General features: G+C 51.6%; 2 protein-coding genes and 1 long non-coding RNA gene across 7 annotated transcripts; 1 reads left to right on the top strand and 2 right to left on the bottom strand.

Moving 5' to 3' along the window:
• Positions 1-26812: 26812 nt before the first annotated feature.
• Positions 26813-43119, top strand: LOC132244097 (uncharacterized). 5 transcript variants are annotated; one of them, XM_059715103.1, is made up of 16 exons: positions 26813-26913; positions 27486-27637; positions 32828-32977; positions 35506-36491; positions 37025-37542; positions 37881-37999; positions 38298-38426; positions 38833-38912; positions 39065-39167; positions 39276-39362; positions 39569-39676; positions 40119-40254; positions 40368-40462; positions 40690-40842; positions 41682-41870; positions 42475-43119. In XM_059715103.1, exons 5-16 carry the CDS (start codon positions 37026-37028, stop codon positions 42514-42516), a joined length of 1758 nt encoding a protein of 585 aa, XP_059571086.1. In that variant the 5' UTR covers positions 26813-26913; positions 27486-27637; positions 32828-32977; positions 35506-36491; position 37025; the 3' UTR covers positions 42517-43119. The 5 variants fall into 5 exon arrangements, with proteins under 5 accessions (XP_059571086.1, XP_059571088.1, XP_059571085.1 ...); XM_059715105.1 differs by lacking the exon at positions 26813-26913 and having other exon boundaries at positions 27355-27637; positions 35506-35592; positions 35884-36491; XM_059715102.1 differs by lacking the exon at positions 26813-26913 and having other exon boundaries at positions 27355-27637.
• On the bottom strand, positions 43056-47136 carry LOC132244113 (uncharacterized). The gene is made up of 4 exons (XR_009455718.1): positions 46894-47136; positions 46567-46719; positions 45348-45426; positions 43056-43166 (listed from the first exon to the last, which is right to left on the bottom strand). It is a non-coding gene; the product is annotated as an uncharacterized LOC132244113 (long non-coding RNA).
• Positions 47137-47309: 173 nt separating this feature from the next.
• LOC132243701 (osteocalcin 2-like) lies at positions 47310-51142 on the bottom strand. The gene is made up of 5 exons (XM_059714095.1): positions 51020-51142; positions 49534-49660; positions 48282-48872; positions 47896-48026; positions 47310-47572 (listed from the first exon to the last, which is right to left on the bottom strand). The coding sequence occupies exons 1-5, from the start codon at positions 51140-51142 to the stop codon at positions 47354-47356; spliced, it is 1191 nt and encodes a 396-aa protein (XP_059570078.1). The 3' UTR covers positions 47310-47353.
• Positions 51143-69606: the final 18464 nt, after the last annotated feature.

The following is a 69606-nucleotide window of genomic DNA, read 5'->3' as shown; positions in this document are numbered from 1 at the left end:
CATTTTAATATATACATTTTAATGAATACTGCCTTTCCTCAAAAAAGTTCCTTATGGACAAAGAAGGGTTCCTTAACCTAGAAAAGAAAGGATTTCTTCATAAACATGTTTTTTCCAGTTGTGCCAGACTCTTTTCTGGGCTCTGTGATTAAAGTGCTACTGCAAAGATTAAATGCCGATTTGCACACTAGTGGTTGTTTGGATAGGTCCAGCTGTGGCAAGATATTGCTACAAGGAAAAATGAGTGGGTTCTTACTTTTGCCAGATGAGGTTGGGTATTTGGCCCTTTCTGCACTGACTCCTGTACACAGAGTCATTGCTTACATCTAGGCTGTGACTCCACGTATGACTTCCCCTCCCCTAACTGCCTAAAGGTACACAGCTTCAACGCTGGGTAAAACCTGCCAATACTGCCTTTGGACATTTTGGCCCCAGGGCATCCAGGCCAGCGCACAGTTGGTCAGACACTAGCCCAAGCCCAGCCTAGTTCTTCCAATAGGAACATTAATGGGGAGTCAGGTGACCAGGAGGGACATATAGGCACCATGACCCCTGACAAGAGGGCAATAAAAACCTTCCTACTTCTTTTGGGACTTGTCCCAGATGACGACGTGTGTGTGTGTGTGTGTGTGTGTGTGTGTGTGTGTGTGTGTGTGTGTGTGTTCCCCTTGTGGCTCTGCTTTGCTCCAGCCCTGCTCCTGCCTGACTCCAGCCCTGCTTCTGCCTCCTTCCAGCCTTGCTGCAGTTCTGCTCTTGCGCCTTCTTCTTTCCTCCTGCTTAATCCCAGGCTCACTACACTCCCTGTCTTTATTCTCTTTGGACCTCCTGTCTCTGACCTACCTTCCGCTCTGACCACCATACTGCCTCAACCCTTCACCTGAACACCCAAATTTCAACTGATACCTGGTTCTGAGTTCTGGCTTATGTGAACATAAGGTTTTTGCACTAATTACTCAAAGTGGGAGGCTGTTCCACATGTTAAGTTCTCTAACTGTTATGAGGCCTCTCCTAATTTCCAGTCTATATTAACCCATGGTCAGCCTACACCCATTTGTTTTGGGGCCAAAGTTGCTTTTAGGTCAAGTTGTTCTTTCCCCCCTCTAATTTTTTCCTCTTCTTGTATTTAGTACTCATAGTTATATCACATTTTCAGCCCTCATTTGCTGAACTAAAGTCCAAGTCTCTTAATCTGTTCTCATAAGATATGCTTTTCTTTCCCTGAAAATTCTAGCAGCCCTTCCCTGCCCGTTTCAATCCATCCTTCTCCAACATGAGTGACCTGCATTATACACAGTATTCTGCATGAGCGCACCCAAGGACCTGTGTAATGGCATTAATGCTTTTCTTTCTTTCCTGCAAATACCTTGACAGATACATCCTAGAATTCTGTTTGCCTTTTTCACACGTGCATCGCTCTGGGTAGACATTTTCCTCCTGCGTTATGGAATACACTCAGGTCCTCTTCCTTATCAAGCATTTCCATGTTCTTCACTGCCAGTGTATACCAGACATTTTTTAAATGAATCTGCAAGAACATGACCCATGGGCGACTGGTGCCTACCGAGTCGGGCAGGCGGGGGTGGTACTTGTCCTCCCCTCCCCCCAGCCAGTCACTGACCAGGAGCGGGAATCCCCCCACGGCCAATTGCGCTAACCAGGAGCGGGGCGTTCCCCCATGGCCAATCGCACCAACCCAGAAGTGCCAGTGGGGGGACCACGGGGATTGCTTCTCCTAACGCCCCCACTCCCTGGCCGGTGCTCTTAAGCGGGGGCATCAGCACTCTTGCCTGCCCCCCACCCCCATTGCGTAGGCAGGGAACACTGGCTGCCAGGGGGTGCACCAGCGCTCTTAGGGGGTGCATGTGCACCCCTGTGGACCCCCTACGCATCGCCATTGACATGATCATTACATTTTGTGCAGATTAATGTTATGCCATTGCTATTACTTCAGTCCTGAGCTTCTATCCCTTTTTCTGTATAATGCCCTGATTGTTTCCAGTTACAGCAATTTGTCATTAGAAACTTTCATCAGCAAACTCCTAACACTTGTGGCAAGGTCATGATGAAAACATAATATAGGCCCTTTGCTATGTTCATTACATCACAGTCCTCTCTTTTTCCCTGTCCTCTTCTAATTTATATATATGAAGAATATTTTGCTATTAATTTTCATGTCTTTCCCCATGTGTAATTCACCTTGAGTTTTACACTTCTCATATTATCGCGATACTCTTGGCATTTAAGATCTAGCCTTGTTTGCTGATCAATCTTTTTTTTTTAAATCCTTGTAGAGTCTGTTTATTCCTCATGTCCTTCTGGAAAGGTTCTCATTCATTTACATCTGCAGCCGCTTCCTACCGATTCTCTCTGTTACTTTACATAGAGATTCCTAACAGTCGTAGCACTTTAGCCTGGAAATCCTTTAAACCTTATTTACATTCAAGCACCCAAATTCATCTGTCCAAAGAAAGTGACCAACAAGTACCTTTGGTTAATCAAGTTTTACCTTATTGAAATCCAAAAACCTAACTGAAAAACCTACTTATTGTTAGACCCCGACTCCATGCAGTGCCCAATGACTAGGGAGACAACAGTTCAATTGCTCATGGGTCCTCATTGGTCAATGGGCAGACTTAGACCAAAACCTGGAAGCTTCTGGAGGCTTCTTCACCAATCACCATTCACCTTTTTGCATATGTTCATCTCAGATTCTGATACCAATTAGGTGTTGTTTTTCACGTTCCAGCCTGTTTTTCTGCCTCATGTTGTACCATCTTTCACCTTCCTAAAACACCACCTCATTCACAGCACACACAGTCACATAGATTCACTTGCTGCTTTTTCCTCATAAAAATGGTTGACACTTACGATAGTTACTTAGCAGAAGCAAATGGCTGGCTTAACTATCATTCTGTCTTGTGGTCAGCATCTTTTGCTAGGCCACAGGTTAAAGCCTTGATCCAGCTGTAGATTCAATGCTCCCCAAAAATCCACATACTGTTATCCTAACACTTATAATTATGTTCTTCTATTTTTTTTATATCAAACAAGCACATATAATCACATATACTCACTAGGTTAAAAGGCTCCTTGGTTTTACTTCTAGCAAGGTGATTCCATTCTGTTGAGAGAGGAAAGGACCAAAAAATGCAGTTAAAGTGCTACAAAAGTGCCACTTAGGGGCATGATGTGGAAATCAATTTTAGCCGCTAGTTCTGTAATTTTGTACAGACTCTGAATCTACGCCCTAAGTTTTACACAACTGAAAGATTGTGTACATTTCCAAGTAAGCCAAATTCACCTATTTTTCCTTCAGTCTTAGGTTCTGTTCCTCTCATCTTTGTGGAGGATTACCAGGAGCGGGGTATCTGCATCATTTGCAGATTATCTGGCTGGTTCCCAGAGCCCAAGGTGGTATGGAGATATCCCAGTGGGCAGCATTTACCATCACTTTCTGATGAAACAAAAACTCAAAAGATAATGACCTGTTTGAAACAGAAGCTGCTATTGTTATACAAGAATATACAAACTCAAATTTGTCGTGTTGGATAAGAGACAGGTACCTTAGCCAAGGGAAGGAATCAACTATTTCTATATCAGGTCAGTTTTTATTTGAATCTCACAGTGAACTCACAGCCATACAGTAAAAGAAAACACAGTAAAGACAGAAAATATGTCTCCCTTCTCCCACACTCCACCAAAAAAAGACAGTTGCTTTTCCAATTCACAGCTCATCCATCGCAAATCATTTAACTACTATATTATTCAGAGTTTTGAATGTGATTGAAATTTAACCTTAACTCTGTATTTTATTAGTGTCTATTTTTATTTGAAAAATACTAGCAAATTGCCCTTCAAGAATGACGGGCTCTGGGTCCAGATCCGTCCCGTCTCACCCTCCAGGGGCAGATTATTGTGCATTGGTGCCCTGAGCTACAGTGGAGTGGGGGAGGGGCCCCTTCCCCTCCTTTTGCTGGTGGGAGAGGCTGTCTGGACCCTGTTGGGGTGGGGCTGTGGGGGCACATGAAGCCTGTTCTCCCTGCTACCTACCCCACTCTTCTCTGCTATGGCCAAACACACACACACACACACACACACACACACACACACACACACACACACACACGCAGGTGTGCACACAGACAGGCATGAAATCTACTTTCACTCACTATCTGCACATGAACACACAGACACATGCAGACACACATGCAGATGGGCACGCACTCTATTTACACACTCTCTGCACATCGACACACAGACACAAACACACTTTCCCTGCCATGAACACAGACACATGCACGCATGCATGCATGCACACAGGCACACACACTGCCACACAAACACACGCATGCACACACGCAGATAGGCACACACTTTACTCGTTCTCTGCACATGGACACACAGAGACAACTACACTCTACCTGCCAGACACACACACACACACACACCCCTCCCACATACACACAGATGTGTGCACACCCACCTGCACAGATGCATGTAGACTCACACAGATGCACAGAAGTGCGCACACCCAGAAACAGACACAGATGCACAGATGTGCACACAGACACGGGTGCATTCACACAGATGCAGACAGAGACACACAGATGCACTGCACACACACAGATGCTCTGCAAACACAGAGGCATGCACACACATGCACTCAGGTTCAGACACACATACACATGCACACAGAGATACACACACATATGCCCCAGCCACATCACTTCCACTCCCAGGACCTCCCCACTTCTCCATGATGCTGACCTCCCCATGACCCCCACATCTACCCACAGCTCCCAATTGCAGTTGCACTGCCCAGCAGAAAGCTGCTGCTGGGCTGCATCCCCATGGCTGGGCACAGGGCCAGGCTGAGCTAGCTCAGGCCAGGAGCCCCGCAAAGCACCTCTGCGTGTGTGTGGCAGCACGCTGAGTGTGTGTGGGGGGTGTCTCTTGGGGGGGTAAGGTGAATTCTGGGGGCTATGCCTCCTTCCCAGCACCACTGTCACCCTGCCATGCTGTAGCAGAAAAAAATGAATTAGGTACCTCCATTTTTGGACTACAGGGTATCCAGGCACTCTAAGGCTTTCAAGCCTGGTCAGAATTGAAATGTGATCACCTAGAAATCTAACTCCTGACTAAGATTCATTGCGATTGATATTAGAGCTGGAGAACAACCTAAAGTCCATCTCAGTCTCAAGAGGGACCTGGTCCAATAGGCATCTTCACAGTATGGCTAGTCCATACTGACAATACAGACATCCATTCAAAATTATAAGGTATCTACTAGGCCTGTGCAAAGCGGCTAGTATTTGCTTCGAATTCAGATTTGGCTGATTCAGGGGACAGCGATTCGATTTAGTGATTTGAATCACTGTCCCAAATCAATTCGGCCGAATCTAATTCTCAGATTTGGCTGCCGCCAAACAGGCCGAATCTCCGAATCAAACCAGCCCCATCCCTTGCCTGCTGTCCCACCCCATCAGACTGTGCTCACTGGTTCCTACCAGATGGGGGGAGGGGGCGATCCACGCTGCCCCCCACTGCCCCTCATTGCCCCACACTGAAGGGGAGGGACCTGCCATGAGCCCTCAGAGGCCCCAGTGGCTGCTGTAGCAGCTGGTGAGTGTAGGGATATACACGTGGAGCGTGGGTTATTAGTATTTAAAGCCCACAGCAGGTTCAGGGTTTTCAATTAGATTCCTCCATATCACTGTACCTGTAAGCGCAGAAGTCAGCTCAGGAGCCCCACCAGGAGACAGCCAGGCTATTACCAAAACGCATGGCAGCCAGGCAGAGATCCCAGGGAGGACCAAGATGTACAGCACCTTGAGCCTGGATACAGCTGACTCTCTTCTTAAAGGCTTCAATGTGGAGGATAGTGTCTACCCTCTCCCCCAGTTTCTCATACAGATGTCCTACACCAGGGTGGGATGCTGGCTAGATTGTCTTCATAGTATTGACTCTACAGCAGTGATTCTCAACCTGGGTACTGCCAGACCTTTTGAAGGGCACGCACAAACCTTTTGAAGGGTGCCATGAGGTGTGAGGAGATAAGGGAGGTGTTAGGAGATGAGCAGATAAACTAAGCAGATGAGTACAGTCTCAGGTGTGTCTCTGCCTGGACTATCTCTCATCCCCATTACCAGGTCCCGCTGCAAGGAAGTGCTGTAAGCACTTTAATCTATAAATTAGCTTTTGAAATATGGTGCCACTGAATTCACAGACATTATGAAGGAGGGCCTTGACTCCAATGAAGCCCAAGAAGATTGAGAACCATTGCTCTAGAGGAAACTCCATCTGGATTTAAGGAGTTAATAGGATCCTTCCAGCCACCTCACCATGCACCCTTCTGAGCTGTCCCCTGCACATGAGACACCCTCCCCATAGGGCACAAGTAAGGCAGTCCAATGCCCTTGTGTACACCCCACTGCAGGTTCTCCATGCCACCCTCTCAGCAGAGCACTTCTGAGTTAGCAGCCCCTGAAGATGCATGCTGAGTTGGCCAGTGGTGTAACAAGGGCAGGGCAACAGGGGCAACTGACCCAGGCACCGCTGAGGGTAGGGAGTGAAAAAAGCTACTTTGGCCGCAGCCATGCCATCACAATCAACTCAGACTTTCCTTCCTAATCATGAAGACTCAAAACTTAATTAGAAACATGGAATGGGAGGCCCTGACATCATCCACAACCTCAGGGGCTGAGTTGGCAAAACAGAAACCAATCAGGGCATCTGCTTTAATTCAGTCCTCCCTTCTCAAACCAGCTTTCACAATAATCCACACTCAAGTTGCTACCTTTTGCTGAAGCCATTTCTGGACACACCAGCCTCAAATGACTGAAAATATGCTTATATAAATTAGCACACAAACTGACACGTGCATAGCACTATTACTAGCACCCAGCCCTAGCATTGTCCATTGTTGTGATAAATACAACCTGCTTCTACCCTGGCACTATCTGGTCACTGCTTGCTGAAGGTCCAGTTCCTGGATATGGGCAAAGACCCCCAATTCCTGGACTGTCCAGGGGAAAACCAGGTGGGTTGCAATTTTATTCCCCCACATACCTTCCAGGTGTTACTCCAGCTTCCTTTCTGCTGTGATGCCTGCCAGAAAGCAGACATTTCAGGTTGGCTGTAGGCACCAGCAGCAAGAACTGCACTTTATTTCCTCTATTTATTGTTGTATACAAAACTTTGCGGGGCTAATATAAATGGTACCTTTTTGCTCTTCCTCTTCTCAGGTGCCCCCCTTGTACTCCACCTATCTTGGATTATAAGCAATTTGAAGTCGGAACCTTCCATGTCCAGTTCAAGGCTGAGTGGGGCTTGCTTATGGGAAATAATTTATGTAAGGATTGCATGCAGCTCCTGATAAAACAGTAGGTAAGGATCCCACAATCTTTGCAATGTCCCTGTGTGGTAGGTTAGTGCTCTTAGGCCCATTGTTCAGATGGGGAAGCTAGGGATTGAATTACCTAGCGGCTTGCTCAAGGTCACCTGGGAAATCTGTGGCAGCCCACGGACCCCCCAAAATCCCAGACCATAATAATCATTACTGTTGCATACTCAGACAGGCAGTTTGGCTGGGATGGGTTAGTCAGGGTGCACAGGCCTCAGCTGATAGCAAGCTAGCTTGCTTGATACCACAGGGGCTGAGCTGATGAACCCCAGAGCTAAGAGCTCCCCAGCTAGGACTGTAAGGGCATTCTTAGATGTGTGTGATGCAGTGCCAGGTGCTTTTGAAAAGTGCCCTGTGCTGCATTGCATGGATTTGCATAAATGGCAAAATGCGTGTCAGCGCTGAGAAAATGGCGACAGCGCACTTTGAGCTAAAACGCATAAAAGGTGTTTTAGTTCAAAAGCTCACCGCTGCCATTTTTCCAGCGCTGATGCACATTTCACTGTTTGTACAAATGCACGTGATTCAGCGTGGGGCACGTCAGCTCACGTGCAGAGCAGCAGACTCGGTTCACCAAGTCTGCTCCAACGTGCTGGATCTCTGGCGTGTCACAGCATGAAAAAGTATGTGTATAAATGCCCTAAGTGACTTGTGTCCTTTGTGGTTTAGGCATAAGAGAGATGGGCAGTCCCAGGCTCTGGGTGGTGTCCATGACCCAGGGGATGGAGCTAGGGCAGCTCTAGGGTCCTGGCAGCTACAGGAAAAAGTGTCCTCCAGCCAAAAAGTTAAGCTTCTCACTTGCCCCCCACCTCCATCCTGCCAGTTCCCTCCCCCATCACTGAATGCCATGCTAAGTGAAGAAATAAAATGCCCAATGCTGTGGCTGGAGTGGAAGGGCATCCTCCTGTCTTCTGCCCCTGCAACTGTAGTTACCATGATCCTGGAGCCTGAGCTGCTGCTGCATTTCCATTCTTGCACTCCCTCCTGTCTCGGGTCTGGTGCCCCCCCCTTAAAAACAGTGACCAGGGCTCATGCCCCCCTCATCCACCCCCGGTTATGCTACTGCTCTGTTTGGCACATCTAGTGCTGTGTGGTCCTAATCCTTGGTTCGGCCTTCTAGGTGTTACAACAAAAGTTAAAATACAAAATTCTGAGACCCAGAGTATTTAAAAGAGTTTCATAGAAGCTCTGTGTGTGTGTGCATGTGTGTGCATGTGTGTGTATGCGTGTGTTCATCTGTGAGGGTGCAGTGGAACTAAGCACAGAATATCTCCTCATTGTTCATCCCGCAGTCCGCGGCAGTCAGCTGGAGCCTTTCCATTTGTTTCCTTGGGGTTTGATCAGGCCTTGTGGTTGGCCCACAGTTGGATTTCATTGGTCAGATGATTACACACGTGGTATGAAGGCCTCCTTTAGATGAAAAGCTTCATGGAATTTGCTTGCATCTAAAAACATGATGGATTTCCCTGGCCTTGCTAATAGCCAGTTTGGGTTGCAAAATACTAAAGCAATTTGAATAGGCTGGAAACCCAAGGCAGGAGTTTTGCAGAGATAACAGAAGGAACATTCCTCATACAGGGTGATTTACATTTGGGTGACATCTTTATTAAATTCACAAGAGCTGGGGAAACCTCCAGCAAACACACACACACGTGTGCATGCATGCATGCACATGTTTTACTTTGAGATATCTGTTTGGGAGCTTTCTAGCTCATAGAATAAAGGCAACTAAAAGCTGTACCCTTTGATTTAGCTGCTACAACCAATCCGGTACTGAATGCTGCTTTCAGCTATTAGGACAAGTAAAATCCCATTGGTCGCAGAGAAACTCATTTATATGGTAGACCAGAAACACTGTCTTAAAAGGACAGTACAAGGATTATGAAATAAAGCACTCTACATGGTAGAAAATGCCAGGATGAAAAGCTCCTATTCATCTCCAAATCAACCTCCCTTGTGCAAATCCAGAGATTCATTACATTATCATATGTTATCTTTTCCTGCCAGGACCTTACCTTATTACACGTACAGGCAGGATGTTGCTCACCAAATGAGTGGCTCTGCAGTACTTATCTTCTCATTTGCCTGGTGCGCCTGTGCCTTATTTACTGCATCCCCTTTAAACCCTGAGCTGAAGACATGATGATTCATTTCCTTATAGGCTTTTCTATGTTCCTCATTGCTTAAGCATCCAAGAAACCCAATAGGGTAACCAGGGGTAGGTGAGTGAGGCACCAGACCCCAGTACTGTGGCAGAGGGGATGCCAAAATGATAGCCTCCAAGGAGCCCACACTGTGATAGCAGCAGCCTTTGTGCTGGGAGCCTATGTCAGGGTGACAGCAGTAGGATCCAGCCTGGAGCGAGTCTCTCAATCGCTGGAGCATTTTTACATCCCCCTGTCCCCACCTCCAGTATCTCTGCCTAGGGTGCCAGAATTGTTAGTTATGTCTCTGTGAACATTTCACAAACGTTACTGTGTCTTTGAAATGCTTCTGTGAGGTGTAGTGATCCTTATCTCCATGTTAGAGTTGGGGAAACTGAGGCACAGAGAGAGTAAGGCCAAAAGGATCCACTAATTTTGGGCATCAAATTTGAGATATGGCTTTTTGGAGAACCTAGCATGGTATAGCACTTGATAGGTTCAAACCCCAGCTCCCACGGGCTGCATTTGCCTCTAGGAGTGTTCAATGCTTCTGTGAAATGGACTCCGAGGGTCTCAAGTCAGGCCACCAGAAAATCAGAAACACGCAGCGAGTGACCACTTGCTTTCCCCCAGCAGAGCCAGCCTGCGTGTATCAAAAATACCTTTAACTTAACGGTGAAGGCTATTTGCCTATATGCTGTGTCTCAGGATACTCTCACACCAAACTAGAAGCACCTTGTGTGCACAAGCCATTTTGCAGCAATTGAAATGGAGTCAAAATGAATCCCTTCTTGAAGTATAGGTACCTGTGTTCCACCCAAGTCTTGTTTAGGTCCATTTGAGAATGATTTGGGTGTGGCCATAAGTGCCATAAGCACTGTCTACCCTTGCCTACCTCTGACCACTCACTCATCTTCCCCACATCATCTTTTTTAATCAGCAGTAGGTAGCCTGACACTCAGCTTGTGGGTCCAGTGACTGAGTTCAGAGTTCTGCCTTGAATACAGGAGCTGTCCAGTGGCATGCATCTGCTGTTGTTATGTAGACGTGACAGTGCATCTTGTGTCTTTCCATTGCTGCCCTATGGGGGTAATCCAAGTTAAGCTCTCCCAGCGGTTGCTTCTCATGTAAACTCTCCCCCTAGCAAACATGGTGTGGCCCAGCAATAAGGGTTCTCCTGGACCTGGGCCAGAGTGATGGATAGGGACGGTGGAACCCAGCTGTATGGGGTTTGGCCCAAGAAGGTCTCAGTGCAGAGAAGGACCAAGTACTGGAGGGTCCAGGCTGGCAAGAGTGAGCCATAAGACTGAGAAGTGGGGCCCCAGGAAATGTGATGTTCATCAGTCCACAACCCAGCCACAGAGCACTCCATCCCTGCCCCCAGCAGACAGTGCAGCTTTCTTTTCAATGCCTCGCCCTCATCCACTTCAGTTTTCCTTGAACCTATGGCACTTAGGAACCTATCTGAGCTTGATGAAAAGATCACTTACCTGAACTCTCTGGAGGCTCCCCTTCGGTGCTGACAGTAGGCATGCACCTGGATGTGCTACCTTCCGCAGGAGATGTAGAACCACATCTCGTGGACACTGAGTAACACAGGGTTGCGGCAGATCCCAATTAAGCCAGCTGATTAAGCCTCCACAAAATCCATCCTGAAGTTTTAGTTACTTCCCTCTGCCTAGGACTGTGATGTGAGCAGTGTTGCCAGTGAAGAATGAAGCCACAGCCCATGCCTAGGAAGATGCATTTTAATGAGGGGTGGGGTATTCCTAGAGAGACGCAAAGTTTACTTTGCAGCTGAGGTCTAAGCATGGGGAATTTCAGTGCCAGAGAAAATTTAGGCAGAGGTTGAATATAAGGGTTAATGCAGCATTTCTTTATTATAACATGCATCACACAACAGTAGCACCTTGACACAACAGTAAAGATGAAAGCTTCATACTATGTTCAGGTAGACTCAGACTCTGCAGACCAAAACTGCTGTAAAAATCTTGCAATCTAAACAGGCAAGACAGAGTTATTGACCCCATTTTACAGACAGTATTATGAAGCACAGAGAGTTTAAGAAACTTGTTTGAAGCCACAAATGGAGACTATAGCAGAGGCAAGAAATCAACTCAGGCCTTCTGAATTTCTGTCCAGGCCATCTTTTCTTCCAAGTCTCCTGCTCTGTTCATTATGAAGTCACCTCCTCAGTCTCTGGGATTCCTGCGGATGAAAGGTGCTATAAAAAGCCCAAAGGTGTTATTATCATCAGAGCTTTGCTGACATCTTTGACGAGGCCGGCACGCAAACAAGGAAGTAAATCAGAAGCTATGTTAATTATAAGCTCCATTAGAAACACAGGGGGAAAGAAAATCAATGTTAATTGCTAAATGGAATAGAACAAAATCGTCACAGAAAGAAATGCTAATGTCGGGCTCCATGGAGAGTGTTACCGGAGTTTAAAAATAACGCAAAGCCATAAAATGCATGACAGGAGAGCATCCCAGTGAAGCTGCTTGAGCCTCTTGTCCTGGGATATGAAATGATGCTTGCCCATTTACAGCCTCTTTCATCTAAGGCGCTTGGACATTCATTAGTGATGCCCTGTGAAAGGGGGAACAGCTGTACACCTCATTTTAGGCCCACCTTTGTACTGGAGAGATGGAAGCACAGAGCAAGCAATTGATGTGCCCAAGATCACACAGTGAGTCACTGGCAGAGATCTTTGTTCCCAATGCATTATAATTGACTGCAGCAGACTGGCACTGTCCAAACACATGGACTTTATCTACAGTTGAAGAAAGGTTGTTTTTTTTTCCTTCATGGCCCCTAACACATGACAAAATCCTGGTGAAGAGAAGGCTATTGCCATTTCAATAAAGGATAGCGGAGCAAGGTAAACCCTGTGTTTCCCTCATGCTTTACATAGACCTGCTAGCTCATGTGATAAATGCCAAGTGCTTTATTTTCACTGGGGCTGTATCATGCATTCATTAGCATGTGTTAGTTGACACAAGGTGAGAACAGGCCTTTATTTGAACTGAAGGCACATCATAGCCAGGGTGAGATACAGCCCCTGCCCCCAGCATTCACAACCTAACAGACACTACAGGGAAACATGGTGTGGTAGGAGAGAGACTTGAGGAGATCACCCTTCCTACATCTCACTGGGGTTGACTTACTGCCACGACTTCCTCAAAGCCACTGCTATTGGCCGTGCTGTCTGTCTGGAGGCAGAGGCGGGGAATAGGCAAACATATCTCTTGCCGCACGCTCTCATAGTGTTAATTGCCTCTTGGAGCTCTGGGGCTGTGTTAGCTGGGAGGACACAGCGCTGCAGTTGGCAGCCTGGCTATATTTTTCACTGTGGTGTGTGGGCGGCAGCAGGGAAGATTATTTTAAAAGCCAATATTCTGAATAGCTTTTGAATTAACAGAGAGATAAAACTTCAGTTTATACGAAGGTTTTCCTACCACCCCTAGGCCCGCAGCCTAGCTGTTGCCCAGGGCAGGGGTGTGAGAAACCCAAATGCATTGGCCTCTCAGGATGGGATATGCAATTTGAAAATATTTTGACTGAGTGTGTAGGGTTTTTTTTTTCCTCTCTCCCCTTTCCCCTCAAGCTTGATAAAATGGTGCAATTTCCCTTGCCAGAGGGTCTCTGAGAAACTCCCAGGAAATCCAATGCCAGCAAGCAAGACAGAGAGGCCTCTCCCAGCCCAGTGGAAGACAGCAATGCATTGGAAAACAGTGTGCAGGCAAGGAATGGAAGTTAGAGCTGCTCTTTCTGGGGCTTCTCTTAACTTCTGCAGTGTTGCCCAAACTGACAAGAAGGATATCAAGCAAGTTGGGGGGAGGACGAGGGGTGCAATCCTATTTAGGGCCTGCCCACATCTTAGTAGGGACAAGTCCCAACATTGAGGTCCTTGTTGCCTCACACTGTCCTCATCCACTGACACACTCCAAACCTGGAAGCTGACAGATGAAGATGCTCCTGTGTGTGCCCCAGTGGGGACTCTCCAGAATCCAAGGGCTTGAGACTGAGAGACAGGAACAAGTCTGGAGTGGCCTCTTTGGTGTATTTCCAGGCTTGGAGTATGCCCGTGAACATGTGCGCACAGGGAATGGATGTGAGTATAGAAACTGCCCGAGATTATGTTATGTGATGGCTTTCCTTGTAAATGCTATTAGATAGATACCATGTATTCCTCTTACATGCCTTTCAGATACATGCATAATTCACTTAACTGCATAACTCACTGCTGAGTCATAGAAATAGAGACAATTAGGGCTCAGGAGGTCACATGTAGTCCAATCCCCTTCTCAAAGCAGACCCAGCCCCAACTAGATCATCCCAGCCAAAGCTTTGTCTAGCAGGTTTTGAAAACCTCCAAGGATGGGGCTTCCACCGCCTCTCGGGGTAACCTGTACCAGTGTTTTACTACCTTCCTGGTGAGAAAATTCTTCCTAATATCTAACCTAAACTTCCCTTGCTGCAACTTGAGACCATTCCTCTTTCTTCTGTCATCTGCCACCACTGAAAACAGTCTGGCTCCATCCTCTTTCGCACCTCCCCTTCAGGTAGTTAAAGACTTCTATGAAAAGTCCAAGTGTTTTGGCCTATCATCTATATTGTGACACATTCTGGGTAGCTCTGTATAAATCCCAAGTGCATAGGAACTTTTTGGCCCCACTGTCACCTCTGTAAGGTAATTGTGCTTCCTTTAATTGCATTGCTGGTGACTGATTAGCAGCTGTCAATTTCAAGGCTTCTAACACAGCCTGAAACTGACTAGGTCCTGGAATGTCAAGGTTTCCATTAAAGGTATGAGGAGGTTTGAAACAAGGTAACCAACCTTGATGAGGTACAAAAAAGCTTTAAGGAAAGCTATTCCTGTAGCTAATTATCCTCATTTACATCCCTCTTGGGTAAATTGGCTGGGATGGTTAGTCAGGGATGATCCTGCTTTGAGCGGGAGGATGGACAGATGACCTCATGAGATCCCTTGAGTTCTACTGTCCTACAATTGTACAGTCCTTTGTTCATTGTCCTCTTTTCAGTCTACAAGCTATGCACTCAAATGGAGGATGCTGTAGCTGGGGCTGTAGGTGGGTAGATAATAGCAGGGGTCTCCAGAGGACACTGTTAAAGGTAGTTATCCTACCAGTTCTCTTTCTTAGCATGAGAACACAGTTTTAGTTTAGGAAGAAATGGTGTTTAGGTGCAAGTTTTCTGATGTCATTTTTTTTGATAGGGCTGTGGGAAGCAGCAAGAGAGTTTGCTGACTGCCTTTGTCTCTCTAACTAGAGTTAGCAGTTAAGGTAGACTTGCTTCCTGGGAGTTGGGCATTGATATCTATTTTGGAATCTGTAGAAAAGGTGTTCACCTGAAGGCTGTTTGCAACCACCTCTGTTCTGGGTCCACTGTACCTGGGTACTTGAAACCAGTAACACTATGAATATACCTAGATTCTACATCATTCAGTTCTGCAGTAACTGGAAGCTGATTCACAGGCCCTCAATGTCTAGTAGTCCTTGGTAGGTAGGTGGGTAGACTTGTAAATTGCTGAAGAAATAGAAAGATGTAAAAGCCCACAGGAAAGATCTGAGAGGGAGCTGATGCCCTACTGATATGGGATTGTTTGTATCAGGGTCTAAAAGAACATAGATCAAGGTAAAAGTAGAATGGACTCTTATTCTCGCCCACAGAGTGTGGCAAAAGTCCATCTGATGTTGAAGCGTGAGAGAATCTCAGTTAATGAAGAAAATGCTTTTGGATGAGTTTTGAAGTGCTTATAGAAGTGAGAAACTGATAGCAATGGGAAATAATTTCACCCCCCCCCCCCCGGTTCTTCCAAATATTGCCAATCCTCAGGCCCCTCACTGCACTGACACTTCACCTCAGCCCTCCTGCCTTTGTCTCGCTGTTCTTAACCTGGGCTTCACACTCTTCACCTGTGCCAGTGCACTTTGGTCCTGTCCTAAGGAAACTCTTCCTATCCCATCCTCACACTCTTCCAGCACCTCTCCAACCTGACCTGCAGACTCCTCTGCTAAGTAGATACCGCCCTTCCATGTCCCTCTGCCAATACAGCTCTCTCTTGACCTTCAGTATCCCCTGCTATACCAGCCTTGAGTTCCATCCCCTTATCTGCTAAAGCTCAGCCATGATTCATTATCTGCAGGCACTACTTGCTGTTTCAGTCATTGGCCATCACTAACATCTCCCATCAGTGCATCTCAGCCCTGACCTGCACTAACCCATATTATTCCAGTCCTATGTACATCTGTGACCCAACAGAACATCAAAACTTATTGGGGTTGTCTGTGAGACACTGGGATGCTCCTGGGATCTGCATTTTGTGCAGGGCCCCAAGCTATGCCAGAAGGCATGATCTAGCTCTAGGCAATCTCCTTTGTTGGTCAGTGTGCTGAACTGAACCCCACCGAAATCAGCAGGATGCTTTTCATTGATTTCAGTGGCCTTTAGCTCATGTGCTGTACAGATAGCTGTGCTTTTGTCCAAGGGCCTGCTCATTTCACAGGCAAAAATCCATCAGAGCTTTTGCTGCTTTTATCATCTGCCCTTGAAAATGTTTTTCCAGGGTAAATAGCCAAGAGTCAGATCCTCAGTGGGTATAAATTGGCATAGATGTCCTGGCCCTGCGCCCACTTGAAATCACCAGAGAATTGGGCTCAGGGTTTATTGAAACTCAATACTGAAATATTAAGCAAAGTGAATATTGAATAACTGGAGTGCTAATAGCAAACATTAAACTGAAATATACTGTCCTAGTGAGCGCATCAATTAGGAGCTAATGGAAAATTAGTTGTTCTTGAAGCTTCTTTTGTGGCTTAATAATAAGGTGTTTCTTTTAAAGCCCAAGGATTTGCATACACCAGTGATTGAACAGGGGGGAGCCAGACCCAGGGAAGTGAATTAAGGCATGTTGGTTGGATGCTTTTTATTGTTGATTATTAGAGTTAAGTAGAAATGGCTTTTTCATCCCATAAACGTTTACGAGATTTTGAAAATGTTTCCTGTCCCAGCTCAGGACAAAAAAACAAAATCTTAAAATACTTTTCATGAACCAAACATCTGACCACCCCCACGCCCCTCCCCCTCCCCCCAAGGCAAGAGAGTGGAATCCATTCATGTCGATCGTTTTGAAATGTTTCTTTTCGACTGCAATCATTTGTTTTAGTTATTATATCATTAGTTTAAATTGCAAAACAAAGAGTGATGTCAAAGCAGAAAGCTGGCTTAGTTTGTTTCAGAAGTAAGAATGTATGGTTTGACCGTTTTGAAACATTTTAAATTTGTTTCAAGTTGAAAGAAATTGTCATAACCAAGCCTTTCTTTTGATCAGGTTTCATTTTGATGACCTGGCATATCTTTTTACCGAAAAAATCCTAACCAGCAAAAGTGATGCTTAGTTCTTAGGGTTTTTTGTTCTTTAAATTCTCTTGAATTGTAAAAATGTATTTTTATGCAATAGCCACACTACATTTTTCCCAATATTATGTATTTATTATTTGAATTATGGCATATAGAGGCTATATACCACATACATACATATACCCCTCCATACCATACACGCCTATATATGTATGTATGCAGATATGTGTGTGTACAGTGTCTGTATATTTGGTATATTATGTATAGAGACTATAACCATGATCAGTACCCCAGTGCATGACGTGCTGGTCACATACACATTGCCTGCGTCTACACATGCGCTTTAGTGTGGAGTATACTAATTTGCTGCAGAGTAAAGCATCACTGTTTACATGTGTGACACTATTAGGCTGCAGTAACCTAATTAATGCCGCAGTAAGATAGTGCTGCCAGGGACAGCATTATCTTACAATGAAGTAATTTACTGTGATTAAACATGTGTAGATGCTGACCACAGGGATATATTGGACCCGGTCAGCTCAGCCAGCTGGGGGCCAGTCTTCAGCCTGCTGCTTAGCTACACGTCTCCATACTTTCAGCACCCTGAATGTCCCTGGTGTAAACTGCTCCACTCCAGCTCAAACTGCCGCTGTCCTGGGTGCACGTGTAAACAGTGCACCTGGGGGTAGTTTAGCTCAAACTGGTCTGGAGTATTTTGCTTCTCATTAATGGCTCATGTAGCTGTACCCATTGAGTAGAAACTATTCTGAGATTCTTCTGTATGAGTTGGCTTCTGTGGCTGTTCTACCAAGCAAGCTACCAGTAGACAAAGAGCTGTGTAGGAGGTAAGAGTGTTTGATTTCTTCTCTACATGGAAATAAAGCAAGGTGATCTTACTTTAAATGGTGATTCTGCTTTTAAGCTCATCAGAGTAGCTTCTTATTATATCTTTTCCCCCGTTAATATTTCCAGTCAGCCTGATGCTTGGGAAATTGAATCCCTGGGGATTCAGACCCATGAGACTGCAGAGAGCATCACTCTTTCTGAAACAGCAATGGGACACAAGGGAGGAACCTTATAACCACCTGGCTCCAGAGGAAAAGAAGATTGTAATTCAATAGCCTTTTGAGGCCCTGTCCTCTCTGTGGGGCCTGCCAAAATGCTTGTGAAGTAGCTACAGCTCGTGCCAGGGGTAGGGATCATTTTGATTCAGACAGGCAGCTAGCCAGGAAGATGCCTTTTTCTTTGAAGGGAAATGACAACTTGGTTGGCTTTCTTTGGGGATATGACATTAGCTGTTAAAAGGAGAGAGATCCTTCATCAGATGGTTTTGTCTTGACCTTCTGCAGTAGAACATCTGGGAGATAGGACAGAGGAGAATATTCCTTTCACACAGCTTCCTGCCCACAGTTTTTTCCATGCATTGTAGTGGGGGGTCATCAGGATACCGCTGAAGGACAACAGCCAGAGGGGGATGCAGCTGCTCAACACGAGTGGTTTCTAGCTTATTAGCATTTGCTGTCCACACTGTGGGGTTTCACTTACAAGGCTCTCCTGGCTCAGGACTGAGGAAGGACCTTGCTTTTCCTGTTCCAAAGCAACTGCAGAAGTCACTCAAGACCCTGAACTGTGAATGCCAAGGAGCCTAGCCACAGGGTATGGCTCAGCAAATGGACATTGACCTGGAAATTCTCTTCCCAGAAAGATTTGGTAGAACTTGAGTTTGTTTGCATTCAGTATATGATACCAAGGTTGTCTGTTCCCATGTTGGAGGAGGCAGAGCAGGGAAAACCTTTAGAGAAGGGGTGTATCAGCCACAGCCAGACCTGGATACTGTGGAGAATTCAGATTGGTAACTCTACATGAAAAGGCTTTCATAAAGAGATGGCTATAATCATGTGTACCTAACTCTGCTACAGCACTTTTCATCAGTCAATCCTTATAGAGGCGATCTATTGTCATTCTCTCATTTTACTGGTGTGGACACTGAGACTGGGTCTGCTGGCTCATTTTCACCGCTCAGTCTCAGGCTTTGAATCTGAAATGACTGCTTCCAAAGTCTCAGGCCCTTCAGTTGTGCCCTTTCTATAGCTACTGTGACAGTAACTTCAAACTGAACACGAGAACTGATAGATAGGTCTTGCACAGAAAAGATCCAAAGACAATTTTAGAGTATCTGAGTGCCACCATCATCTTGATTGTCTTGAATTTGGGAACAAGGATTATTTCCACGTACTATAATCATATCTGTTCAATTGCAAAATCATCTTCAAATAGCTGAAAGGACAGGGATGATGGAAGAGAAGGATCTAGATGTTTTCAGTTCCCCATGGCAGATGGGCATGAATGACCCAACACCCTCAAAGCCCTCTCCATAGCATGTCCAAAGCAGTAGATATCTTCACCTGGAGAGAAAGGAATTCAACACTGAGGCTGTCACTTCCCAGGAACATAAGGGAGTTAAGTGCCCAGATACCCTGGAAATCAGATGATTGAGCTTCTTGGAGATCACAGCTCTGCTTGTCAAAAGGGTGAGCTTGTGACTTACCAAGAAGCTATGCTTAAGGAACTCCAGCATGGATGAGTCGAGCTAGAGTCGAGCCAATTCTTGAGCCATTTGACCCATGTCTCATCTCCATCACTTCAGTGGTCTCTGCTGCCTTAAGAAGGTAGCTCAAATGTTTTTGGAGATGACCTACCCTGAGGAGAACATGGCAATCCCAGCCACATCTCAGATCTGCTAGGGAAGTAAATAGCAGTGGCCTGCCACAATCTGTGGCTGTACGTGTACTTCATACCTAACCCATTTGGGGCTGTATTCACGTGACTGGGCCATGGAATGAGAGCGAGTCTGCCACAATCTTGGGAAAGGGAGCACGGTCTTCTATCCTGGGCAGTAAGGTCTTGGGTTTTAAGACACCATTTGTCCAAGGTTCAATCCCAAATATCAAGAACACATCCTGGGCTATAGGATTGCACAAACCATTGTTGTGTTGTGACCGCTATCTTTGAAACTTCATAACTACTGCAATGACCAAACTCAGAACCTCTGCCCCCTGAATAATCAGTGCTCTTTGGCCTTTGAGCTAGGGAGATCCCCCCCACAGGCGTCAGCAGACAGACATATCGTTAAATAGTTCCAGTTCGTCCCATCAGGGGCAGCCGTGCTCAGAAGAACAGCCTGCTTCATTACTAGGTTAAGCAAGGGATTGTTCAAACAACAGAGCAATATGTTTTGTAGGAGATTGGATCACAATAACTTCTCCCGGCTCGAAAACAACAGAACGCTTAAAAGCAAGGAACAGATTGTTTAGAGCAGGAATCTCCAAGAAATAAATCAGGGAGAATGGCTCAAGAATATGGCACAGAAGAGGTTAAGGTCTTGTTTATGCCCAGATGGCAAGTATTTCAATTGAGATGCAGAGATAAAAGTAATAAAGTATCTTCCATTTAGGCTAGCGTACAAATGAAGTTTAAAATGCATTACCCTGCTGAAAGCACTTACCAGCTACGGCTGAAGAGTACGAATGAGTTATATGGAGCCTGCTCCTTGCAATAATGATTTCCTAAGTGAGGACTCTAACTGCCACGGCTGCTTTCGAACAGGAATGGCTAACGGGACTTCAGATGCCGGGAGTGGCTGCAGCAGAAATGGCCAAAGAGATCATCACCGTGGGGTCGAGACGTATAAAAGCATCACATATTTGTAACCCCTTGCTGCTTTGGGGATGGGTGCACGACACATGCTGGCAGACAAACAGGCTGTTGGGCTTTCAGGGGGAATGTATGTGAGAGAGGAAGAAAACTCCAGCAGGTAACCACTAGTGTGATGATAAACTCTCGGTGTGGGCTCTATTGGCTTCAGGAACAGCAAGAGACTCAGACCTCTGCCTGAGTGGTCCTGGCATTGAAGAAGGTGCCCCAGTGGCTAAGGTGCCAGCCTGGGACTTGGGAAACCTTAGTTCAATTCCCTGATTTGCTGTGGACTCTCTAAGTGACCCTGACCAGAGAATTTAACCTCTTTCTGACTCAGCTTCCCTACCTGTGCAATGGGAGTAATAGGCCTGGCGTAGCTGAAGGGGTGATGAAAGGATAAAACCAGTGTGAGCTGTTTAGGCGCAGCACTACAGGAATGGGGACTGTAGACATGTCACATAAATAGATTAGGTTCTCACTGTACTACAAGTGTGAAATCATGGCTCAGCTAAAGTCGATGGCAAAAACTCTCATTAGTTTTGAGTTGCAACTTGACTCTGTGTTTTTGTGTTTTCCTTTTTTTTTTTACTAAGGCCATATTAGAGAGACCCACCAGACTCGCTGCACCTGTGACCTAGTCCAAGGCCTTCTACATAGCATACCTCAGCCCCATATAACCAAGGGTTTCATGTCTCAGAGATGCCTTTCATATCCCCATGGGAACAGAGGGCGATGTTGAGAGTGCTGGCAGTCCATTCATCGCTTCAGGACCTGCCTTTTGTTTTCGGCCTGCTTATGTGGGACTTCAAAGGGAAACACAAATACATTATTACAGCGGGGTGGGAGGAGAGCATAATAACAGAACTGCTGACATTGAAAATAAAGCTATTCTTTCCCTGAGTAATGCTCCATGAAATTGTTCAACAGGAGCATATCTTGAGAATTAAATGGATCAGAAGGAAGTGGAGAAAATTCGTTTTGATTATTTTCTTTTAATCTTGATTTTTCTTTCTTTTTTTCCCCCCTTTTTGTCTAGGGAATGAACAGCTTTTTTTGATCAGTGAGAAAAGAGGTCACTTCTTCGCTGAAGAGGCAGGAATCATAGCAACAGAGTGAACAGGTTAGGAGCAGGGTCTACCAAGAACAATTTGTCAGGGGTAAAATACATCTATGGCAGGTATTTCTTCCCTTGTGGGGCTCAAAATCCATTTCAGGAGGGTTTAAAAATCCAGTCCCGGTTCCTTCCCACCACCAGGCTGTTTCCAGAGTCCATTCCAGGTGGGCTCAAGAGTCTACTTTATGTTTTTTCCACAGATATATGGAGAAATTATGGTATCTTAGCTGTGCTATAAGAACCCTATTCATCACCTTTTCTTTATCCCCGCTAAACCAAACGGCCTGCCCCTTTTTTCAGCTAGCAGTCTGGAGGACACTTGATACCAGCAGGTATAGGATTGGGTTTCATGAGATTGATTTCTCTTTCTGCCTCTGTGAAGCTTTGGCTAAATCTTTTCACCTCCCAATGCCCCATCTTCCATGTTAAAGTGGTGGGTAACGGTTCCTCTGTGCCTGCCAGAAGGATGATGAGGCTGAGACTCCTGCCTAGCTTGCTTCTGCGGCCATATGGCTGACGACCAGCAAAACTCGGGGGCATCTGAACCCCAAGCCTCCGGGCTTGCGCCTGCATGTAGGATGCCTGCCAAAGGATTTTGGAACATATGTAGCCCCAGGTGGGGTGGAGGATATTTGCCAGTAGTAGGGCCACGGGTGGTTCTTGACTTATTCGGAATTGATTTGGCTTGGAACAAGAAACATTTGAAAAAATTAAATTAAATTTGAGATTCTTGCCTGAAAGAGATAAGGGCCAAATTGAGGAGATCCTCAGCATGGCCATTATGCTAATAGATTCCTTTGTTACAATGATGGTATGAGCAGCTAAAATTGGTGAACACTGGGAAATTGGGGCCAGGTTATGACTGAAATGGAGGGACTGTTCAAGGGATGACACCTAGCACACTTCATAGGAAACAAGCACAGGTCCATCATCTTTTTGGCTTAGACCAGAGAACTGAATAGCTCTCCTCTAAGATGATTTCAAGCACACCTGTGAAAAAGTTTTGTAACCTGTGGGTCCTTTCAGCTGTCTCTAAAGAAGCTCACTGCTTTTCTTGAGAGCCCTGCTAGATCTCCCCTATTGAAAGCAACAGGATTTTTTTTCTATAAGGAGCTGCTAGAGCAGCAGGGAAGGACTGGTCTCCAACAGAGGAGGGATGAAAGCTAGGCTAGGGTGGGCAAAATGCCCCTATCTAATAGCTATTGCATTTGCTCTCCAATAGAGTTAACAGGGATGACATTTAATGAGCTGGCTTGCCTGGATTTGCCAGGGAAGGAGGGACGGGGGAGGATGAGCACACAAGAATGGCTTGCTGGCATCTCATAAGCCTCTCACCACTGCCCCTCGGGGAGTCACAAGGCATCTGGCTGTGGACAAGTCAGTGAAAAGCAAAAGGAAGCAGCTGGCATAGGAGAGCCCCAGGCACTACTGCTGCATGGAACAAGGGTTTGGGAAAAACAAAGTGAAGGAGGGGTGGGAAGGGAGACCCGGGAGTCTGACAAGGGAGGCACTGAACTGTGGTTCATGGTAGTGTGAAAGGCCATGGGAGTGGCTAAATAAGATGCCATATTTCATCACATACAACATGCACCTTTTCCCAGAAAACAGCTGCTGGAAATAGGGGGGGAAGGGTATTAAAGCGAAGAAATATGGTAATAGCCATTTCAGCCTTTGCCAGGGAAAAGTGAAAATAAGTCTACACAACTCCAAAAGGAGCTGTAAAATGAGCAAGCTGGGCTCCCTAGCTGCTGCTACTCATTTACTGCTGCTTACTAGTATGTTCAAGGAAAGGGTTTTTTTTCCCCCCTTTACTCTGCCTTTCTAATACAACGTGCCTATCTTATTCCAGGTCATGTTGTGTATACAAAAAATAGGGTATCTTGGAGGTACACCTGTTTACAAGGCCCTGCCATCCTAAATAGTTTCATCGTTCCATCATGTCAATTTAGCAGGGAACACAAACATTTGAATATGCCCACTGACTTCAATTAGTCTTGATACTAATACCACTACAGCATCTAAGGAACATGAGTGTATTAAACTTCCCATTGCTCCTGTGGAAGTGAATGTAGTCCCATTGCACAGATGTGAAACCAAAGCATAAGGTGCTTAAATGACTTCCTTGAGGTTAGACAAAGAGCTTGCAGCAGAGCAGGGAACTGAATCTAGACTTCCAGTGCCAGGGCCACAAAGTTCAGCTGAAGGGGATGCATGTTAACCCAGCCAGCCATATCATCCCTGCCATGTGGCCACATAACAGTGGTGAAGTCCTGATTACAGCAGGTGTGTGAGAGCATCTCGCCTGATACATGCCCTACTGATACAGAAATGTAGAGGGGCTGGTTAAGGCTTCAACTACACTGTAGACACAAAGAGAGTTATGTAACCAGCTTGAGATGCCCTCTTCAGCCCTGGGTTCAGCAAACTTGGTTATGTTATGTCCACACAGGAGCATTTTTCATAGCGTGGTCATATGTCAAGATGGTGCAGCTGCTGCTGTCCAGTGAGGTCTGTAGCAAGATATGGTAGGAGTTTTTCCTAAAATGCTCCCGCGGAGAACAGGACCTTTGGAAGTCACCCATGAAGAGGAATTGTATCCTGGGATTCACTTTTGCAAGTAAAGCTAGAAGAAGCATGGGTAACCCAAATCAATGGCACAGGTGCAGCTGGTGGTCATGTCTGCCCTGCAGAAACAACAGGCCAAGCTGGTCATGGAGGGACAGTGAGAGAGGCAGAGCAGCACACTGAGACTTGGGTCACAGGGGTCGACTCCCAGCTTTACCTTCTGAGGGACTGGATCAAGTAATTTCCTTGTCTGTAAACTGCTTTGAGACTAATTGATGACGGGAGCTGGGTATCGTTCTTGAACCAAAGCATTGTGGTTGCCATGTGGTACTCTGACACAAGCCATAACTAGAAGAAAAAGAGTCTTGTAGCCAAGGTCTTGGGCTCCAGAGAACTGGAGTGATGACCCAGTTGCATCACAGGTTCCCTGTGTGATGTTAGGCAAATGACCACACCACTCTGTGCCTCAGCTTCCCCCATCTGTAGAATGGGGAGAACCATCATTCCTTGTTGTCAAGGTGTGCCACAAGGAAGAAGTCCACTGGTGGTACATGTACCCATGGATGACTGGTGCCTCCTGAGTCTGGGGGGCGGGGGCGGGCACCAGATCACCGATGGGGGGGAAGAGGGGTCCCCCAGGGACTGATTGCCAAGCCAGCGGTGAAACTGGAAGTGCACTTCTGCTAGTACTTCCGGTTTTGTGGCTGGCACTTCCAGGGGGTGCACAGCTAATCTCAGGGCGTGCATGTGCACCTGCATGCACCCCCTATGTGTCGCCAGTGCACATGCCGCAGATTGGGAACCACTGCTCTACAGTAAAGACATGCAGACAGTCAACAGGAGAGGTGCAAGCTGAATGAGCCTTAATGGTCTAATATGGAGGTAGGAAGCTGTCAACACCATCTTCCATCCAAACCGCATTAGTGTAGCCCTTCATCCTTCTAAGGTCAATACATTGAGTTCTCCACGGTGTGGTGTGATCAGGTCTCGGGGACGTATGCGTCCAATCAAAACTAACCAAGGCAGCTGAACCTTTGCATAACAAATAGTCACAATCCACGGCCCAAGGATTATTTGCAGAAATTATTCAGCCGGTAATTTAGCATAACGAATACATCTGATGCAATCATGGTCCCTGTCCTGTGATTATGCAGTGTGGATGTGTTTCTAACACAAGCTGTTTTGCTCCTGGCTCCAGGTCAGATACGCTACCACAGAACGCTCAAGATTATAGGAAATATATCCTTAGAGTTATTGTAGCTAGCATGTAAGCCTCTGGGAGTCAGGACTCCTGAGTTCCTATGCTGTGTCTGTCACTGACTTGCTGTGTGACCTTGGGAAAGTCACTGCACTTTTGTGTGTTCTGATTCTCCATTGGTTGAAGCTTAATTTGTTAAAAGTACTTGAGGAGTCTGTAAAATAACTTTCTAAGGGTGAACTTAAGAATCACTAGAATATAGTTTGAGGTGGGACCTATGTGGTGCTTAGGTCTATAAACAGGTGTATTTAACCCACGCTGCATAGGGGTGCTTCTTTCCGAATTTATTTTTTCTTATCCTTGAAAAATGTTTTTAATTTTAAACTCAGATTCATAGTCTGACTGTCTGCTTGCTCCAACAGGAGAAACATGGGTCATGGAAGTAACAGGGAAACCTTCCTTGCCCCTTCTTCATTTGCTGAACAATACTCACCCTGGCCTACAAAAAGGAGTGCTCCCAGAACAGCCAGATCAAAGTGACACTCAAACACATCTCTAATCAGTCACTTCAGGGATTCGCTTGTTGGCTTTTGATGGACAGGACTAAGTTTGGAAGCAGACAAATGTGGTGACTCACTATTAACACAAGCTCCTGTGACTTCCTCGCATCTCCTTTCCCTTCTGGTTCCTTGGAGCGTGTTGGGTCATGCTCATGGTCCCAGCCCTTATCATGAAGGTGCTCCATGACCTGCAGTCAGGGTATGGACTACCTCCAACTTCATGACCTTCTGCTGCACCCACAGGCTGTGCTCCTCCACCCATAAATGCAAACCTGCAAATTATATATCTATAACCCCAGCAAAACAAACCAGTCCACTGCATCCTCAGCTCTCCTTTTGAGATGATTGTAAGAGAAAGACCAAACCATGTGGTAGCTGTTGCTCATGTCATCTAATGCCCAACTGATAGATGCTTGGACACTACTGTGATGAGAGTGAGAACCTGAATAGAATAAAATAGAATACTATCCCCTCCACAAAGACACTCTCATGGATCCAGAAGGATAGACTTCCATCTTCAGCTTCCTCTGTGCCAAAATGAAGTTTATTTCCTACCTATGGGGATTTTTTTACCATCCTTAATTTACCCTGAGCCTGATGAAGGGTGTGTGAGCCTGAAAGCTTGGAGAAAAAGATATTTTTTTTGTGATTTCTTAGTTGGTCTAATAAAAGGTATCATCTCTGAACCAAGAGTTCTAGAGTTTTGCATTTCTTTTTTGTCTCAGATCAACATGGCTACCAAATACGTCCCCTGCAGAATGAGCTCAAACCTGCTGGCTGAGACCATCTAGTGGTTAGAAGAGCATAAAACTAGTACAACCCTTACAGACAGGATACTGCCTCTGGTTCAGGTGAGAGATGCCTGTGAGTTTTTTCTAACTCAAGATTTCAGGCTCTGTCAGTTTGACAAATCTCAGCCTAGCCAGGAGGCTCTTTTTTTTTCTAAATCTTATGGCTGTCTTAAATGCAGTTGCTGATGATTGTGGCAATGAAGACAATGTATTTGTGACCGTGATGAGATTTCTATAGTGCATGCAAAATGAGGAGCACTTTTCAGACAAATATGGAAATAAGTAAAGATCTAGTGCTGTTTGAGGTCTAAAAGGGCAATGTGCAGACAAAAGAATGGAGGAGGGAGATAAGAGCTAAGAGGGTGGAGAGAAAATACTGAGAATGAAGTTGCTTGGGGCACAGTCATGGCATTGATTTAGTTCTCTGATTTAATCTAGGCTCTCTGAGCGAAAAGGTGGCTGTGTGGTTAAGTCACTAGACTGGGTCACAAGACACATGGAGCCAGTTCTGCACTCAGGCAATAGCTTTTTCTGTTCCCTTGGACAGATCTCCCAGTCTCCCTGTGCTTCTTTTCACCATTTCTAACAGAAGTGGCTTAATAATTCTCCTTTTTGTCTGTCCTGTCTCTAAGACGTGGAGCCCAAAATGGTCCCCCACCAAGTGTCTGTACAGTGCCCAGAGCAATAGTGCCCCAGTTGCAGCTGGCCCTCCTGTAACAAAGGCAAACAATATTGTGAAGAAGACTGAGTGTTTCAAGAATCTGAGGGCTGAGTGTTTGAAAAGGTGAGTGCTGAAAAATCTCATCCTTTTTTTAGAAATATCTCAAGTGTCCTGAATTTCAGCGTCTCATGCATGCAGCACACACAGTGGCGGCGATGTCTACATGTCGACCGCCACCAGCCTGGGCCATTCAGGCAAGCAGCCAGAAGTCAGGGCTGAATCAGGACAGCTGTCGGGGATATTTGAACATGCACAAAAGTTGTTTTGAACTCTTTGGCCTGTGATAGTGACAGGGCTAGATGGGCAAACCAGAAAGAATTTTACTTTAGTAATTTCCTGTTCCTGTGCACATGTAAACACTGTGGATCCTGTTTAGACAAGAGGGGAAATAAATGTTAAGTGCCATCCTTCAGACTCGTTAACCATAACCAAGGCGAAGGAGTTTGAAATCATGGCAGGACTTTATTTTGCGCTGCTGTGTTTAAAACTAGCTAAGATCAGTCTCTGTGCTCGGACTTAACGTCACTGCATTTTTCACATGCAAATGCGCACACACGCGTATATAAATGTAATGTTCCATTCACTCCATTTTACAAACTATCCGTGCTCAAGCTCATTCTTCCACTCTGAACTAGCAAATCAGTTCATGGGTTTAGAGAATGTTTGCTTCATAAATTTGACTATGCTAAATCACCCAGGAGTTCAATAACATACTACCCGATTACTCACATGACTAGTTATTTTAAATTACCTTAAAAAATGTAGGCAATTAAATTGCTTAGTAATTTAATCATTTCAGAAATAAATGTATTCACAATACTAGCAATTATTTTAATTTACTGAAAATTGCCAGCAGAATGGGCAGATTCGTTGACACATTTGAACACTTAGTAAGTACATGTTTCTCTATGGAATGAATGGGTGAGGTGGCTTCCATGACAGTAGAGGAGAATTCAGGTATTTTACCAGGTCTGATTTGAATGGGAATAATTGCTCTCTTTGTCTATTCCTGTAGCAAAAGTTCTAGCTCTGCAACTTTACTGCAGAGATCAAAAGATTAAGGGCAGAGGGGAACGTGTAGAAAGGGACCCATAACTTTTAAGTGCCTAACCCCAACTGAAAACTCCATAGGATTTTTCTGCCTAACGTCCTTGTTTTCTTAGAAAATCCCAGCATAAAATACTTTGGACAAATCAAAGTTATACCAGGCATTTTTTATACTCAGGTATCCTTGTATCAGAAGCAATGAACACCTCGCAATATTTGTGAGCATTTGTTGGCTAACCTCCAGTCAACTTGATGGCATTTCTATTTGGCCAGAACATGTTAACTCTTGGATGCTGCATCCAGTTGAATTCCAAAATGTCAAGGAGTGTCCTAGGTATTGGGATCCAAAACCCCCTTGAATTTGATGAAAAGAGGAAAGCAAAAAAGGGGGAAAGGCATGCAGGACTCCTGATACTAGAGTTGCATATTCAAAGATTCAGTTGGTATCCTTTAATGGCTTCCAAAAAATACCCAAACCATCTCAGATCTGCCTTTCCTCTCAAGAGTCTAGCATGCTGGTCCTCTTTTCTGCAAGATAAAAAAGAGGAAAATGGCTGGGGGTAGGAGGGTAAGGTTAGAAGAGAGGTGACGCAGATGGTTCACAGAACTCCTGTTATGGGCTGAAGAGGAGAGGCAGAATGAGAGTCAACACACAGCCTTTGATATGAGGGAAGAAGAAAAGGAGCATGGGGGCATATACACAGCTGTGGCATGAGAGGTGAAACGGGAGTAGGAGGAGAGGGTAAATGGAGCACATAGAGCCTTTGGTATATGGGAAGGTAATGTAGAGCTGGTGTGGGGAACAGGGTTTGGAGGGGCACAAAAACTCTTGGCATGAGGACAAGGGGCAAGAAAAAATTGAAGGGCACGTAAGTCCTGGCACTGTAGGGAAGCATGTGCTGGGCTTCAAAAAGAGAGGTTAGGGAGGTATATAAAGCCCCTGGCTCTATAGGGGGAGTTGCAGGGAGTCCCTAAAGAGAGAAGGGAGAGCACAAAGGTGGGTTGTGGGCAGAGGGCTGGAGGGGCAGCCTAGACAATGAGTACAGCAGCAAAGCCTTCACGGCTTTCATATCTATTTTGGGCCCAATCTCTGGGGAAGCCACAAAGAAAACACAGCATTGTGCTCCCCTCATGGCCTCACCTGCTCCTCCTCACTCCCTTGAAGAGGGAAAAATGCTCATTAGGGAGTCATTTGATTTAATTGTATTCATTTATTCAAATTCGTTGAGTTTTTGCAAATGCTTTTCCGTGCGCTTATGTACGCACAGCAGAAACACTTCCTTTGCACCTCAGTGTGAACTTGGTGCTAATAATAGGACCCAATAATTCAGTGATTATCTCCACCTCCCTGAAAACAGAATAGAATTACCACTAATTATTTTTGTTAAGCACCAGCCATGTGTGCAGTGCTGTACAAGACACAGAAGGATGGACAGTTGCTTTACCAAGGATCTTACAATGACAGAAATGAGCTGCATTAATGCTCTGGGACTCTTAGAAAATGGCTTTTCCCAGACTTTTTCCTGTGCTGAGAATACAGTAGTGCGAAGAAGAAGTGATGCTGTAGCCATGATGGTCCAGGAAATGTGCAAGAGGGAAGGATTTTTGTGGGTGATGTCTTTTATTAGTACAACTGCATGATCGGGATAGACAAGTTTTCCGATGCTATGCATTCTTCTTTAGGTCTATGCATGGCATTCAAAAGCTTGTCTCTTGCAACCATCCAGTTGCTCCAATAAAAGAGATCACGTGCAAATATACTTGACTCTCGTAGTGCGAAGAACCAGTTGTTCAGTTGTCCAGCTAGCCCAAATCACTAGGAGGGAAATCTGTCATTTTAGATGGAACTAAAAGCTTTGTTTCTTTTTGGGATATTGTGTTTTAAATAAATAGCAGTAAATTGCAAAGAGAAATATTGCTTTTGCAGTAAAAAAAAATCTGAACCTTTGCCTTTTAAAATAAATTCTTTTATTTTCCCCCAATGGGGATAATTGGAAGAATTCAGCCTGACTCAGAGAAGTATTGGTCTGTTTGATAAGCATTTTTTTTTCAATGGAGAAATAAACCATCATCTGAATAGTTCCATTAGTGATTGAAAATTGTTCCAGCAGGATCCTCATTTGTGTAGAGTTAGTTGGTCGTGTTAGCGGGAAAGTCACATAAGGCAGGGTTGCACTTTGGGCCCTGTCACACATTCACTTGCAGCAGTTGCAAATCATTGGAATGCAGTGGCCTGCGGTATTAAAGTTCAGTATTAAAGTTTGTAGTGTAAGGAGATAACCCTGGCCTGAAAGAGAACAACTTTCCAATGGTGTGAGGGCACTTAACACATGCTAAACTGCTTGAACGTGCATCTGCTTGTGTTTTATCTGTGTTTAATAGGCTTCTTGTGGGCTAAGATCATGTGTTAAGTTGAACATGTGACTCCAGCCTTTGAGACTAATACCTTAGGGGTGGAAAATTCTTTGGGCTGGAGGGCCACTTTGGGAGTAGTGGTGAGCTGTTGCAAGCAGGGTCAGCACCCCCCTCCCCTGCCCCACAGCAGCTCACCAAAACTCCCCAAGTGTCAGATTACTAGATCAATCTTGGGGCACCAGATGGAACAAGCAGGGTCTCTCTGGAGACCAGTCCAGGCCCCCTGTGGGCAGGGCATGCTCAGATGGGCGGGTGGGATGGGGCCACAGGTGGACGTGAAGCAGCATAGGGGAGCAGGATGGGCAGGTGGAGCCAGGGCTGAGATTGTGAGGTGGTGACAGCTTGGGGCAGAGCTGCAGTGCAATCCACTCCCTGCATACAGGGATGCACGGGGAGCATGGTAGCCAGCTCTGTCCCAGGCCCTGGCTCCGAGCTGTCACCTCCCCATGATCCTGGCCTTGCCTGCCCATCCCACTCCCAGATGCTGCTCCCCACTCGCCTGCAGCCCCATCCCATCTGCCCAGTGAAGTGTGCTTTGCCCACGGGGGTCCCAGGCCAGTCTCAATGGAGATTGTGCCTACCCTCTGGTTCCCCCAGCAGTGGGTGCAGGGTGGATGGGCTGGGGTGCCCAGGCAGCAGGGCTGGGGCTGGTGGCAGCAGTAACACTGGCAGCAGCAGTCAGGAGGAGCTCCTGGCTGCTGCTACCTCTGGGGCTGCTGAGAATTGGAGTCCAGCCGCTGTGCTGTCCCAACCCTGCTGTGCGCCCAGAGATGGCAGGACTGCACACAGCACATCCAGGCAGCCCCCTGTGTCTGGGCCAGGCAGGGCAGAGGAACCCGCCGCAGGCTAGATAAAATCCTTTGGTGGGCTGGATCCAGCCCACAGGATATATTTTGCCCACCCCCGGTCTAATGTGTTAAGGCCACGCACACAGGGTCTTCAGTTTGAACTGAGAAGACGCCCTTAAATTGAGAGTAGTAGTAAACTGTTTTAATTCCCGTGGAACAGCCACAGTCATTGCCATGTAGCCCTGGAGAGCCTGATCTTTTCTCCCACTGAAATCACTGACAAAACTCTTATTGATTCATGTAATGGTGCAGGATTAAACCCTAAACCAGGGACAATAGAGTCCCTCTTGGACAAGCTCATAGCAAGTATCTGAGATCCACAAGAGCCAGGTCCCTTCTGGAGGGACGAGTGAGCACATCCCTGTGAGCAAGTGCACATTAAATTCCCTGTCCTTGCACACTTTTTGCCACATACTTGGCTGGCAGCATGGTTGCTGGTTTGGTGGAAGGACTTGTGGACTTCTCTCCCCTTCCTTGCTTCTTATTCTCACCCTTCTGAATCTCGCAAAGGCCTAAAGGCAGTCAGGGGGAAAGAGCGGATAATAGGGAACTCACAACTTTCCCTCTAGGCTGCAGCCTGAGTCTTGCAAGGCACTACCCACAGGCATGAGAAGCTTCCATTGCAATCCATGGTATGTCCAGTAGGTTGGGAGGGAGGGTAGCTAGAACTGTCGCCCAGGTGTGTGTATTGAACAGCAGCTTAATGAATGTGCCCCTGAATGACTATGCTTCACCCCAAGCAGGATATGTGACCCTCTGGTAATAGTGCTAATTAGTTAATGAAACATTGCTTAAGCAAGGAGCTAGTAGTAGTGGGAGGAGGAAGCTGGAAGGAGGGAAGAAAGATGGGAAATGAAACCACAAGCAAGGTGAGAACAGAGCAGGGGATGGAACATGGCCAAACTAATGAAGCAGCTGAAATTGATACTCATTACATTTGCAGGCTTAATGGCTAGAACAAATAACCCAGTGGGTTCAGAAGGAGCTGTGGCAAAAGCAAATCAACCATTTCTCATTTCCTCCGTCATCTGATTTGCTACCGGGAGGAGGTTGGCGGAGAATGATAGCCTCAGAGCTCACCCAACAGGGTCAGGTTGGTATATGCCACGGACAGTTTCTCTTATGGCCACTGTGATGGATTGCTTTAGACTCCCACCTGGGGAAGCATGGTCTTCCCAGCCTTGCTTAAGGAACTCTGAGTCGCTCTGAACGGTTGATTATTTTTTAATGAGAGGTGGGAGGTTTGTGTGCACTGAGGTGTGCTTGGAGTCTGCCGCAGGTGACGCTGGGTCTTTGGTGGGAGGAGAAGTGAATGCCCGAGTAAAGCCAGGGAGTTTACTGCAGGCTGCTGGAAAAGAGCTTGTGAGTCGAATACGAGAAATGAGGCCAGGGTGGCTGGATGGTTATAGAAACCAATTCCAACTGGGCTCCTAAAGAAAAAAAATGTCTCAGATTGGGCAGCTGTTAAGCTGAGCCTGGAAGTTAACTGCTGGAGAAAAGGAAGTCATCCAAGATCATTTTTTTCCCCATGCACTTCAGTGGGAGAGGTGAGGTGCATCCACAGACCTTTGTTCTTGTGTGGGTGCTTCTAAGGGGCTAGATGTGCTGTGGGAAACACCATCCCCTGTGGAGTGCCAGTTTTGGTCGGGATGGAAAAACCACGGAGACATCCCCTGTGATGGTCATTCTGTATATCTGCTCCCAGGCCCAGCCAGAACCATAGTGAAGCAAGGCTTTGGGGTAGGGAAATGGGCAGGAACCAGGACAAAAGGACAGGGGTAGTAGACTGGGGATGACACAAGTGTCAGAGGTAAGAGGTCAAGGATAGGGAAGTGCTGTAGACGCTTTTGAAATGACCTTTCTCTTTCAGTGATTTGCCTGATCATTTCTTAGTAAAGAAATCTCAGTGTTGACAACAAAGTCCCTGGGAACTGAAGCTTTCACTCAGCAAAATACATACAACACAGTTAACATAGTGTCTGCGTCCTGCCCACCTCATAGACACTGAACACAACCGGAAAATGCTTCCTTTCTTAAAGGATTGAGTCTGCGGGGCTTGTTCATGCCTTGGCTCCTCAGCTGAGTGTAGAAGGTGAACACTTGAGGGTCTGGCTCAAGACTCACCAAGGCAAGAGATCGGGCTCTCAGATACCAAGAGACTTGCTTTGTTAATCTTTCTCTGTGACCCCAGCATGTCACTTAGGGGGTAGCTAACAGGCCCTGCTTCTCCAACAGTTTTGCTGCCCATCTTGATCTCCACACTGCTGGCCCAGGATTGCTACCCATCCCCAGGCTAAAGCAGTTTTAATGTCTACACAGGGGTAGCACCTAGGACTTCAGCAGCCTGAGCTAGGGCTACGGGTCGCATGAGAGAGCAGGCAAGGACTCGAGCCGTCTGTGCAGTTGGGGCGGCAGGGCTGTCGAAGCTATGTTTCGGGCAGTCCGTGTTCGTAGCGAGTGGGATGGAGCCGGGGAGCACCCGTGCAGGGCTGTGGGTGGGAGGACTCCCAGAGATGGGGTCAGGCGTGTGGGTTTGATGGTTCCTCTGACTCCACCGTGGATTGAGGCAGCTAAGGATCTCCTGACTCAACTTAGGGCTGTGGGTTTCAGGCACTTCAATGTAGTGCCTGTGGTCAGGCTGCTCGTGGTCCCTTCCTGCGGCCTGGCATTGGGCTGTTCCAGCTCCGTTGAGGGTAAGGATTAGGGTTAGGGAATGGGCAGGGATGGAGCTGCCTTTCTGGTTTATGTGGTAGGACTCTGGGCACTGTGTTTGGGGCACAGGCGAGTACGGCAGTCGGTGATAGTAGTAAATGGGCTGGAGCTTGGGGCACCCCACATGGGGGCTGGGGCGGGAGGGCTCTTAGCCATGGGGTCAGACGTTGGGGGTGGAAGGGTTTCTGGTGCCCAGTGGGGTTCAGGCAGCGCCAGCTCTCCAGGCTGGACGTGGGGTGCTGTTTGGGGGCTGCGGCGCTGGGTGCGGGGTGGGGGGCGATGGAGCTGGTCCCCGGGCGTTGCCGCGGCAGCGTTCGTACCATCGCAGCACCGCGGGATTCCGGGCAGTTGCCGGCGGAGGCTGGAGCGGTGCTGCCGGGCGCCCGGGGTCTGCACAGACGGGTAAGTCGGCTGCGGAGACCGCTGCCCCCATTCTGCCCCTGGCTGAGGGCAACGTGGGTGTTGAGACGAGGCCTCTTGCCCCAGGGGGGTGTTGGAGCCAGACGTCAAAGAGTCACGAGGCCGGCACCCTCCTGCCCCATGACGAGGTGTGCCAGGGGGACGCAGCCCAACGGGGTGACATTTGCACCAGCCCCACCAGCAATGGCACTGGGAAGGGCAGTGGTGCCCGGTCCTGCAGGTTGTCAACAGTGGGCACCTGGTCAGTGCCTTTCTCGGGGCTGGTTTGCTCCTCTGTAAAGCCCGGAGCGAGGAAGCAGAGCCTTGCCCAGCTGAGTGACCGCACCGCAGGCACCTAGACGTGGGGTCTCCCCTCTTTTCAAGAAGCACAGAATTGGAGCACAAACCCACATCACTTCCAACGCCTGAGGATTCATTTTATTGTTGAAATGACAGTCCAGGGGCACAAGCATTTTCTGCACATTTAAATTTCCATCTTCTTTCTTTCAGTGATCTACACGCATCGTCTGGAGAGCGACGGGAGAGCCAAGGTCGGGGAGGATCTCGCTCTTGGATCTCTCACCCAGGAGTGAGCGGGTAAGGACGAGGTCCTCAGGCAGTGCTGCTGGAGGCTGCGGCAGCGGGAGATCTGGGAGGGGAGTGAGGGTCTCTTCTGCTTCCAGGCTTGTGCCTGGGTTCGGAAAAAAGTGCAGAAGGAGACGGAGCCGACAAGACCCTGCCTTTGGAGCGAGGGGCTGAGTAATGCTCCCTGCCAGCTCGGTGTGCAGGAGGCAGGAGCCGGGCAGGACTCTGCAGGACACCCCCTGCCGAGGCCGAGATAAGAAATGTTTGCGCTCTAACCTTGTGTGTCTTTTATCGCCTCCTTAGACCATCTTCTCCTGCACGGGTGTCAGAAGGCTTCAAAACCAGTCCCGGGCCCGGGTTGCTGTCCCTGCCAGGATGGCTGGAGTGCAGTGCACAGCCAGTGTAGATTAAAACACTGGTTCCTCTTCCATTATATTGAGGGCCATGGTTTTTGTTTCTGCAGAGCAGGGGAGTCGGGCTCTCCTGCATCGTGAAAGACATGAAGACAAGGTCCAGGGAGAAGGCAATAGCAGTCCTGGTGTGGAAAAGAAGTGCCAGACGGCAGCCAGAGTTTCCTTTAATGGCCGACAAGGGCCTGAAAGGGAAGGTCTGGGGGGACAGGACTCCTGGAGGGGACAGAACAAGAGAGGGAAAGGGGTGGGAGGTAGGAGAGGTGCAGATCTGTTATAGGGGAAGAGATTATACAAGAAGATAGCTTCAGAGTGGATGCTATAGTCCCTTTCAGGGGCAGGCGTTATCGCCTTGGGAAGGCAGTGACTGCGGATCCAGGCGGCGAGGGACATTCCCCAGAGGCGAGGCAGGAGGCCTCGGTACCGGACCAGAGGGAGGAGTGCGCGGCGTCCCGAGGGCCTTTGAGCACCTGCCCAGCAGCGCACCATCCCCCCGGGCAGGTGAGGGGCCAGCAGTTTTCCCGTGTCTGTGCAGGCGACTGCAGAAAGGGGAGGAAAATCCACCCCGCTCCAAGGTGGTGACCGCACCCCGATGCTCTCTCCCACCAGCTCCATGGGGTTGGAAACATCCCCAGGTACAGAAGCTCCCACCCCTCCCAGCTCAGCCAGTGCCGCCCAGCCCGAGTGGGCAGGGAGCCCAAAGCTGTGGCGCTGATGGGCATCACGGGTCGCAGGGAAGGGGCCCCTGCCCTCCTCTGCCTGGACTCCCAGGGGCTTCAGCCCACAGCCAGTCACATGGAGCCAGAGGTGGAGGCAGCAGCAGGGAGCTGTGTCCAAACCAGCTGCCTGCCGGTCATTCACCCCGAGCCCAGGGCTTTTCCTGTCCATGATCCCCAAGTGATAAGGATACTGGTGTCATGGGGGAAATACAGGGCACACCGGCCTGTCTCCTGGAGAGCAGGAGGGTCGGGGGAGACGTGTGTGTGCAGGGGTGCCTTGAAGGCCAGCTGATGCCTGCTCCTGCTCGGTGCCAGGATGGACAGGCTGAGGCGGGTGCTGAGAAGGAGGACCGCCAAGGTGGGCTTTGTGCCAGAAGATCACAGCAGGGGGCCTGGGCAGGAACATCTGGGCCCCCCCAGGCGTGAAGAGGAGGGGCCCATCCAGGCGAGGACGTGGCTGTGCTCCATGTGCTGGCATAAAAAACCAGTACTTCCCAGCGCCAGAGATCCTTTGAAGCAGCCCACCACCTCCAGGTGCAAGTGGAGGTGGCCCTGGGTGCGCCCGGGCAGGCAGGAGCCCGGAGGAGAGGAGCGCCGGGCAGAAGAGCCGTGCAGCCTCCCGCCCAGGGCACCGAGCAGCCTGGAGCCCGGCCCTGCAGCCCCGCATGCGCAGGCAGCCCAGTGCAGAGGCGCGGAGGAGGGCCCAGCCTCCCTGGGGCAGGAGCTGAGCCCGTCCTGCACCAGCCCCAGCCCGAGCTGCAGCTCCTCCTCGGCGGACTTGCAGAGCTCCCTGGGGTCCGCGAGACCCCCGGCCCCTGGCGCCAGCCACACCGGTGAGGAGACGAGCTGGGGGCCACCAAGTCTCAGGGCCATTTGCTCCAGGGGGCAAGTCAGACCCTGCGCAGGGCTGGGCAGGGGGATCCTGGCCAAGGCGAGGGGGCTGAGCTGCATGACCTCCAGGTCCCTGCGCAGGGGTGGCCTTGGTGGGGGTGGGTGAAGGGGGAGGCAGAGTCGCTTGTGGTGGGGACAGGGACCTCCCAGGGCAGCAGGGACACTCCAGTCTGCTCTCAGCTGGCGAAGGGAGCGCGACTCCATCTCTGCCCCCCACAGCTCACGTTTCTTACTCTGGGGGGCAAAGGACTCACCCTCCCCACTTTCCTTCCTGCTGCAGTGATTGCCAGTCCGGCCATAGAGAAGGTGCAGGACGAGGAAGAGCAGGAGAAGGAAGATCAGGGGACGCAGGAGGGAGCTGTGCTAAGTGTCACCCAGCGCCTCCAGGAACGCAGGAAGGTAGGAAACCCGCTCAGTCCTCTGTTCCCTCCCTGGGGAGCCCATCCTGCTGACCGGAGATGACAAGCAGAGACGCTCTGCACCCGCGGGCAGTGCTCGAGGTGGGTGCCTTTGTGAAGCCCCACCTGGGTGCCCTCCCGCCACAGACACTGCCATGCTCCTCCCTGCGCCTGCCCAGGGGGAGACTCATGTCAGCACCGTGGGGGTCCCAAGAGACCTGAGCCCCACAGCGGATTTGGGGAGGACAGGGAGGTCCCTGGCTCAGAGCCTCCCTTTACCCTGGTCCCGCTCCTGGTAGATGCAGCACAGGAAGGATGGGCAGTGCCTGCTGCAGGAGCTCCTCACCCTGCAGGCAGCCGTGCAGCAGAGGGGACACGAGGCAGTGGAGCTGCAGGGGTGGAAAGCGTCCATGCCACACAAGATCGTGGTGAGTAGGAGGTAGCACGGCATGGTTTGGGGAAAGGGGAAGAGAGGGGAAAGAGTTTCTTGAGTCCAGGGTGGAGGGGAGAGATGGAGCTGGAGCGGGGAGAGAAGAAGGGCAGGCGCGCTGGTGGGCAGCAGAGACGGGAAATCCTGGGACAGGCCGGGGGGAATGGTGTGTGTGGAGGGCAGATGAGGGCTTGATCAGGGAGCAAGGGAATGGTTCAAGTGACATGTCTGAGTGGCCATGCGAGGGGGAGGACCAGCCCAGTGGGTGGGGGGCAGGGGGATGTGTGAGGCACCCCAATGGGCGGATCCTGGTGCCTGTGCCTGCAGCACCGGGTGGTCTCCCGTGTGGGACGGGGCTGTGGCCTGTGGGGCCGTAACCTCGCCCTTCCCTTTGGGTCTCGCAGGAGCTGATGGAGGATGTCCCCAGGGAAGACTATCTAGGAAACACCATCCCAGACATCATAGCTGCCATCTGGTGCCTCAGGTACCAGGACCTCTGCCCGACTGGCCTAGCTCTGCCATGGGCCAGCGGGATCCCCACTGCTCAGGCCCAGGTTTCCTGGCTCTTCCTGCCAACCCCAGTGGCACCCCTGCCCCGCACAGCTCAGCGTCACACAGGCTCCTCTCTCCTGACAGTGACCTGGAGATGTGCCTGGACCCCTTCCTGCAGTCGCGCCTCCTGCGAGCTGCAGCATCCAAGACTTTTGGGGCCATAGGGCGCAACAACATCAGCAACCTGGTAGTTCCCCCTGCCCCTGTCCTGTCCCACAAGCCAGCCCCTGGCAGGTGCGGGCACAAGCTGCCTGGCGCTGACCCTGGGCTCTCCCTCCCCTGTCTGGTCATGCAGAGGATGCACATGGGCAACCTGGAGGGCCTGCTGTGGTGCCTGCTGTCCAGCGCCCCCAGCCTGGACAGGCTGAATTTCTTGTGGGAGGTGAGCAGGATAGAGAGGGGCTGGGCTCGGGAAGGGGTGGCCTGCAGCCCCGTGACCTGCACGAGCCTCTCTCAATGCCTTTGGAGCTGTAAGGCAGGGAATGAAGGCCCAGCTCCAAGCCTCGGCCCCGAGGAGGAGTCAGCAGACACGGCTGGTCTGTACAGCAGGGGCACGTGCCCGCTGATCTTGATGTCTTCCTCCCGCAGCAATTCACATTCTGGATGGAGGCGGTGGATGCCCAGCACCGAGCCCTGGGCATGAGGGCAAGCACCACCCTCATGTCCTTTGCTGCCCTCCTGCTCCCACACTTTGAGGTCAGTGAGCCCCGAGCCCAGTGCCCTGGTCCCCTGCCGTTGTCAGGACCCTCCTGGGAGAGAGGAGTCAGAGCTGGGACCTGAGCTTCACTCCAGGGCTCTGCTTCTGTCTCATCGGTGCACCCCAGCTCTCCTCTTTGGGTCTCTTTTCCATGGCCTGCTCTGGGTGCACTGGCCTACCCCCCACCCCCCGGGGTCCTGGGACCTTTGTAGCCCCGGAGCAGCAGGCACAGGGAATCACGCTGGGGTGCTGACCCGGTGCCCCGGCTCCAGGTTCCTGTGGGAACAGAAGGATTTCATGCCCTGGCGCCATGATCTCTGGCCCCCTCCTGCTTTGTGATGGTGGTGGGGGGAGATGGAGCGAGGGAGATGGCCTTGGGGAACCTGCAGGTTTGGGAAGGTAGGACAGGCATGGACCCCCCCCTCCTCTGACTCTGCTTAGGGCTCCCCTGACGTGCCTGAGGTGGGGGACATGGCAGCGCGCCTGGGTCTGTCCATCAGTGACCCAGAGGAGACCATCGGCTGCGACGCCGTGGAGAGTTTGTACTGGCTCACTCGAATCCTCCTGCACCAGAGGGGTAAGGAGACCCGTCCAAAGCGCTGGACCACGATGGAAATGATGCCCGCCCCCGCAAACCCTGATCCAAAGCTAGGATGGCAGCTAAGAGCCTCATGTCTCCACTTGTCACAGGCCAAGACATGCGAGGGGCGGACGAGATGTTCGGCGAGTGCCCTCTGGAGCCGAGCCAGGTCCAGTGTTACAGGGACCTGGCAAGAGTCGGAGAGGTGAGGATGCTGCGCCCAGTGCTTGCCAAGCTGCAGGGCTGGACTTGTGTCTCTTTGGCCTGGCTGTGTGCTGGGCTGTGGAGAAAGGTCTGCTGCTTCTCTCCAGCTTGCAGAGATCTTCCTGCGGCGGGGTAGAGCCTTGCAACGTGCAGAGCGCCATGGTCCCAGGTCCCAGAGATGGAGCCTGGCTCTGAGATGCACCAAGCCTTGCGCCCTCTTGCTTTCAGGTACTGAGAGAGATCTTGTCCGAGGAGCAAAAAAGATCGTTCCTGCAGCGGACCATTCTGGCAATTCATCATGGGCGGATGCACGTTAAAACACCTGCGCTACTCTTCCTCTATGCCATCCTGGGGGAGACCAGCCTCCTGATCGGGGACAAGGTTAGCAGCCGCCTCAGGTGCAGGGGACTGAGAAAGGGCCCCTCGCCTCTGTGCCATGTCTTATCGCTCTCCCCCATCGCAAGGGGTGGAGAGAGGTCATTAGCTATGGGAGCGTGAGCTGTAGCACAGGGCAGGGTTGATTTGTACCATGTAGGTGAACTGAATCCGTGAGCTCTGTATAGAAAGTCCAAGATCTGGTGACCGCCAGGTCACATCAGCAGAGGCTGAAGCTTGCTCCAAGGCCCAGACGTGCCCATGGGCCTGCCCCTCCACCTCCTCAGAGCCAGGCCAATCTCAGGCGGCAGGCTGAAGATGGATTTGTCTGCAGAGATGGAAAGGCTGGGCCCTGGGATCACAGGCTGGGGGGCATTTCCCCTGCTGCCCCTGGGTCTGTGCTTGCCCTAGGAAGAGCAGAGTATTCAGCTAGTCAGCACTGGCCATCTGCCCCCTTCTCCCCAGCTGCCACCCCCTGCCTTCCCCACGACTCTCAGACAAACGTCCCTGCAGGAACCTGCCCCCATTTCACTGGGCTGCTGCCAACACCCCTTGCTTGCAGCCCAGTCCCTGCCCTCATGTGCTGAGTGCTGGCTGGGGTTGTGGGGGAGGCTGGAGTGGGGTCTTGGCTTCCCCACGTGGGCACATGGTGAGGAGGGGCCAGGGAGGTGGGTGGGGAGTGGGGCAGTAGCTCCGGCTGCCGTGGGCTGGGAACTGGGCTGGGGTCTCTCGGGGGTCCGAGAAGAGTCTGTCTTGGAGATTGGGTCCCGGGGCTTGACCCGTCCCACCATCCCCGTCCTTCATGTGGGCAGCAGAGGTTCAGACTGGCTCTTGTGCCCCTGTAGGAGGAAGAAGTCCCCGGCAGGATCGTGAGGAAGCTGGTCCTCATGAAGTGCTGCCATGAGCTGCCCAAGGAGCTGCAAGGACACAGCCTGCTGGCCTGCTCCTCCGGCCCCCTCTCCTTTCCTCTCCTCTCCTCTCCTCTCCTCTCCTCTCCTCTCCTCCCTCCAGCAGCCCCCCGGGTCGTCCTGCAGGTACTGTGCTGTGCCCTGGGCCTCTGGGGAAGCAGGTCTTGTGGGGGGAGAGGGGGAGGCTCGCACCACTAACCCAAACCTGCTCCCTGCCATGTGCGGGGACTTGTCTGCTCTGCCCCTGGCGAGTCCTGTCCCACCGCCCATCCTCCGTGGGCCATCCTCTTGCCTCCCGCCTCTGCCAGGATCCTTTGCCTCGTGCCCTGCTGCCTGTGCACAAATCTCGTCCCTCCCCGGGGCTGTGGATGGACCTGCCTGGTGCAGGTGTCTCCCTCTTTCTCAAAGGAGCTCCCACAAGTCACTAAACAACCCCAGGACAGGCTGGAGGCTGCTTCCCCGCGCGTCCACCTGTCCACCTTTCCACGGCTGGGGTTTTCCGTGCTGCGCTTCTAGCTCAGCTCAGATCTGGTTGGACTGTGATGCCTGAAGGTGTTCAGCTGCTTCCATGTTGAAAGCTAAGGGGGGACTATTTTGTTTTCCCTCATTCAAATATTGTGGTCTCTGTGTCCTGGGAAAGCTTTCAGTCCCCGTTTTCTCGGAGCAGGGCCTTGTGTCAGTGTGACCATGTCCATATTTAACATTTGCTCCCTTTTCTCGCACTGTGTAGAGAGAGCTCCTAACCATCAGGAGCACAAGAGCCCCTCCATAAGCGATGAGGACATCTAGCACCTCACCAGGAGCCTGGCGGCTGTGTAGAGATCCTGCAACAGTGCCGAAGCCACCGCACGAGAGTCACCGGCTGAGCAGATCCGCCCGCTCACAGCGGTCCTCCCTAGACTTCAGCTTGTCCCCAAAGACGCAGCCTGAGAAGCCCCTCGTGGGTGAAGGGTTCGACAACTTCATCCGTCAGCCCTGCCACGCCAAGGGTCGCAAAAGCACTGACACCATGCACTCGTGGTCCCCAGGTTGCCTAATGGAGGACGCTCGTGTTGTGCGGGTGGCATTTTGTTACCCCCTGCCTCAGGGCTTTTGCCGGTCGCCATTTGGGGCCAGGAAGGAATTTTTTCCCCCTCACCTGTGGAAGTATCTTCTGGGGGTTTTTCGCCTTCCTCTGAGGCACCGGGGCAAAGTCAGTCCATTGCAGCATCTGTTGTGTTAGCAGCCTGCCTTAGCACTCCCCCCTGAAGGGATAATCCTTCGAAGGCCGTGCAGGGAGAGACAATGAACCACAGGCACCGAGTAGAATGAGTGCGTAGGAGTTAAGAGTAGTTTTAGACTAATAAATTTAATATCAAATTTTCTTTTCTAATAAGTGTTGTTGTTGATCTCCTCTTCCTGCTTCTAATACAAATTCATGACCTGCATAGAAAGAAAGATGCAAACATGATCTACCCTTATGGAAAACATGGGTTCCCCAGCCCTCCAAAGAAATCTGGTGTTTTTAGCTCAGGGTGTCAAGGTAGAGCTGATTACAAAATATCTAGTACTGTTTTATTGGAAAGGGCCATTGTGGTCAGGTACATGGTTCAAGAAGCTTTGAAAGCAAAACTCTTTCTCCACTTGAAGTTGGGGTTGATGTCAAGGCCCCAGGAAAGATGACAAAGAGCGGGGCCAGCATGTCAGCAGAAAGATGGCTTTGGTGCTCAGGGCTCCCAGGTCTGATGTGAAAGACCCAGAAATATGTCCCTGTTGGGATGTGTGCGTCTCCTGTTTAGCTTCTCTCCATGTAGAGCTGGGGTGGGCAAATCAGTGGATCTGGCCAGTGGCCAGACTCCATTTCCCAGCAGCTCCTGCCCACATCATTGCATCCGATTTCCCTGGAGCAGCGCTGGGGCTGGGGCTGGGGCTGGGGCTGGGGCTGTGACAGCACGGGGCCAGGATTTCTATAGAGACCAGCCCCGGCAATGCTGGCAGGGCATGCTCCTGGATGGGGAACTGCTCCAGGGCCAGGGTTGGGATCTTACAGTGATGACAGCATGGTTCAGAGCTAGGACAGAGCCACAGTCTGTTGCCTGCACACCCCAGCCTGGGGCATGCGAGCAGTGTATCACAGCTGTGCCCCGACACCATGCTTTCACTGCAGCAAGATCACAGCCCCAGACCAGCTCTCTGCCCTTCTACACACCTTGCCAGTGCTGTAGGAGATGGTCTCCATGCAAGTTCTGGCCCTGTGCTGTCATGGTCCCAGTACTGCTGGGGTCTCCATGGAAACTTTTGAAACTGTCTCCCATGACATTCTCATGAGTAAGCTAAGGTAATGCTGTCTCGATGGTAATACTGCAGAGCAGATATAGAACTGGCTATTTAGTCATATTCAAAGAATACTCGGTCGTTAGTGGGTTGGGGCGTCTAGTTGGGATGAGGTACTAAGCTGGTTTCCCCCAGAGGTCTGTCGGGGGTCTGATATTGTTTGATATCCTTATTAATGATGTGGAAGATGGGATTGAGTGCCCACTCTGCCCATTTGCAGGTGACACCTAGTTGGGTGGAATTGAAGCCACCCTTGATAAATAATCGATATAAACTTGGAGACATAGTCCAAAATGAATCAAATGCAGTTCAATAAGGACAAGTGCAAAGACCTTGCATTTGGTATGGAGCAATTACATGTACAAAGAGAGACTAGGGAATTATGAACTAAGCTCCAGTACTGCAGAAAAGGACCTTGGGGGATGTAACAGAGGACTATTGCCTTGTCCCTCGGAGAGAGAGACAGCCAGTGACAGGGGGCCAGAAGAGAGAAGTGGGCAACCCAGAAGGAAAAGTAGTAGCTCCATGGCTACAGAAAAGCTTCAGGCCACCTACCTATGAGGTCTGGGGTCCAGGCAATAAGGTAAATAGCAGCTCCAGCAAGCTGCTCCTATAGTAATACAGGCAACTTACCCCTGCTAGAGAGACTGGCCATGAAGCAAAACTGAGGGGCTGCAAGTCAGAGCAGAGGGGCAGCTTGCAGAAGGCCTAGTGTGGCTGTGAGGCAGGGCAGAGGGAGCTTGAGTGGAAGCAGGTGGCCACACAGAAGTGAGCCTGCAAAAAGGCAAGCCTATAGATTGGTTAATGGGGATCCGGCCCTGAGAAGCAGGGATGGGGTGACCAGAAGTAGGTGGAGTTTCTGAGTATATAGGCTTGTGTCGAGGGCCAGGGAGTCACCCTGGTCCTAGTGGTTGTGGGGAAATGATTTGTCTGGAGAGAAGGAACAACTAACAGCCACAGAAAGAAAAGGTACCCCGTGAGTTGGTAGGGACAAGGGAGGATCTTCTCTGTGGTGAGTTTGCTCTGGCTTTGGCTACATCCCAACCCCCTTTTAATGACTGCTGGGAGTCACAGAAGCAATTAAAGGTTTACTAGCCAAGGCAGAGAGAGAGAGTGGAGTGTAATCAGGTCCTATGCATATAATATCATCCGGTGCATGCCGCATCCAGAAAGCATCATTATAGCATCATCGCTAGATCCAAGAGCCCTGTCTGCTGCACTTGAGCAGAGAGAACAGGCAGAGAGAGAGGCCCATTGTTTCCCATATAAGTAAACAATAGATAATGATACCTTGCTGGCAGCTGGATGCAAGATAATCATTTCAGGCTCTCCCTTGCTGGTAGGTGTATTTGTATTCTCCCTATCACACCTTTGGAAAGGAAGGAAGAAATAAAAGTTATAATTATTTGTTCTATTTTTTAAATTTTATTTTAGATTTCATTTTTTTTTTAATTTTATTTTTTTTAATTGTATTTAATCTTCTTTTTCCATGTCTCTCTTTCTCTGGGTGGCTTTGATTAGAGGATGGGATTGTCTCCCATAAGTGAGAAATGTTCAGGCTTCACTTCAGCCTCAACTGAGGGCTGACTTCTTCTTGTGGATATTTGTGTTAGCATTGTGTCAGATGTAGCTGTCTGAAATAAGCTACCTCCCCAGCGCCACCCTTGACAGCCCCCAGTCTTTTAACATTTCTAGGAGAGTTGTGCAGAAGGAGCTTTGTAGATCATTAAGCGACCCTGGATGATTATGCAGCAGGAGACAATACCTAAGCATGCTTAGAGTTTCATAGTTTAGGGACTGGAAGGGACCTTCCCAAACAAAATCGTTTAATAGATGTTTGGCATGAGATCCTCAATGACTGTATATTGGGATGGATCCAGAATGCTCATTCTACAGCCTGTGGGCTGGATCTGGGCCCCAAAGTGACTGGGTCTAGCCTGTTGCATACAGGATCAGTGGTAAGCAGCTTGGCCTTGGCCTGGGGTGTCCCCTTCCCTGTTCTGCGCCAGCAGACTCGGGGGCAGCAGGAGAAATGTAGCCATGTGGGGCTCTGGGGAGCTCCTAAGGACTCCTGACCGGAGGCTGGGAAGGGGAAGTTTGTCCAGAGGGGACACACACTGTATCTTTAGGCCTGGCCAGAGATCTTGACCCTGAGGGGCATGACTTGTAAGAGACAGGCTGGTACCATCCTGCCCAGGCAGATGAATTCATTCCTTTCTCCAAGGCACTTGGCAGGCCTCCTGTTCTGCTAAATGCCAGTTTGCTCAGAAGGAAAGGGAGATTTGCACCTTCCAGAGAAGGGAAGGTCATTAATTGAGTTAGTCTGTGAGGTGCAAATGGACCCCACCATGACCTAGAGCTCAGACTGCAGCGTGCAGTGACTTCTCTCTGGTCCATGTTGTCCCCAGGCAACAAGTGGGGATGGGAAGACAGCAAATTTATGTGACAGAGGCGAGGGTCCCTGAGCTCACTCTCCACCCTCCCCGCACTTCCCAACGTGGCTGCTGACCTTGTGTCCCTTCAAGCAGCTGGCTTCCCCCAGGATTGCATACAGGAAGACAAGCCCAGCTTGGCTGATGTGCATCTGTCCACTGTGAACTGCATGAAGGGCCCTCTGCAGGAAAGATTTTCTCTGCTCCTCCAGCAAGATCTTTCTCAGGCCCTGGAACAAAAAGATGCAAGGCTTGGCACATCCCACCGAAACCCTACATCTCTGGGGCCTGGCACCACGGCACCCTGGGCACTTGCAAGGCTGTAACCCACCGCAGGAAGACCCCTGCAATCTGGACATAAGCATCAGGACTTCCTCTGCACCCCTTCATCACATCATCCTCACCTCTCCCACTCTCGCCAGGTCCCTGTACTTCTGGACCTGGCTCTGCTCCATCTGGTGCTTGCACTGCAGCTCCTCTGCCCCTTGCATGTCTTGTCCTAGGACAAGTGGAGACATGTGGCTCTGAGCTGCCATCCTAGATTTAGTGCTCAATTGTCCACCCAGTGGGGCTCTGGCTGCCCTTTTGGCAGCGTGAAGAGCACGGCCCCAGCAGGAAGGGCATCGTTCAGCAGGAGCCAGCCGGGACCTGAGTCACACTCTTCCACGGGAGACCACCCAGTGCTGCAGGTGCAGGCAGCAGAATCCCAACCAGCCCCCTCCCACCCACCCAGCTGGGCTGGCCCTCTCCCTCCCACGGCCTTGCAAGCATGGCACTCAAACCTCTCCTGATCCCACCCTCATCTGCCCTCCAGATGCAGGATTGCCCAGCGCCCAGGCCCAGGCGTGCCTGCCCTTCTCCCTCTCATCCTGCTCCACCTCTCCCCTGCTTCCTGGCCTCACGAGACCCTATTTTCATTCCTTTCCTCTCCCCACACCGTCCTGTGCTGCTCACCATGACCCTCTCCAGCACGGCTGCTTTCAGGTCCTCCAGCTCCACAGCCACCGCTCTGCTCTGGTCCACAGCGATGGTCAGGCTGATGACCGCCAGCAGGAAGCGCTGCCTGTCCTTCCCATCCAGCATCTACCAGGAGCGAGACCAGGGCTAAAGCAGGCTCTTAGCCAGGGGCCTCCTGCTCCTCCCCAAACCCCCTGTGGGACTCAGGCCTCCTCTGCCCCCACGGTGCTGAGATGCATCTCCTCGGGGCAGGCGTTGTAAAGAGCAGGGCAGTGTCCGTGGAGGGAGGGACCCAGCTGGGGCTTCACAAACACCCACCTCGAGCAGCGCCCCTGGGCTGAGTGTGTCCCCTTGCGGGCTCTGGGTCCCAGGGGGTGACCCCCTGCCATGGGCCGCATGGGGGAATGGAGGACTGAGTGGGTGCCGGCTCCGCTGGGGCAGTTTCATACCTCCCCTGGGTCCTGCAGGTGTTTCTTCACAAGGAGGAGGGCAGCTTCTTCTGGGGACCTTCCATCTTCCTCCTCCTCCTCCTCTTCCTCCTCCTCTTCCTCCAGCTCCTCGCCGGCTGGGCTGGGAATCACTGCACAGGGAGGAAAGGGGAGAGGGTCACTCGTGTGCCCCTGAGGGGAAGGGAAGTGGGTGTTGGGGGAAGACATGGTGTTGTGCTCCCCTCACCAGCACTAAGGTCCCCTGTCTGCCCCAGGACGTGCCAGGGAGGTGTGTGGCTCAGCCCACTCACCTTGGCCAGGATCCCTCTGCCCGGCTCCATGCAGGGTCCAACTGGCCTTGCATAGTGAAAGGTGCTGAGACCTCCGGCCCCAGCGGCTCCCCTCACCTGTGCGGGTGGGACCGGGGGCTGGGCTGGTCCCAGACTCCAGGGAGGTACTGGAGTCCTCCGAGCAGGAGCTGCTGGTCGATGTGGTGGTGTTGGACTCCTCTGAGCTACCGGTGTCCTCCAAGGAGGAGCCACTGCTCGTGCTGGTGCTTTTGGCCTCTGGGGAGTTTTCAGGGTCCACCTCCTCCTCTGAGGAGCTGGTGCTGGGGCTGGTGTTCCCGGACTCCTGGGATGTGTGCCAGTCATCCCAGGAGGAGCTGCGGCTGAAGCAGGGGCTGCTGTGGGCCTGGCTCAGCTCCTGCCCCAGGGCGGCTGGGCCCTCGTCCCTGGCTCGGCAGGGGGCTGCCTCCTGCTGTGGGGCTGCAGGGCCGGGCTCCAGGCTGCCCGATGACCCAGGAGGGGAGCTGCACGGCTCTTCGGGTGCCGGGAGCTGTAATGGCACTGGCTCCCGCCTGCCCAGGCGCACCCATGGCCACCTCCATCTGGACTTGAAGGTGCCTGATTTCTTTCCCTCCTTTCCCCTGCCCCTGGGAGGTCCCGGTGTTTTTGGCAGCAGATGGGGCACAGCCACTTCCGTGCCCTGATGGGCCCCTCCTCGTCACGGCAGGTGGGGCCCCGATCCTCGTGCCCAGGCTCCCTGCTGCTCTCTTCTCCCATGGAGAGCACCTTGGCCGACCTCTTCCTGAGCAACCACCGCAGCCTGTCCATCCTGGCACTGAACAGGGGCAGTCATCAACTGGGGTTCAAAGCATTCACACTCATCCAACCCCTCCTCTGCTCATCCAAGACACAGGCACGTGAACCCTGGGTTAGAGCCATGCCCACAGCCTCCCTGGCACTAGGGTTGGCAGGTGGGGACAGCCCTGGGCTTAGGGTGCAAGACCTGCAGCTGGTTTAGACACACAGCTCCCTGCTGCTACACTCTCTTCTCACCCCACATGACTAGCCAGGGGCTGAGGCCCCTGGTTGTCAGGAATACCAAGAAGAGGAGCACAGACTCCCCTTCCCTGGGTCCTGTGGGTGCCCAGCAGCATCACAGCTTTGGGCTCCCTTCATGCTCAGCCTGGGCAGCACTGGCTGAGCGGGGAGGGGTGGGGAGCGTCAGCACCTGGAGATGTCTCCAACCCCGCTGGAAGTGGTGTGAGGGAGCACCAGGGGCTGCGTGCCCACATTGCAGGGAGTGAATTTCCTGCCCATTTCTGCATTTCCTGCACAGAGATAGGAAGCCCCTGCGGCGCTGCAGGCCCCTCACCTGCCCTGGGGGATGGAGCGCTGCTGGGCGGGTGCTCACAGGCCCTGGTGATGCTGCACTCCTCCCTCTGGTTCTGGTACTTAGGTCTCCTGCCTCTCCTCTGATGGATGTCCCTCGCCGCCTCCAACTGCAGTCATTGCCATCGATGGGGGGACGCCTACCCCTGGAAGGGACTATGCCATCCTGTTGGAAGCCATCCTCATGCACGGCCTCTTCCCCTGAATCAAATCTATACCTTTCCTCCCTCCCAACCCTTCCCCTCTCTCCTTGCCTAAACCAGGACCCTTGTTCATCCCAGACCTTCCCTTCCTGGCCGTTTTCTACCATCCAAGGGAAACTCCTGCCACCCTCCACAGGACTCTTTCCTCCCCACAGCTGTTACTGCTTGTCCCTGGAGCTTTACTGGATGCCTCTTGGTACCCAGGAGAGGCCAATCCCCTGCTCTGCGCCATCAAGACAGGTGGATCTAAGTGGATTGTAACCGGGGTCCAGTCCACACTGGCTTTGCACCGCGCTCCAGGCATCCTGGTGGGGAGGGGAGCTCTGTCCCAGGAAGCTTTGGGAAGAGGTGCAACACCTGTGCCATAAAAGATATTCTGAATTGGAGATAAAACACGCAGAGCTAAAGGAGAAACATTTCTCATCATGGCTTCGGCAGGGGGTGGCATCCAGAGCATGCCCAGCTTCTGTGTCTTACACACACGCCTGCAGGGAGTGTTACTCAGCCCCTCACGCCAAGGGCAGGGTCCTTTCGGCTTCGTCTTGATGCTTCATGTTTTCTCTGGACACGGACCACAGGCCTGAAAGCACAGGAGCCCCTCGCTCCCCTCCCAGCTCGACCCCCGATGGCGCCTCCGGCAGCGTTGCCCAAGGACCGATCCTGACCTGCTCACTCCAGGGTGAGAGATCGCAGAGCGAAATCCTCCCTGAAACTGGTTCTGCTGTCGCTCACCAAACGGCGCCTGATGATTACTAACAGAAACAAGACGGGACATTAAAATCACATGAACACGGAGGAAATTCTTAATCTTCCCCCTGGACTGCAATTTCAAGGAATAAATTAATTGATCCGGGTTTGTGCTTCAATTCTGCCCTTCATTAAAAAGGAGGAGAAACCCCATCTCCAGGTGCCTACGGTGGGGCAGCTCGGCCGGGCTCATGTTCGTTTTCTCTCTTTGGGCTTTACACAGGAACAAACCACCCCCGAGGGAAAGGCACAGACCTGGTGCCTGCTCTTGGCTGAACACAACCTGCTGGATCAGGTCCCACTGCTCTTCCCGGTCCCATCGCTGGTGGGGCTGGTGCAAATCCCACCCCGTCGGGCCGCGTCCCACTGGGACACCTCGTCCAGGAGCAAGAGGGAGCCAGCCCCGCGGCTCTTTCATGTCTGACTCTGACAACCCCTGGGGCAAGAGGCGTCCTCTCAACACCCACGTTGGCTCAGGCGGGGGCACAAGAGGGGCAGTGGTCTCCGCAGCCGACTTACCCGTCTGTGCAGACCCCGGGCGCCCGGCAGCACCGCTCCAGCCTCCGCCGGCAACTGCCTGGAATCCCGCGGCGCCGCGATGATACGAACGCTGCCGCGGCAACGCCCGGGGACCAGCTCCATCGCCCCCCGCCCCGCACCCAACGCCACAGCCCCCCGCGGCACCACCATGTCCCCCAGGGCCACTGTCCATGTGCCTGGGTATGGGTGTCGCTCAGGACAGACCAGATGCTCCCCAACTTGAGGGCAGGGGGAGGAAATGCCGTTTCCCACTTTACCATAACTACTTTGTTTTCAACCAGTGCCAACACGAGAAACAGGCATGGCGGGCACTGCATGGAGCAGTGTGCATGGCACCAGGGCCCTTCTCACAGCTAAACCCCTGCTGGGCTCCCTGGGTTTGCTCTGCTCTCTTCTCTGAACAAACGCCGGGGACCAGGCACAGGGCCATGCACCACCTCTGCCCCCAAAACCTCACTCGGGCTGCTCCAGCAACCCCAGGAAGCAGAGCCTGGGATACCTCATGACAGGACCTGTCCTGGGAAAGCCACAGGTGGCATGGGAGACACAGTCGATGCATCTCCAGTTGCCAAAACAGCCGTGCAGCAAAACGCCCCTGCCACTCAAAATGCCAACCCCAATGCTGGCAGCTCTCCCAGTCCATGCCCCGCTGGGTTGCCCCAGGATCCAGCTTGTGCATGTGGGCTGCCCTCTCCCACAGTGCCCTAAATACATCTCCAGGAGTCCGACCAACTCCAAGCAGGAAGACACCTCTATCCCTTTCCTGTTCCTAACCCTGGTCCCAAAACTGACCCTAACCTGCGCTCAGCTGCTCCTGCAGGAGACCCCGCACAGCCTGGCTCCAGTGACTGGCCTAGAAGTCCCAAAAACCCGTTGCTGGTCCTGCTGCAAATTTCCTTGCTGCCAAAACACCTCCCAGATCCATCTCCAAGTGGGGTCCTCAGGCTCCATCCAGCTTCTTAGCAGCGTGGAGGAGGTGATTCACTGCAATACAGCACTAACAGGGAGTCCTACGCATCCCGAGCAGACAGACAGCTCCACACTTGCCTGTTCTCAGTCCCTAACCAAATCTCAGCCCCAGCCCCTGCCCCAGTCCAGGCTGCTCCAGCGGCCTCCGGCAGGAGCCCCTGAGCAAGCTGACTACAGCTGAGCCCTGGCATGGGAAACCTGAGCTTGACCCTTGGGAAAGTCATCCTGGGCCTGGGGAGGGGAGAAGGTATGGGCATGGGAGCTAAAGCAAAGCACCACTTTAGGATGGTCAGCACTACTGGGTAAGGACTGTTATGAGACCGCTACGTTTCCTTCCCAAGCAGCATGTCCACAGCCTGCCTCGCCAAGCCAGCAGCCTCGCTGGTGGCCTCTGTGGTCCAGGAAGTACACGGCACATCTCTGCAAGCCTGGCCATTGCTGCCCCCTCCTGAGCAGTTCAGCACAGCAGTTTGCATGATACACCATCTAGGCCTGCCAGTCCTCTGCACCCACTGCTCGCCTCTTCCTGGTCTTTCTTATTGGCTGCAGCCTGGCCCTTTGCTCAGCTCCCATCTCATGCAATGCACCAGCAGGGGTAGAAACCTTGCCCCTGACAGCTCTTGACCTTTGCAAAGCAAAGAAAGAAACAAGGCGTCTGATAATCTTGTCTATAGATTCATAGATTCAAAGAAGTAGGGTCGGAAGGGGCCTTGTAGATCATCAAGTCTGACCCCCTGCTCTGGGCAGGAGAGAAAAACAGACTCAAATGACCCCAGCCAGGTAGGCATCAAGCACCACTTCCCTTGGGAGTTGGTTCCAGATCCTAGCCACCCTGACCCTATCCAGGTCCTGCTGTAATCTGTCCTTCCCTACTAGCATGCCCACCTCACCCCATATCTTGGCATCATCAGCAAATTTAAACAGGATGCTCTTTACCTCATCGTCCAAGTCACTGATAAAGAAATTGAACAGTGCGGGCCCGAGGACCGAGCCCTGGGGGACTCCACTGCCCACTTCCCCCCAGGTCGAAAAAGACCTGTCCACCACCACCCTCTGAGTATGACCCTTCAGCCAATTTGCAATCCATCTGACTGTGTAGGCATCGATGCCACAGTCACCTAGTTTTTTAATGAGGATGGGGTGGTCAACAGTGTCAAAGGCCTTGCTGAAGTCCAGAAAGACTACATCCACCGCGACACCTGTACCCAATGCTTTTGTGACCGGATCATAGAAGGCAGTCAGGTTGGTCTGACAGGACCTGCCCCTAATGAAACCGTGCTGGTTGCCCGTGAGTATCAACCCTGCTGCTGGTCCATCACAGATGGGCTCCTTGATGATCTTCTCAAAAAGTTTCCCGAGGATTAAAGTAAGACTAATGGACCTATAGATGCCCAGGTCCTCCCTCCTCCTTTTTTTGAAGATGGGGACCACATTGGCTTTCTTCCAGTCATCCGGCACCTGGCCAGAGCACCACAAGTGCTTGTAAAGCCGTTCCAGGGGCCCCGCAATAACCCCTGCCAATTCCCTCAGCACCCTGGGGTGGAGAGCATCTGGACCTCCCGATTTGAATCATAGAAACACAGAAGTTGGGTCGGAAGGGATCTTGCAGATCTCGAGGTCCGACCCCCTGCCCTGGGCAGTAGGGAAACTGGGCTCAAATCACCCCAGCCAGGTAGGCATCAAGCCGCTTCTTAAAGACCCCCAGGGTAGGAGCCAGCACCACTTCCCTTGGAAGTTGGTTCCAGATCCTAGCCGCCCTAACTGTGAAGTACTTCTTATGGATGTCTAATCTAAGCCTACTCTCCAACAACTTGTGGCCATTATTTCTTGTTACCCCGGGGGGCACTAGGGGAAACAAGGTCTCCCCCAAACCCTTCTGGTCCCCCCTAGTGAGTTTATAGATGGTCACCAGGTCCCCCCTCAGCCTTCTCTTATGAAGGCTGAACAGGTTCAGGTCCCATAACCTCTCATTGTCGGGTCTGCCCTGCAGTCCCCGGATCATGCGGGTGGCCGTCCTCTGTACCCTATCTATGTTGCCCACATCCCGCTTGAAGTGGGGTGCCCAGAACTGGACACAGTACTCCAGCTGCGACCTGACCAGTGTCGCATAGAGGAGGAAGATCACCTCCTTGGCCCTACTTGAGATGCACCTGTGAATGCACGATAAGGTCCGGTGAGCCCTGCCGACCGTGACCTCGCATTGTCGGCCCATGTTCATCTTCGAGTCAATAATGGTTTCAAGATCTCTTTCTGCCTCCGTGCTCTCAAGGAGTTTCCCATCTTATAAGTGTGCCGCTGGTTACTACTGCCCAAGTGCAACACCCTGCACTTGTCAGTATTGAAATGCATCCTGTTTTTGTTAGCCCACCCCTGCAACCTATCCAGGTCTTTCTGCAGTCTTTCTCTCCCTGCTAATGTGCCCACCTCTCCCCATATTTTGGTATCATCAGCAAAATTGAACAGGTTGCTTTGCACCCCGTCGTCCAAATCGCTGATAAAGAAATTGAACAGCGCAGGCCCAAGGACCGAGCCCTGGGGGACTCTGCTCCCCACTTCCCCCCAGGTCAAATATGACCTGTCCACCACCACCCTATGAGTAGGACCATGCAGCCAATTCGCAATCCATCTGACCGTGTAGCCATTGATGCCACAGTCGCCTAGTTTTTTAATGAGGATGGCATGGTCGACAGTGTCAAAAGCCTTGCTGAAGTCCAGAAAGACTACATCCAGAGATGTAGAAGTAGAAGAGATTTCCTTTTTAGGTCCACACCATCTCTCTGGGTAGGAGAATGAGAAGCAATGGTCTCTAGTTCCAGCAAAGGAGGCTTATTTTGGAAGCAGACCTCTCGCATCATGGGGTCAGGCTGGCAGATGGGACCTTCCAGCCCTCATACGATGGAGTCTCTGATGACGAGGACCCAGAGTTTTTTTCTGCCGGTGTTCAATCCCTGCCTATTCCTTGTTGCGTGGGGAGTGGCATCATCCTCGCCGGAGGCATTTCCTCTGTCTTCCTCTGTCACAGCTGCCAGGGCCTCAAACCTGTTCACCAGGTGTACCTGGGGAGCTTCCACCTCTCTAGGCCACGCAGCTCTGGATAGGGACACCTTCTGCCACTCCTGCGTTGGACGCGTCTCCTGTGGGGGCTGTAGAGCGGGCAACCGGCTTGTAGAGAACAGAGATAGGCATCCATTTCGTCCTCTGCATCCCTGATCCCCCTCAGCCTGCTCATCTCAGCCTGGAGCTCCCTCACCTGCTCCTCCAGGGCCCCGAGCTGGGCACAGGAGGGACAGGCAGGGGGACCACCAGGCCCTCCCCTCCCCGCCCCCAGGACCCCACCGAGCTCCCCTCACAGACAGGGGGACAAGGGGCTGCCGACCCCACCATGAGCTCCGTCTGGGTGGAAGCCTTAGAAGAGCCCATGGCAGGCGGCAGCGCCAGGGCGAGGCCCCTGGCAGCGGCGCTCCGTGTCTGCACGATGTCTGCAGAGCTGCGTCTACTGCTCTCACTTGCTGGTGGGGCCCCTCCGGGCTGCTACCTTGTGCCCGCCTTATGCGAACACTGGCAAAATGCCAGCAACCCTTACAGAGCGCGCCTGTTTGCGCGCTGCCCGCACACGGCTCGGGAGCGCGGCTCCCTGTCGGGCGAGCTAAGAGGGCTCAGAAGGGCTGCCCCTTCGGATCCACCTCAGCTACGCTCGACCCTCTGCCCCACTTCCCTTAGGGGGAATCACCTGTTGCTGCTCCCTCTGCTGTCTCCTCAGCTACTGCCGCCCCCGTAGTAGGCGGCTGGGTCTTATCAGGGACTTTGTGCCAGGTGCATGGGGCACCGGGGAGAAATACTGAAGAGGGAGGTCACCTGGTTGGTCACCCCCCTGGTTATGGGCATGGTGAAGGATCCCGGGGTTGGAACATGACGTGACCCAGAGCCCACCTGGGTCTGTGGAAATTCTTCCAGCAATGTCTTTGGGTGTCAGCCAAGCCTGCAGTTCATACTGGGCTGCGGGGGCACAGATTCAGGGATGTCCCGAGAGACCAGACCCAGAAGAAGACTTTTCTATTTCCAGATGCAAAATGGGTTTGAAAAGTCAGGCATAAATAACATCACTTTTCATCGTGAACAGGTGGAAATGGGGTATTTCCACACTTGGACAGCTTCTTGATTTTTTTTTTTTCCAGCAGGGACACAATCATCTGTATCCACATAAAATCATTCAATTTTTAAAAATCATTTTAATTAATTAACTTAATCTAAGCATCTATTCCCTTTTCTCAGTCCCGGCGCCATCTGCGGGGGCTGCCCCGTGCCTCCAGCTCTGGGAACTTTTCCGATCGTTGTCTTCGTGGCGTCTTGTTCCCAGGTTGGTACGGAGCGGTCAGCCTGGAGCAGGAGAAACCCCCGGGGGTGTCAGGAGGCAAGTGGATTTCTGCTAACAGCCCAGCTCCCCAAGTCCTTCAGGGGCTGCAGTGGGGGCCGTGCAGACCTGTGGGGGATGGAAGTCCCTGAAAGGGAGGCACTCAGAGAGGGATGCAGTGGAAAGGGAGGACCTGAGTGAGTTTGCAGAAGAGAGGTGCCCAGGATGAGGAGAAGGTGTGAGGGGCCAGAGGGCGAGGGAAGGAGGATCCCTGGTAGGGAGAGACTCAGGCTCCCTGCTGTCAGAGCCAACCCTGCCGAGCCCCTTCCTGGGCCCTTGTGACGGGTTGTTCCAGTCCTGCCCAGGACCACACAGGCCTGATTGGGGGCAGCCCCTTGTCCCAGGCCCGCATCTGTTGCCACGGCTCCCTCCTCATGATTGTCTCCTGAAGGAGGTCGATTCCTCGCTGATAATTTTGTATCTCCCCGACCAGATGCAACTTCTGTGGGATGCAGGAGAGAGCAAAGGAAGCGTCAGGACAGGGAGCAGCAAGCAGCTGCCTGGGAAAAGGCCCCATGGCCGCACCGGCTGCACCACATCACCCCTGATTCAGAAACCCCCACAGGCCAGTCCCCAGAGCACGTGTGCATGTACACACACCAGCCACCCCCACAGGTTCACACACACACAAGTCCTGTCCACACCACATGCACGTACATGCGCTTGTCACCAGTGCACACACTGCCCGACAGACACACCTGCACTCACACTCATCCCAGGGTGCACGTTGAGACCATGTTCCCATCCACATACTCACATGTGTACAAAACCCACCAGACAGACACTCGGCCTCACACCCACAGTAACACCCGCCCAGGCCAGCAGCCCCACGCCCCACCCCTCAGCAGGACTTCAGACCCACCCACCCCACAGGAGGGTAGGGGGTGGGAGGGACGGCGGGCCGTGGTCCTACCATCCTCATGACGTCTTGCAGCTGACGTAAAACGTCCCTGCTGGGCTTCTGCCGCAGCAACTCAGTCTCCTGCTCCTCCAGCTCTTTGGTCAGGGCACGACTGCTTCGGAGGAGCTCTTTATACTGGTTGCAGCGTTTCTCGTATTGAGCAAAATCAGTGATACCCTGCAAGGGAACACATTGTAGTGCTCTGAGCACAGCGACATGGCAGCTGAATGGAGGGAGCCTCATCATCCCCTGGGGGATCCCGAGGTGCTGGGGAGCCCCTGCCGTCCTCCACGTCATCTGCAGAAGCCCCCTGACTCCTGGGAACCTGGCAGGCACCTCAGGCTCTGTCCTGTGCTGCCCAGAGGGGCTCTCGCCAGGCCCTCCTGAATGCAGCCTCGCACAAGGGGAGACCTGGGGCACCATTAGATCCTAGGCACTAGATCAAGGTGACATGCGTCTCCTTCTCCCATCACATGCCTGGGGGCAAAACTGCCAGGCTTCATTCCTGGTTCTGCCATTCACTCCCTGGGTGGTCTTGGGCACGTCCTCCCCACGGCCTTGCCTCAGTTTCCCCATCTCTAAATTACAGCCAATACCCGCCCCCGCCCCCCAGCAGGCTCAAGTGCTGGGAGGTGCCCAGATGCTGCAAACGGAGGAGTCTCAGCTTGGCCTCTTGGGGCACCTGGGTGTCCATGGACTGTTCTGCCTTTTGCTGCAAGCATTTCAGGCTATTCAGCCAGCTCAGGGCATAGGGGAGTGCAGGACAGGGACCACAACCTGCCCAGATAGGAGAGCTGATGGCAACAGATGTGTCTCTGCCAGCGCCTCACAGCCACTCACCTGCTGTCTGCTCCCAAGCCCTCCAAACATGTCCTGCTCTGGAGGGACCCAGACCCTGGGGGCTTTCCAGCTTGTGTTGGGCCGGGCAGGTGCTGGCGTTGGTGTGCCGTGTCCGGCCGTGCGGCTTGCCTCCACCTGGGGGAGCTGAACATGGACAGCAGATGTTTAGCAGAAGTCATCCTGGGGCCCAGGCAGCAAGGGCGGCAAAACGGCCAGTTACTCCTCTCCAAGCCAGGCGTGTTGTTATTCTAGCTGGGCAGATTGCCACAGTGCAGATCAGAGCGTGATTCCAGTGCAAGTCCCCCAGCTAGAGAACAGGCTGCAGGAAGAGAGAGACCTAGACCCGGAAAAAACGGTCAGGTTGCACCAGGCTGCACTGATCCTGGCCGCAGGATGCAGCTACGCTAGATGGGCCAAGAAGTAGGAGAAGCAGCTGGGGCCAGAAATGGACAAGAATAAGGAGAAAAGCAGGCAAAAGAGCCTCCATCAACTGGACTGCACTAGGCTGTAAGGGACAGAAAGTGCGTGAGAGGTGGGAACATGGCAATCTCTCACTAGAAAAAACCCTCCATCGAAGAGGAAGAGAACCAGTTGTCAGGAACTGGCAACCAAGAAGAGCAGACGTGAACAAGAACAGCCAGCAGCCCACTTACCCGCACAGGCTGTGAGCGTCTCCTTCCCTCCATGTCCCCGCAGCCAATATCCCTAGTATTACTGTGAACAGTAATACTAATCACGACTAATACAAATAATTGAACACTTGAGAAAAGATCTAACGGCTACTAGAATAAAACGTTACAATCCGCTAACTCTCTCGAGAGTCACTACGGCTCCCTCCAGGTCAACCCAGAGAGTGACCAGAAAAAAACCTTTGCTCTGCTTTTCCCCACTGGTCTCCATGGTGCGGTGATGGCATAGAGGAGATGCATCACAAAGCAGCCTGTGTCAGGCCCTGTACAAACACAGCTGAGGGAGAGACACTGGGCCAGATCCTGCACTCCCTGCTAGGCATCTCTGCGAGTTTAGGTGTCTGTTCCACATACGCCACCCTGTCCTACACCACCAGCAGCAGAGGGGTCGGTCCTCCTCCTCCTTCTCTTCCTTGCTGCTTTGTCATCATTTAGTTGACAGGCCAAGATGAGTAACACTGACGTAGTGAGGGCTTTATAGGGCTTTGAGCAGGCTGGAATAGGATTGAATTTAGATGTCTGAGTGCTGCAAAGAATGGGTAAAAGCCCATGTTGGCTGAGACAGAGGCTGGGCTGACACAGGATAAGAAAGGAGCCATATCCCTCTGACCTGCAGGTTTTTATAGACTGGGTCGACTTGAGAATACACAACCTCAACAGTGACCAACCCCGGGGCACACGGGCTGCCTGCAAGGGGCACGGGTGGAGTTGTCCTTCTCTTTCTGGGTCTAAATGATAGCCTGTCACTGAGATAACCCCACAAATCCTAAAAGGCCCCACAGCAGGGGACCGCAGGAAAAGTTACACCGCAGTTGGACTTGCCTGTCTGTGAGGCTTGCTGGGCACTCTCTCTCTCACTTCTGCTGCTCTGGGTTGCCACCAATTGCAACATGGAGTGTATTTCTCACATGGGACATTGTCTGGGTCTTTGCCTGTTCCCCCTTCTCATGCACTTTCTAGCCTTTGCAGTCTTCTTGGTGTGCGTGCGCACTGATGACAAGTACATGCAAGTGTGTGCAAGCCCGTGGTGGTGGCTGCTGTGAGTGTGCACATGCATGTGCTTTGAGGAACAGGCATGTGCATATTCCTGCCTCAGGGGTGATTTGATGCAGCCAGTGCATTTGTTGTGGGGCCAAGCAGAGCATGGTGAGGTGGAGTAATCCCTTGGGCTGAGCGATCTAGACAGCTTGGACTAGCAGTTGTTGGAGGAGACACCAGGACCCTGCCAGGAAGCTCCACGTGCTCAGGCAGTGGGTGCAGCAGACCTGAGCGCAATGGGCCACGTGGATAGAAGTGGCACTCAAGAAAGATTCAGGACCAACAGCCCAAATGTAGTCCTTCTGTTATTGCAGAGCTCTGTGCATACAACAAGTACCACGTTGATGAGAGGCACACAAGTTCCCCAAGACACTGGCCCAAATTCCCTCCCTTGTGCTTTTACTGTTGAGACCCCTTCCCCTCCCAGTACTAGGGCCGGACCCAGGAGCCCTGGCTCTCCCCTCCCAGCGCACTGCACCACACTGCCAGAGTGTATAAAGTCTAAAGGGCAGGGAGGGGGCTGCAGAGGAGGGGGGCTGAGGGAAAGGAATAGCAGCTCCTGGCACCCCGTTTTGTAGTCATTACGTGGGAACTAATACCTTTCACCCCCACCCTGCACTCTCTGAGGCACTCCTCTGCAAAGTGGACCTGAGTTAAATAGCAAATGACTATGGTTTTCCCTGAAGGATTTGGCATTTTATGTCAGAGGCCTGTTTGTGGGCTGGGACCCATCTCGCCTCTTTTCTCTCAGACCAAGCAGCAGGTGTTTAGCCTGGCTCCAAACAGCTCAGAAACAATTCACGCTGTTCTAGATCAGAGACATGATAGCCCAGGTTTGTTTCCACCTCTCCAGCGTTCCCGTCAGCTATTAACAATTGATAGCATTTACAGCATTGTAAATAAGCTGGGTCTATTATTTTCATCAGTTCAATTCATCCGCTGTACTATGATCCCCGCCTCTCTAATGAAGCTGTCTCTAATGAAGCTGAACTGGTGTTTCCTTTTCAGGGAAGATGCTACCATTTTGAAATCTGGTGTTGAAATTTTTCCTTTGGGCCACTCAGAAAGTCCCATTTCAGCTCAGTGAAAACCTTGGGCCCTGCTGTTCACCTTTCATAGAATAGGTCACCATTCAATAAATGAAAGAAGCTTGCAACAGGAAGGTTTTCTTAAAATGAAAACTCAAGCTGGAAGACAATCCAAATGCTTCCTCTTCAAGTGACTTTTTTTTTTTTTCAAATGTGTCCAAATAGCCAAATTCTCATGGAAATGTTAGTATCTAACCCAACAGCATTTCCCCACATTGTGTTGGAATGCAGAGTCACTGGCTGGGTAGAGCCAAACTGCTGGGTCATCTGCCCTGGGGGGGGAGGGGGACAGCAGTGAAACGAAGATTTATTTGAAAGGTAGATCATGCTGTAGCATGCTGAGGGTTATAGCACAGGGATGGGCGCCTGAACTCCTGGGGGCTGTTAGGAGCCTAGGACTAAAAGAGACTTCCTGGGCTGTTGAGCTCAGACTCCTGCGGGGAGCAGGGGACCTTTACATGCTGCTACAGACATGTGCACCCAAGCAGCTGGGTCCTGAAGATGGTGTGACAGCTCTGCTCCTAGCTAGCATACTAGGATGCCCATCACAGAGGACAGTCCAGTTGTCCTCTGTCCTCTATTGATACAGAACCAGAAGCCTTTATGTCCTCCATTTTTCTCTTGAAGAGAGAAAAATAGAGAACATAAAGGCGTCGGATTTTGTATCAATAGATACTATCAGTGCTGCTATCCAACACCCCCACTGTGCTGCCACTTATCACAGCGAGCTGGCCGGGCAGCCAGCCTCAGCCTCTTTCCACCTCGACCCCAAACCTTCTTTCCCCAAATCCCCGCAGGCCGGCCAGCCTCAGCCACTGCTATTGAATTCTGCTGCCAATTTTAGTGGGTAAACACCAGTGGCATGGCCTAGCGCTCTTGCTGCATGCCCCTGGCAGTGTGGGCTGGGAAGCATGTGCCATGTAACACAATCCCTGTCCCTGCATTGCCTCCTCAGCCCCTTCCCTCTCCCTGTGTCCCCAAACGGGGCCTTAATCACCTCTTCCAACAGAGGCAGTAGCCCCCAGTGTCCCCCACTCAGGGCAGCCCATAGAGCACTTAGAGCACGAACCCGCGTATTCATTTCCAGCAGCCCAATCTTCAGCCAGCTCCAGGGGCTCAGGGTCACAGGCACTTTGCCCAAGAGAGCTCTTTCCAAAGCGTAGCAGCCTCTGCCATGCAGGACAGCACTGAGTCACTACATGACAACGCAGACCAGCCCTCGCTGTGGAACGGAAGTCACCCAGGCATTTTATGTCCTAATGAAAAGCTGCCTTCATAGATCCCTCCAACATTGGCCCCTGGGGCAGCTCATTCCCTCAGCAGTACAGGGGCCAGGCAGGGGCAGGGACAGGGTTGGTCTCTCTGCTCCTCACCTCGGTCACAGGAAAGTGACTCTGCCAGGGGGCTGCAGGGAAGGGGTCCTGGCTGGGTTGGAGCCAGTCACCCCTGACACGTTTGCAATCATGTCCTGCATCAATATATCAAACCACCTCGCCCATCCCCCACAAAACACCTGGGTATTGGCCTTAAAGCTCGCAAGTTAGAGGTGCACCCAACAGGTACTCGCCACTGCTCCGCACAGCGCACAACCACCCCGACACTAGCGGGGGCCAGGCAGCGCCAGGCCCGAGGACAGGGCAGGGCAGGGCAGGGCTGGGCACCCCGGCGCGCTCCCGAGCAGCGACCCGGCGACAGGAGGCGAAACCCCGCCGGGGCAGAGACCTCGTGCCGGGACCGCGGCGTCCCGGAGAAGGGAGCTCGCCCCGGACACTGCGGCCAGGGAAGAGCCGACAGCAAACCCCGCCGGCTCCGCGCTCCTCCCGCCCGGGACGCGCCGAGGAGCCGCAGGCGGAGACTGAGGGGCCCGAGCAGCCGCGCGGGGGGAGCGGCCCGGCCCGGCCCGGGGAGGAGCCACGCGGGGGCGGAGCTAGCGGCGCTGCCCCCTGCGGGGCGGGGCGGGCATGCGCAAGAGCTACGGCCCCCACCGCCCGCGAGGTGCGCCCCGGGCCTCGCCCCCGCCTGCCCCGCCCCGCCCCGCCCCGCCCCGGGCAGCACCGTCCTAGGCGCAGGGACGCGGGCGGGGGCCCGGGTTGGTGCTGGTGCCGCGGGTTGGCTCGGCTCGGCTCGGCTCGGCTCGGGTGCTCGCTGCCGGCTCGTCTGTCCCGGGGCCGGGCCCTTCTCCAGGCGCATGTAGTCCCCATAAACACTTGTTCGTAACGCAGTGCACATCCCGCACACAGAGCGTGTCCCCGGCGCCCTCAGTGCAGGCCGGGTTAGGGCGGGATTACGGGGCGAGACGTGCTTGGCCCCCCCGCCCCCCTCGCGATGCCACCGGGGACTGTGCCAAAGGGCTGAGCACAGCCCTGCCCCGCGCAGCCCCCAGCCCTGCGCTCAGTGTCTGGCCCCGGGTCAGGAATGGGTTTGGGGCTGGGATTGGAGCTAGAAATCCTTCTTGGGCCGCCCCGCGCCATGTCTCTGTGGCGCTGGGGGACTGTCCCCGACTCCTCTGACCAGAGTCGTGCCCAGCCCAAAACTCAGCTCCGCCGTGCCAGGCTGGCAACTGACAGCCCCCCGTTTCCTCTGCACGAAGCGCACAGGCTTGCAGCAAGACTTGGCTTCTGGGCTGGGATTAGAGCCAGGAATCCTGTTTGGGCCCCTCGCGGCACGCCTCTGTGCCCCTGGGCGCTCTTCTGGACAGCTCTGACCAGAACTGGATGCCTTTAAATCGGCAGGCCCGGATGGGCTCCATCCGAGGGTGCTGAAGGCACTGGCCGACGTCATTGCAGAGCCACTGGCGGGAATATTCGAATGCTCGTGGCGCACGGGCCAAGTCCCGGAGGACTGGAAAAGGGCTAACGTGGTCCCCATTTTCAAAAAGGGGAGGAAGGAGGACCCGGGCAACTATAGGCCGGTCAGTCTCACCTCCATCCTTGGTAAAGTATTTGAAAAAATTATCAAGGCTCACATTTGTGAGAGCCCGGCAGGACAAATTATGGTGAGGGGAAACCAGCATGGGTTTGTGGCGGACAGATCGTGCCTGACCAACCTAGTCTCTTTCTATGACCAGGTTACGAAACGCCTGGACACAGGAGGAGGGGTGGATGTCGTATACCTGGACTTCAGGAAGGCCTTCGATACGGTATCCCACCCCATACTGGTGAACAAATTAAGAGGCTGTGATGTGGATGACTGCACAGTCCGGTGGGTGGCGAATTGGCTAGAGGGTCGCACCCAAAGAGTCGTGGTAGATGGGTCGGTCTCGACCTGGAAGGGTGTGGGCAGTGGGGTCCCGCAGGGTTCGGTCCTTGGACCGATACTCTTTAATGTCTTCATCAGCGACTTGGACGTGGGAGTGAAATGTACTCTGTCCAAGTTTGCAGATGACACAAAGCTATGGGGAGAAGTGGACACGCCGGAGGGCAGGGAACAGCTGCAGGCAGACCTGGATAGGCTGGACAAGTGGGCAGAAAACAACAGGATGCAGTTCAACAAGGAGAAATGCAAAGTGCTGCACCTAGGGAGGAAAAATGTCCAGCACACCTACAGCCTAGGGAATGACCTGCTGGGTGGCACAGAGGTGGAAAGGGATCTTGGAGTCCTAGTGGACTCCAAGATGAACACGAGCCGGCAGTGTGACGAAGCCATCAGAAAAGCCAATGGCACTTTATCGTGCATCAGCAGATGCATGACAAATAGGTCCAGGGAGGTGATACTTCCCCTCTATAGGGCGTTGGTCAGACCGCAGTTGGAGTACTGCGTGCAATTCTGGGCGCCACACTTCAAGAAGGATGCGGATAACCTGGAGAGGGTACAGCGAAGGGCAACTCATATGGTCAAGGGCCTGCAGACCAAGCCCTACGAGGAGAGACTAGAGAAACTGGACCTTTTCAGCCTCCGCAAGAGAAGGTTGAGAGGCGACCTTGTGGCTGCCTTTAAGTTCATCACGGGGGCACAGAAGGGAATTGGTGAGGATTTATTCACCAAGGCGCCCCCGGGGGTTACAAGAAACAATGGCCACAAGCTAGCAGAGAGCAGATTTAGACTGGACATTAGGAAGAACTTCTTCACAGTTCGAGTGGCCAAGGTCTGGAACGGGCTCCCAAGGGAGGTGGTGCTCTCCCCTACCCTGGGGGTCTTCAAGAGGAGGTTAGACGAGTATCTAGCTGGGGTCATCTAGACCCAGCACTCTTTCCTGCTTATGCAGGGGGTCGGACTTGATGATCTATTGAGGTCCCTTCCGACCCTAACATCTATGAATCTATGAATCTATGACACTTGCCCGCCCAAACGCGGCTCGGCCGTGGCAGGCTACCAATTTACAGCCTCGCATTCCCGCTGTCCTGTGTTGTTCAGAGGAGTCCAGGGCAGTCCCCGGCTGCCACACAGTCATGGCACGGGGGGCCCAAGACAAATTGCAGGCCCAGATACTTAGCAGGGTGGCAGTCAGCAGCCTGGCCTGGCCAGACGGCAGTGGGAATAAGGCACCGGGAATAAGTCTCTGGTCACAGATCTTGAGGACAGTCCCTGCAGTAGTGTCAACGGGAAGTTTGGGGTGTCCCAAGAAGTATTTTGCTCCTTAATCCCATTTGAATCTACCTTTGTTGAGGGCTCGGTATTTGATGCAGAACATTATTTTACCTATTAATTAGTAAATGTGCATAGCTAATGACATTCTCTCTCGGGTGTTGAATTAACCAACACAAAACTTTTATTAGGTCTAAATTAGCTTTGAAAAAGGAACCGGGCACGGGATAAGGAATAGAGAACTGGGAATAAGGAATAGAGACTGGGAATAAGCAACCAGCTTCAGCCTCATCTTGGTTCAAGAAAACATCGCTATTTCCCACAACAGACCCTGGGAAGCACGTGGCCCTGGACTCCTAGTCAGCACGAGTCAGGCAACACTGTGAAGCAGCTGGAGATCCCGTCTGCCCTTCACCTATTTCCCAATATCTCGGGGGTAGCGGGTAGTCCTGGGCAGTTTGGTATGCTGAGAGGCAGGCAGAAGATGAGGCAGAAGACAGCAAACTCCTGCATTGCTTCCTTAGGAGGTTTGTTGTTAACCCAAGCCCATCAGACCATGGGTAATAGCCAATGGACCTGCTCTCTGACAGTGAATGCATGGATCCAAGAGGAAAACCCCCTCCCCACTCGCACTACAACTTTCCATCAAGCAAACCAGGTGGGCAGCACCTGGCCAACAGCCCCGTTCCCCCAGGCCCAGCTCTGCAGAGACATGGGCCGTGCGTCTCCAGCAGGTACAGGCACTTCTTCCAGCACATCGTCAAAGGAGCAGCTTGTTACACAGGTCAGACCTGCGCCCGGCTGCAGGGCTCTAATTACTCTCATCTTAGGGAAGCTGTTCATGAGAGCCCCTTCCCGTCTTTCTCTCTGTTCAAAAGGGCTCCCTCTAAGACGTGGAGAGGCTAGTGGGCTCAGCACTGGTCACAGGCCAGTGCCTTAGGATCTTAGCAGAGCAGGCCAGGAAAGGACTTCACAAGGTCATCTAGTGCAGCCCCCTGCTCAAGGCAGGAGCACCCCTGACTAAACCAGCGCAGCCAAGTGTCTGTCTAACCTGATCCCACAATTTCTCTCGGTAGCCGGTTCCAGTGTTTGCCCACCCCCATACAGCTTCTCGTAGAGTGTTGCAAAATGATGTTGGATGCCCAGTTTCAGCTAAATGTTGGCTATGTGTGTAACATCCAAGCCCTGGGGCTCAGCTCCTCCATAGAAATCCTATTAGTAAGGTCTGAAATCAAGCACCAGTGCTGCCAGTGCTGCCCAACGCAGGGCGAGGCCAAGCCCAGCAGCACCGCTGGCCCCATGGCACGTGGAGCGGCAGGGCAAGCACGTCTGCAGCTGCTGGTTGGAGTTTCCCTGGGGGATCTCCCCTGTCTTGGACGGCTAAAGCCGACTCGAGGTGATTCAATAATTACTCGTTCGTCGGGGCGGGATGGTGAATAGAGAGGCCGAGAAAGCTTTATGGTTGTAAAACTTTCCTTACGTCGCTTGCTGTTGCGACAAAAAACGGTCCGGTCGTCTGAACAACCACGTTAGTTGTTCCAGCTGGCAGGGCTCAGGCCAGCACGTCCGTCTACAAATCGGGCTGGCAGGGAAAGGGATACGTCTGGCATTGTGCTCGGCGACGGGGAGACGAATCGATAGTTGATCAGGCTATCGATCAGCTCAGCCACAAGTCAGATCTCTTCAAAAGCACTCTGCAGCGTGCTCAAAGTTCTCCGGCTTGGGCGGAAGTCGCGCTAATTTTTAAACGGCCAGCAAGCCAATTACTAGCCGCCACGTGTGCATAATTTAACACTGGCCAATAGCGGGACACAAATTTACATCCAAATGGCGGGAACTCTCTTACACCGGGGGTTTTCTGCAGCAACAGAAAGCCTTTACCTTTGCAAGAGGCTCTCATGTGGCAGGAAAATTCCACCGTGCCGAGGCACCAAAACCACTGGGTTGTGACATGCCCCCTTGCCGCTGGCACAACTGGAATTTTAGACACATGAGCTCATCATCCGGCATCTTTGTTTCGGGACTTACTGACCTGGCAAAGCTCTAACAACCAGTAATATATTCTACAAATAACTTGATAGACCGGTCTTTTCTACAAGTTACAAAATACAATAACTTCGAGCATATAACAACAACTGTTGATCATCGTCTGATCGGAGAACAGCGACTTGGAACTTCCTTCGTTTGGTAATCAGTCCGTCCTCTCCTACTAACAGACAATGTCAATAAAATGTTTAATAAAATGAAAACAGTATTATAGCAAGTCCTGAGCTAATAAACGTTCCCCGTCTCAATGTCTTCTTCATAACCGTCACTCCATTAACTGGAACGAACTGTAGTCTGGTGCTCGATGAATCTCACACTCGGGCGACTGTGGATTACCACTTTTCTAGGGTCAGTCCTGTGAAGAAAAAAAACAACAACAACACAAGACAAAAGACTCATAATTGGATTTACTGTAAGGATACTGGGTGAACATTAGAATGGCGTGTCATCCAGTTGTGATGAACGATAATAGGAGGAAGATGGGGCTCCTCTTCTAATTGGACAGAATAGGTATTGGGATATTGTCCCGGTCATTGAACTGTCCCTTTGTGAACTTGTGGATGAGACTGATGGGGGTGCGGTATCGAAATCCACACTAACTCGTCAGGTTGGAACTTGGGCTCCCAAGGTAGAGGTTTCTGGACATTAGCTTCGCCCCATAATGGTTCAGCGGTGTTTAGTGAAATAAGGACATCGTGATTAAATTTAGTCCAGTTCTTAAACGTCCCTCCTCCTCTAAGGCGAAGCTGCTCCTTATACAGACCTATGTGTCTCTCCACAACACCGTTGGACTGTGGATGGTATGGCAAATGAAGATGCCAGGCTATATTATAAAGACGGGCGAATTTGCCCAGGGCATTTGAGTTAAACGGGGGTCCTCCATCAGATTGAATCTCATGAGGAGGTTGCCAAGTAGCAAATACAGCGGTCAAAGCAGAAATGACGGCAGTAGCATTGCTTTTTCGTAGGGGGACAACCTGTAACTGTCTTGTTCCCAAATCGACGACAACCAGTCCTTTATTTGGCGGCTTAGACCCTGGGAGAGGTCCCAGTAAATCTACCCGCCAAACTTTTCCTGCTTGAAACTGTGAAGGATCGAAAGCTCCTAGTTGGTGCTTGGTTCTATGACACTTTTCTTTAGCACATATTTCACAAGCCTGAGCTACTTTTTCCCAATCACGCCAAGCTCCGTATGAAGCCGGCTCCGTAAGGGTTCGGCACCAACGTTGATGGCAAGCTCGTGGTCCCGGGTGACCCCAATTCTCATGAAGCCACGCAAGGAACGGATTTACTTCAGGGCCAGTGGTAGATGTAACAGGCAACGCTATGTCGGTTCGGAGTGGATCTTCCAAGAGCTTATCAATTACCTCATGCACTGGATTGGTATCTGGACGATGAGACTTAGTGTGCCTAATTAACGGGAGGCGCACGAATTTAGTTAACGTTTCCCAAATATCTTGCCAATCATTCAAATGCTCAGAAGGAAAAGCTGTGCCCGTAAGAATTTTATAAATGTATTGCGAATCAATTGCAATGATCGGAACTGGGTGTGTATCGTTATGATGTGTCAAACAATGTTCCAGTACCTTAAGGAATCCTAATAATTCACATCTTTGAGCCGAATTATCATCTGGGTCAGCTTGAAAAATTTCCTTATCGTTGCAAGCTTTACAATAATATCCATAGCCTCTGCCATGTCGGGAGGTTCCGTCGGAGGCCATCCATGCTGGGGCAGAAGTTCCATACAATGTAGGGACCTTCGCCTCATCCTCTGGGCTCGGATCAGATACCGTGTCTTCCAACCTCCAACAATGCCAATTCTAATGGTGGGCAAGTACTAGCGTATTCCAGGTCTTAGATTCTCCCTGAAAATGTGGGTCAACTCTGTCCACATCCAGCAAGGGTAACAATGTGGCACCGGGAGCGCATAACGTCCCATGCCCCCTTGCTAAAGGCTCCGCCAATTGTTCGGCTAGTAGGATTTTTCCCACAGCTCCATATCTATGTTGTGCCGCTTGGAGCGTTTTATGGGCTGTATGTACTAACTCATCATGAGAATT

This window comes from Alligator mississippiensis, chromosome 11 (assembly GCF_030867095.1).
Source record: "Alligator mississippiensis isolate rAllMis1 chromosome 11, rAllMis1, whole genome shotgun sequence".
Classification (NCBI taxonomy): Eukaryota; Metazoa; Chordata; order Crocodylia; family Alligatoridae; genus Alligator; species Alligator mississippiensis.
This window is presented reverse-complemented; position numbering and strand designations above follow the sequence as displayed.

What these genes read in the sequence shown, in the direction of transcription:
- LOC132243701 (XM_059714095.1), bottom strand. Translation starts at nt 51,142, where the DNA reads ATGGAGCTGGTCCCCGGGCGTTGCCGCGGCAGCGTTCGTATCATCGCG. An exon ending in CGCTCCATCCCCCAGGGCAG is followed by an intron (nt 48,873 to 49,533) that starts GTGAGGGGCCTG and finishes CGTGACGAGGAG; the next exon opens with GGGCCCATCAGGGCACGGAA. An exon ending in ACCTGCAGGACCCAGGGGAG is followed by an intron (nt 47,573 to 47,895) that starts GTATGAAACTGC and finishes CGCTCCTGGTAG; the next exon opens with ATGCTGGATGGGAAGGACAG.
- LOC132244097 (XM_059715103.1), top strand. Translation starts at nt 37,026, where the DNA reads ATGGACAGGCTGAGGCGGGTGCTGAGAAGGAGGACCGCCAAGGTGGGC. An exon ending in CCCTGGCGCCAGCCACACCG is followed by an intron (nt 37,543 to 37,880) that starts GTGAGGAGACGA and finishes TTCCTGCTGCAG; the next exon opens with TGATTGCCAGTCCGGCCATA. An exon ending in GGCTGAATTTCTTGTGGGAG is followed by an intron (nt 39,363 to 39,568) that starts GTGAGCAGGATA and finishes TTCCTCCCGCAG; the next exon opens with CAATTCACATTCTGGATGGA.